The 72,089-nt window shown below is 37.9% G+C and overlaps 1 protein-coding gene across 2 annotated transcripts; it reads right to left on the bottom strand.

The window, feature by feature from the left end:
- Nucleotides 1-21,068: 21,068 nt before the first annotated feature.
- On the bottom strand, nt 21,069-65,931 carry LOC129657534 (B-cell scaffold protein with ankyrin repeats-like). Of its 2 annotated transcripts, XM_055587813.1 has the most exons (4): nt 65,800-65,931; nt 56,430-56,569; nt 40,721-40,826; nt 21,069-21,681 (listed from the first exon to the last, which is right to left on the bottom strand). In XM_055587813.1, the coding sequence occupies exons 1-4, from the start codon at nt 65,810-65,812 to the stop codon at nt 21,359-21,361; spliced, it is 582 nt and encodes a 193-aa protein (XP_055443788.1). In that variant the 5' UTR covers nt 65,813-65,931; the 3' UTR covers nt 21,069-21,358. The 2 variants fall into 2 exon arrangements, 1 of the variants encoding a protein (XP_055443788.1); XR_008716786.1 differs by lacking the exons at nt 56,430-56,569; nt 65,800-65,931 and adding an exon at nt 40,932-41,017.
- Between the last annotated feature and the right edge of the window lie 6,158 nt (nt 65,932-72,089).

The following is a 72,089-nucleotide window of genomic DNA, read 5'->3' as shown; positions in this document are numbered from 1 at the left end:
CACACAAATGACAGGTACACCTCTAAATCCAAGGGCTGATTCTCTGTCCTTATCTTAGTTGACTTGTAAGTAGCACTTGACACAGCTAATCACTGTCAAATTATTCTTTCATTTGACTTTCAGGACAATAGATTTCTGATGTCTTTTCCCACCTCAAAGGCTGCTCATTCTTGGCCTTTTCTGCTTGTATCAGCTATCACCTTAACTTTTAAACTTTGGAATAACTAATAGGCATTTTAAATTTATTGTGCTCTAAAACAAGCTCCCAATCTTCTCCAGCAAACCAGTTCGTCACAAAGTCTTCTTCATCTCAATACAACAACAATTCATTCCTTTCATTATTTCTATCACAATCCTTGGAGATATCAGTAGTTACTCAATTTATTTTACATCCCACAACCAAAGAAACAGCAGATCTGTTGCCTCTTCTATAAACTACTATGCTATGGTAAGATATAAGCTTATAAGTGGCATACTTATTTCATCTCTTAGAAGAAATGGAGTAGCCCTCATAGTCAACAAGGGAGTCCAAAATGCAGTACTTGGATGCAATCTCCAAAATGACAGAATGATCTCTGTTCATCTCCAAAACAAACCATTCAATATCACAGTAATCCAAGTCTATGCCCTGACCAGTAACGCTGAAGAAGCTGAAGTTGAACGGTTCTATGAAGACCTACAAGACCTTCTAGAATTAACATCAAAAAAAGATGTCCTTTTCATCATAGGGGACTGGAATGCAAAAGTAAAAAATTAAGAGATACCTGGAGTAACAGGCAAATCTGGCCTTGGAGTACAAAATGAAGTAGGGCAAGGGCTAACAGAGTTTTGCAAGAGAACGCACTTGTCATAGCAAACAACGTCTTCCAATAACACAAGAAAGGACTCTATACATGGACATCACCAGATGGTCAATACCAAAATCAGATTGATTATATTCTTTGTAGCGAAGATGGAGAAGCTATATACAGTAAGCAAAAGCAAGACCAGGAGCTGACTGTGGCTCAGATCATGAACTTCTTATTGGCAAATTCAGACTTAAATTGAAGAAAGTAGGGAAAACCACTGGACCCTTCAGATATGACCTAAATCAAATCTCTTATGATTATACTGTGGAAATGACAAATAGATTCAAGGGACTAGATCTGATAGACAGAGTGACTGAAGAACTATGGACAGAGGTTTGTGACACTGTACAGGAGGTGGTGATCAAGACCATTACCAAGAAAAAGAAATGCAAAAAGGCAACATGGTATTCTGAGGGGGCCTTAAAAATAGCTGAGAAAAGAAGAGAAGCTAAAGGCAAGGAGAAAAGGAAAGATATACCAATCTGAATGTAGAGTTCCAAAGAATAGCAAGAAGAGATAAAAAAGCCTTCCTCAGTGGGATCAATGCAAAGAAATAGAGGACAAAAATAGAATGGGAAAGACTAGAGATCTCTTCAAGAAAATTAGAGATACCAAAGGAACATTTCATGCAAAGATGGGCACAATAAAGGACGGAAATGGTATGGACCTAATAGAAGCAGAAGATATTAAGAAGAGGTGGCAAGAATACACAGAAGAATTATACAAAAAAGATCTTCATGACCCAGATAACCACGATGGTGTGATCACTCACCTAGAGCCAGACATATTGGAGATGGAAGTCAAGTGGGCCTTAGGAAGCATCACTATGAACAAAGTTACTGGATGGAATTCCAGTTGCGCTATTTCAAATCCTAAAAGATGATGCTGTGAAAGTGCTGCATTCAATATGCCAGCAAATTTGGAAAACTCAGCAGTGGCCACAGGACTGGAAATGGTCAGTATTCATTCCAATCCCAAAGAAAGGCAATGCCAAAGAATGCTTAAACTACCACAAAATTGCACTTATCTCACACGCTAGCAAAGTAATGCTCAAAATTCTCCCAGCCAGGCTTCAACAGTACCTGAACCATGAACTTCCAGTTGTTCAAGCTAGATTTAGAAAAGGCAGAGGAACCAGAGATCAAATTGCCAACATCTGTTGGAACATCGAAAAAGCAATAGAGTTCCAGAAAAACATCTATTATATTGACCACGCCAAAAGCCTTTGTTGTGGATCACAACAAACTGAAAAATTCTTAAACAGATGGGAATACCTGACCACCTGACCTGCCTCCTGGGAAATCTGTATGCATGTCAAGAAGCAACACTTAGAATTGGACATGGAACAATGGACTGGTTCCAAATTGGGAAGAAAGTACGTCAAGGCTGTATATTGTCACTCTGCTTATTAACTTACATGCAGAGTATATCGTGTGAAATGCCAGGCTGGATGAAGCACAAGCTGGAACCAAGATTTTTGGGAGAATTATCAATAACCTCAGATATGCAGATGACATCTCTCTTATGGCAGGAAGCAAAGAGGAACTAAAGAGCCTCTTGATGAAAATGAAAGAGGACAATGAAAAAGCTGGCTTAAAGATCAACATTCAAAAAAGGAAGATCATGACATCCAGTCCCATCATTTCATGGCAAATAGATGGGAAACAATGGAAACAGTGACAGACTTTATTTTTGGGGGGCTCCAAAATCACTGCAGATGGTGACTGCAGCCATGAAATTAACAGACACTTGCTTCTTGGAAGACAAGCTATGACAAATCTAGACAGCATATTCAAAAGCAGAGACATTACTTTGTCAACAAAGGTCAGTCTAGTCAAAACTATGGTTTTTCCAGTAGTCATGAATGGATGTGAGGGTTGGACCATAAAGAAAGCTGAGTGCCGAAGAACTAATGTTTTTGAAATGTGGTGTTAGAGAAAACTCTTGAAAGTCCCTTGGACTGCAAGGAGATCCAGCCAGTCAATCCTAAAGGAAATCAGTTCTGAATATTCATTGGAAGGACTGATGCTGAAGCTGAAACTCCAATATTTTGGTCACCTGATGTGAAGAGTGACTCTTTGCAAAGGACCTTGATGCTGGGAAAGCTGAAGGCAGGAGGAGAAGGGGATAACAGATGAGATGGTTGAATGGGCATACCAACTCAATGGACATGAATTTGAACAAACTCTGGGAGTTTGTGAAGGACCGGGAAACCTGTTGTGTTGCAGTCCATGGGGTCACAAAGAGTCGGACATGACTTAGAGCTGAATAACAATACCTGCTTTTCTGGCTCAAGTAAGAGGTGATTCACTTACTTAAAAAAACAAGTCCAAAAATTTAGCTTTCAACTGGTACTGTGTATTATATTTTTGGAAACAAAATAAGTCAGACATAATCTTTAATTTCTCACATCCATATATATCTCAAGGAAGAGGCTGCTATATAAGGAGAGAAGAAGAAGAAATCATATTGCTTGGCTCAGAGCTTTGATACTTGATCAATGTTCCTTAAAAATATTTATATATTTAGTTCTGCATTTTTCTGATATGTAATCTGACCTTGGAGAGACCTTTATATAAATTTAAAGTAGAAACCATGCCACAATGGTTATACCCTGTAAATACTCAGTTTATGCTGAGTTATATTAAACACCCTTTTCTATCCTCAAGCATCAAGAATGACTGAAATTCAAGCCAATTAATAGAAAAGAATTTCCAAGAGTGTATTTTTCCAATGAAATTTTAATCAATTTGCCTTTGTAAGCTTTTATTCTGAAAGCATAATGCCATTGTGTTTATTTCATGAGATCCACTCTCTAAAGCTACGATGTCAATACTGATTGCTCTAATTAACATTTGTGATTAATTTTGTACTCACTGAAATTGCATTTCCTTTTGACCAGCAGGCATGCAAGTGACGGCTCTAGACTATTCTGTTCTACACAAGCTAATTGGTTTGAAAGAAGCTAGAGGAAAACAAAAGAACTTAAGTTCAGAAGGTTTCTGAGAAATCAGAAGTCTGAGGATTATAAAAAGCTAGGGCTCTACGGGACTCTAAAGACCACTGAGCCACCACATGCAGCAGTATGAACTTTGTCAGGATCTTGAAGACCACCAGTGTCTAAAGCAAATATGTTAAATATAATGAATTATCTGTTTAGAATGAGGTACTGTTTCAACCTTGAAAAAATTTTAATGACATTAATTGTCTCTATTCAAGAAGAACTGTAACACATATATACCATTCCCCTCTATTACATGAATTGCCTTGGGTATTGAATTGAAAATACCTGTGGGTACTCAATTAATTTTAACTTAATAAGCATTAAAATCACTCTGTATGGAACCAACAGGTAATCAAAATAATATGTTTGCTCTCACAGACCATGACTGCATTCTAAGCAGCTGTGGTATTTGTAACAATGAAGATGAGAGCAGAGATATTATTCTAAAGAAGCATTCCAAAATATTCATTTGTTGTGGCTGAATTTGCCATCCTAGCTGTTTTCCATAAAGTATGAAATTAGGAGAGTGGGAAAAGGGCTTATATTGTAGACTGAGGGGCTTCTAGTGGATATAAAGAATACTTTCCAAAAATTGAGGCTACATAAATATTCAAACAAATATTGTAAAATCAATGTCATTCAGGAATGATATTATGGCATCTCAAAAGGGTAAGACTTTCCTCTACCTGGGGTGATGCGGCATGACTTCTCAGGGTTCAGCTATTGCTAGGACAAAGTGCCCCTCAAGGTTTATCCAAAGAATCATTAATTCTTAAAGTAATGTTTAAACAACAAAGCATTTAAAAAAATACTGATTAAACAACCAGGGTAAAAGATTACTTCATAATTATGAAATGGAGAAGACAAAACAGACCTTGGAATAAGGAGGATGAATATTTTTATATTATGAGAAACTTATGTATCACTTTCTTATGAAAATATAGCATATTTGATGTGGAAAACCTGACTCATGGAAATACTATGTTGTATCTTTTCAAAAAGTTGGAAACATAAAACATGCACTGTATTTGTATTATAAAATCTTTGCTTTCTTGGAGTTTTAATAAGAGCTCATTTCATTTGGGGTAATACTACTGATAATGTAATTACCTGTTATTGAGTTGGAAAAAAAACAACAACACTCAAAGTCTATTCACATACTTTACTCACCTTGCTTTTCCCAGGGTGTTTGCTCCAATCTCTGCCTCTCCCCTCTCCCTCCCCACTCCCCCCTCCCCAAAGCATATGGCCATGGAGAACATCTGGGTACAGCCCTGACCCTTGTGACCTCTGTCTCCTTCTGTATGGAACCAGAATAAAGGATAAAAACTCGGGGAATCTTTTTTTTTAGGGTTATAGCCTATGTGTATATGAAGAAAAAGTATACAGATCCTGTTAGCTCTTCTAGGAACTTTATGAAAATATGAATCATTCATCATTCATTATGTAGCAACACAGTGAAAAAAAAACCCAGCAGCTGTGACATCTGTGAATAGTTCTTACTGAGAATTACAAATGGGGTTTTTGCTTGACTCTGTTAAGCCAAACTAACACCATTTCAGGGAAAGACTATTTTAAGTAGTGACATACATTGGGCTTACTAACCAGGAGAAACATCTTTCCTGAAAAACGTGTAAAGAAACACTTAATTAAAAATCAAGTATTTTCTCAGAGTAACAGAGTAGGCAAAAACACAGACAGTTGCCTTACCCATTTCTTCTATTCTACAAACGTCTGTTTCTTTCTCTCACCTGCCTCTCTATTCTTCCTCTTTTTTTTTTTCTTCTGATTTTGGAGCTTAATGGGAATGTTTGCGGTAACTGCTAAAATCAAAACAGTGAAAATTTTTGTTCTTGTGTGTTTTCAATCTCTGAAACCCAAGGCATTTACACAAAATTTTAATGAAAAACTAGTAAAATTTGGTATTGTGTGTATCAAGCAACTCATTGATTGACAATTTTTCACTTTTGAATCAATTTTCATATTGAATCAGCATCAAGTAAGTATTGATATAAAGTGAAATCTCTCCTTGTGGTGAGTGCATGCTAAGTCACTTCAGTCATGTCTGACTCTGTGATCCTATGGACTGCAGCCCACTAGGCTCCCCTGTCCATGGGATGCTTGTCTAGGCTCAAAGCAGTACATTGTGTGATTAAATAAATAGGACTGCTAAGTGCTCTTAAATTGCACAACTCTTTCCTTTTTGCCCATCAGTCAGGGAGAACTCCTTTGAAGTAAAGCATCAGCCTTTTAAGAAGGATATTAAATCCAAAGTAGGGCAGAAATTTGCATGAAGGAAAACTCCTACTCTCCTAAAGTCAGAATTCTAGAAGGTCCAAAGCAGAGCTGCTGGACTCGGATGTGGTGATTATTCTGTTCTCAAGGAGAGACATTCAGCTTCCTGCTCCATAAGCCATTTCCAGCACTCATAGCTAATCTTGGGGCTGCTCTTGGCACCGTAGGCCTGACATACTAAAATCTGTTCTTTTGCACCTGATGAGCAAATATTTGGGGTTTCTAACTTGTTCAAAACCTCTTACAGTTTTCGGGTAAGGCCATGTCTACTTTCTGGCACAGTTGTTGCAGTTTACATTGATTCCTCTCTGACAAACATTTTAAGCAAGTGAAGGCAAACAATTCAAGTAGTAACCTCTTGAGTTTATCTCCAAAGGATTAATCTCATATTATATTTCTACTAAAAAAACAGGCTATCGGGTTTTCAAGGAGTATGCAATAATAAGTAAAAGCGTTGAATATAATCTGAAATTAAAACAGCAGAACATAAAATGTTTCTGCAATACAACAAATATGAAAGAATAAAATATAGAAAAATATATATCCCAATCAGATCAGATCAGATCAGATCAGTTGCTCAGTCGTGTCCAACTCTTTGCGACCCCATGAATCGCAGCACGCCAGGCCTCCCTGTCCATCACCAACTCCCGGAGTTCACCCAGACTCACGTCCATCGAGTCAGTGATGCCATCCAGCCATCTCATCCTCTGTCGTCCCCTTTTCCTCCTGCCCCCAATCCCTCCCACCATCAGAGTCTTTTCCAATGTGTCAACTCTTTGCATGAGGTGGCGAAAGTACTGGAGTTTCAGCTTCAGCATCATTCCTTCCAAAGAAATCCCAGGGCTGATCTCCTTCAGAATGGACTGGTTGATCTCCTTGCAGTCCAAGGGACTCTCAAGAGTCTTCTCCAGCACCATAGTTCAAAAGCATCAATTCTTCGGCACTCAGCCTTCTTCACAGTCCAACTCTCACATCCATACATGACCACAGGAAAACTATAGCCTTTACTAGACAAACCTTTGTTGGCAAAGTAATGTCTCTGCTTTTGAATATGCTATCTAGGTTGGTCATAACTTTCCTTCCAAGGAGGAAGCGTCTTTTAATTTCATGGCTGCAGTCACCATCTGTAGTGATTCTGGAGCCCAGAAAAATAAAGTCTGACACTGTTTCCACATCTATTTCCCATGAAGTGGTGGGACCAGATGCCATGATCTTCGTTTTCTGAATGTTGAGCTTTAAGCCAACTTTTTCACTCTCCACTTTCACTTTCATCAAGAGGCTTTTGAGTCCCTCTTCACTTTCTGCCATAAGGGTGGTGTCATCTGCATATCTGAGGTGATTGATATTTCTCCTGGCAATCTTGATTCCAGCTTGTGTTTCTTCTAGTCCAGCGTTTCTCATGATGTATTCTGCATAGAAGTTAAATAAACAGGGTGACAATATACAGCCTTGACGTATTCCTTTTCCTATCTGGAACCAGTCTGTTGTTCCATGTCTAGTTCTAACTGTTGCTTCCTGACCTGCATACAAATTTCTCAAGAGGCAGGTCAGGTGGTCTGGTATTCCCATTTCTTGAAGAATTTTCCACAGTTTATTGTGATCCACACAGTCAAAGGCTTTGGCATAGTCAACAAAGCAGAAATAGATGTTTTTCTGGAACTCTCTTGCTTTTTCCATGATCCAGCAGATGTTGGCAATTTGATCTCTGGTTCCTCTGCTTGAACATTAGGAAGTTCATGGTTCACATATTGCTGAAGCCTGGCTCGGAGAATTTTGAGCATTACTTTACTAGCGTGTGAGATGAGTGCAATTGTGCGGTAGTTGGAGCGTTCTTTGGCATTGCCTTTCTTTGGGATTGGAATGAAAACTGACCTTTTCCAGTCCTGTGGCCACTGCTGAGTTTTCCAAATTTGCTGGCATACTGAGTGCAGCACTTTCACAGCATCATCTTTCAGGATTTGGAATAGCTCAACTGGAATGTCATCACCTCCACTAGCTTTGTTCGTAGTGATGCTTTCTAAGGCCCACTTGACTTCACATTCCAGGATGTCTGGCTCTAGGTCAGTGATCACACCATCGTAATTATCTGGGTTGTGAAGATCTTTTTTGTACAGTTCTTCTGTGTATTCTTGCCATCTCTTCTTAATATCTTCTGCTTCTGTTAGGTCTATACCATTTCTGTCCTTTATCGAGCTCAATAGCCGACATCAAATTTCTTCTTGAGGATAAAGAAGGCTTTCTGATAAATTGTTTAAAGAAGAAAATTGATAGTTTAAAGACGTAAATAGAAAAGAATGAAAGAAGATGACCAAACTCCTGAGAGTATGCAAGAGCAGAGAAGTAAGGTCTGTGTGGGGCAGTATTTGGAGGAAAAAATGCTGATTATTATGGATGAAGATTAGCACCAGGGTCATTGCTACAGTGAAACTCCTTCTCTGCCCCTAAACCTGTCGTGAGAATTGGTATTGACACAGAGGTCTCTGTGAATGATGTTTGCGTGAGAATCTAGGGGAAAAGTCAACACTACCTGGGAACTAGGAAAGCTGGAGGAGGATGCTACATCCTGAAAGCATTAACAAAGAAGCCAGAGCATGGAGTTATGTATGCACCATTAGCAAATGTAACAAATCTCTTACTTTAAAAGTTCTAGGAATAATTAGAATATGAGCACTGTTTAGCTAAATAATGGGTTTTGAATTACTTAAGGAAACACATGTGTAAAGTGGTTATTTCTAGAAGGTAGAGTTATAAATCGGAGAAGGCAATGGCACCCCACTCCAGTACTCTTGCCTGGAAAATCCCATGGACGGAGGAGTCTGGTAGGCTGTAGTCCATGAGGTTGCTAAGAATTGGACACGACTGAGCGACTTCACTTTCACTTTTCACTTTCATGCATTGGAGAAGGAAATGGCAACCCACTCCAGTGTCTTGCCTGGAGAATCCCAGCGATGGGGGAGCCTGGTGAGCTGCCGTCTATGGGGTTGCACAGAGTCTGACACGACTGAAGTGACTTAGCAACAGCAGCAGCAGCAGAGTTATAAATAACCTCCATATTTCTCTGTGTTTTCCAAATATTCTAAAATAACTATGTATTATTTTTAAATAAAAATGAAAATAAACAGATGCATTTTCTCCTTGGAAGCTACCAAACATAAAATTTATTTACTTCTGTATTAGTGTTGGTTTATGAATATTACATAAAAGAAAGGTATTCAGTTTTAAATTCGTATGGAATTTTGCCTTATGTATTCTTTATTCAAACTGCATGCCTAGATACAGATTTATAAAAAGGTGAACAGGATCTAAGTATAATGAAACTGAAGTTTATAAAGGGAAAAATCTCAGCTTGGCATAGATAAGCAATCCACTAATAAGAAATTCCTGATCTAGTGAGAGCTTAAAAATGTGGATGTTGATTTTAAGTGATATTCATATCCTAATCATTTTACAAAAGAAAAACAAAGTCTGCCATTTCTCAGAAATTAAAATGGACATATAGTCACATATTTTTTTCCTAGAATATCAACTTGTTTGTATAATATATTGAAGCTGAATATAAAAATAAAGAATAAAGACTAAGGACTGAGTAAATTCCTAGAAACATACCTATATCATATGGAAGGAGAAACAAAATAGATCTTTAGCATACGTTCAGTTACCATGATTACTACTAGATACTAGTTATAAAATTCAACAAATATTATTTTCAAAAAATTTACTTTTATTATTACCAATAAAAATTTAGACTATAATAATAATTCCCTGTTTGTTTGTTTTTTCCTGGCTGCATCACATGGCTTGCAGGCTCATAGTTCCCCTGACGAGGGATTGAACCTAGGCCCTGAGAAATGAAAGCTCCAAGTCCTACCCATTGGACCACCAGGGAATTCCTTTAATAATTCTTCTAAATGGCAACTTATGTTTCTCTCTCTCAGTTGGGGTGTGTGTCTGTATGTCTCACAAGGTGCTTTATGATAATCTGCATAAAATCAAAGATACTACTAAATTGCAATCATTTTTCCTTCCTACTCTGTTATTCTTTTTCTCCCTTGAAGTGATAAATAATGACAAACATTCAGAAAAGAAAGTCATTCCACAAAAAGAGCAGATAAAAGAATGAAAAATATCTTGATTTATTTCATCACATTTTTCACTCTTATTTTTAGTAAAAATATCCTATTGCTTGGATTTTTTAATATCTACTGTGAATGTGTGTATAAGCTCTAAAGACAGCATTTCTTACTATATATTTTATTAAAGTTTCATACTAAATATTAAATTAAAAAAAAATGTCTATGGTCTTACCTCGGTCATTCCTGCACACAAGTCAAAGGATAATATGTATTCCATGAAAAAAACGCATAAAATGACTCTGTTTTCTGGTCCAAGAACTCAGAGGTTACATGTGCTCTGCCTTCTCCCCACAAATGTACATTCCATTCCTTTCACCCAGGTGCATCCTTCATGTTTCTCCACTAAATATTTAGTATTTAAAATTCTGTTCATGATTTATCTTCTTTGGAAAAATATCCTGTGATTTCAACTTTTCCAATTATGATCTTGCCTTCCATTTCAGGGTCTTTCAATATTTATGAAGATGTTTTGGACATTTTTATGTTCATCTATTTCATCATGTTCTGGGACACTAGCTATCACTTTATTTGTCATGAGCAGTTTCAGCACCAGTGAGACTTTGTTTTGCCCGAGGTACTTTGCTCATTGAGTACACTGCCGTGATAGGGCTTCAGTGTTAAGCATTCATGATTTAGGGAGTGAGATCCTTGCACGACTTTTCCCTTTACAAAGCAAATACCCCTTCTCTGTTATATAAAAATGTAATTTTAACCAGGAGTTGAATTCGTGTATTTCCTTACAAATCCCATAACTGTTTTCTTCTAGACAAGTCTTCTAACTCCAACCAGAAATGACTACATGCTGCTCCATGAGACCATTGTTTCACTTAAATACAATATGCTATAATTCAGGATAAATATAAGGAAGAGAAGGGGACGACAGAGGCTGAGATGGCTGGATGGCATCACTGACTCGATGGACGTGAGTCTCAGTGAACTTCAGGTGTTGGTGATGGACAGGGAGGCCTGGCGTGCTGCGATTCATGGGGTCGCAAAGAGTCGGACACGACTGAGTGACTGAACTGAACTGACTGACTGATGTATTTACTTCTTACATAATTGCTTTGAGAAAAAAAGTCTTCATATATGTTACCAAAGACTACTTTCAAAAGTTAAAATAGTTAAACAAAAACATTTAAAATCACTTGAGTTTAACTCTGTTCAGATAGGGACAGCTCTTGGTTCCTAGGCTCCAATGCTCACTATCATTTTTTAAAATATGAAGCTCAGCAGAGTTATCAATATATTTGTGTACTATCAGAATATAAATACAAAGGATGAAAATTAAAAGATAATGCATTGGTAGTATTTGATTTTAAGGAAGAAGGAGATATGCAGTACTTAAAATCATTAAATGGAGCTTACTTGGGCTTAGGTGAGAAATACAGCTCTATCAGATTAGTGCACAATCTCCAACAAATGACAATCTAATTTCCTGATCTGTAAAATGAGAGTAAAAATGTCAAACTCATACAGATTAGTATACTGATCTAATATGTTATCACCAAGCATAATGCTTGATACAGAAGCATTCAATAAAGGTGAGCTTGTTTTATCTTCTTTCCTTTCCTTTCTTGAGTCAGATCTATATGGAACAAAAAGAATGAGCTTGAGCTGAGTCACGTTTCAGGATCATTATAGGAACAAGGCCACTAATCTCAAGCAACTTACTTAAATCAGTACACTTCATATGAACAGCCAATTTACAATTTCATGGCAAATATTCCCAATCAAGAAAAGTAAAAATTACCTCCATTCTGATCTCGCATATCAACAATTATGCTACTGGTCAAAAATTGCAATTTTTTCTGAAAATAATATTATTCTGTTATCTGTTGTTAATGGTATCCTCATGCTTAGTAATTGTTCATTAACTACATACTTATTGAATAGACAATAATAAACATAAAATGGAACTGTTTAGTTCTCTGATACTCACAAGAGAAGTACATTATCTCTCTCCTTGTCATTTGCAATAAAATAAGAGGCATATAATTTATCATGATAAATTTACTGCATAATTTATCATAGTCCTTGCCATGTAAATGCCTACTGTTGCTAGGACAGATATTTTACAAATTAGAAAACTGGCATATCTATTTCTAAGAAAATACATTTTAGTAAGAACAGTATAAAAATAAAATCACAAAATATCTCTAGATGTTTAGATAAATAATGATAAATATGGTGGATAAAGTTTTAATGTATTGTGCTGGCCTGAATCTAGTTCTTAAAGGATAAAAGTTGTTTGTGGAGGATTTGAAGAGAGACTCAAGAAGATTAAGTGTGGGTATTGACACTAAAACACTGGAATATTTGCCAAGATTAAAACCACTTGGCACTGTAATAATGCTGCTGCTGCTGCTGCTGCGTCGCTTCAGTTGTGTCTGACTCTGTGCGTCCCCATAGATGGCAGCCCACCAGGCTCCCCGATCCCTGGGATTCTCCAGGCAAGACTACTGGAGTGGGATGCCATTTCCTTCTCCACTGAAATAATGAAGAGCTTCAAATGTATCTTTTACTAATGGTAAGTTTCTGGAGGCTACAAGAAATTTTTCTGGTTTAATGTTTTTTGTATCCAAATTTTACTTCCCCATAGTCTCTTCTCTTAAAGAACTGTAAGAAAATATTTATTTCTCATCTTGGACAAACATCCAAATAACACTTACAATTTTTTTCTTTAGGATGAGAGTCATTACTATTGTTATTAATCAATAAACATTTATTATCTACAACATGGAAGACATTAGGTTAGATGCTATGGGGAATATGGAATAAACAGAGCATGACACTTGGCTCCAGGAACTGAAAAGTTAATGTAATCAACACTAATTGATTAATTCATTCAATGCTTATGCAGTGAACACATAGTGTTTGCCAAAAACTGTGTTAGTTAGATATTAAAGAACTGTGGTGAAGAGGTAAAACTATCTTGCCCTCATGGAATTCATAATGTATTGGAGAGACAGACAAAAAAAACCAACAAGAAAATACAAATAAATAGCTATTCACCAGTACTTACTTCAAACTATAAAAAGTCCCATGGAGGAATGGGTTCTCAGAAATGGAATAGTGGACAAATAATACATAATTACAGATAACTTTTATTGAGTGCTTATTACTTATCAGGTATTCTAGTGCATGTTTCATATGTACTTGTGTTTATCATAACAATGGTACCAAAACAGGTGTTTATCTCCATTTTAGAAATGAGGAAACCTAAGCAAGGAGAGATGAAGTGATTTACTCAGAGCATGTGCCGTGTGTGTATGACTCATGTGACTTGTGTCTGACCCACTGCAAACCCATGGACTGTAGCCCACCAGGCTCCTTGGTCCATGAGATTTCCCAGGCAACAATACTGGACTGGGCTGCATTTCCTACTCCAAGGGATCTTCCAGACCCAGGGATCCAACCCATGTCTCCTCCCTTGGCAGGTGGATTCTTTATCCTTGAACACCTGGGAAACCCTTAGTCAGGGCACATGGCTGGAAAGCAGCAGAGCCAGTATTTAGGTAGCTCTTGAGCATAGGTGCTCAGCCTCTAGCACATAATGTTCCTAAATTAGGCTAAAGTTTGTGATGGAAATTGAATGTATAATAGTGGAGGTGTATACCTACAGCCGTTTTCTATGAAAGTTTCCTGGAATTGGTGGTTTGAATTGAGATTTTGGCATGGTTAGGAGATCAGGATATTTTATTTAGGAGGAAGGAATGTTTAGGTAAAGGGAATAACTTTTAATAATTACATGAAGGAAGGACAAATGGACTTTGGTGGCTGAGATGTGTGCACAAAAGACATGTCTACAATAGTTAGCTGGGCTAAGCCATGGTGGGTCCTCAGTGTGCAGCCTGACATGGGACGATTGGAGGCCACCAAAACTGAGAAGGAAGACCTCCCTGGGGGCCTTTTCAGCACAGTTGATCAAAAGGGAGATAAGGTATAAACCAAGAGAGCCACAGAGAGAATGAAAAGGAGGGAACAGATGTGATAGACGACACGTAAGTGCAACTGTTAAGATAACCGAATTGATAGTTGAATCAGGGTAGTGTGAGGAAGAGGGAGGCTATGAATGGGTTCAGGGTTACATCAGACATATTTTTAGCAGGGTGACTTTGGGACAAGGTACTTCATCTCTACAAATCGATTTCCTCATCTGAAAAATGGAAAATAGTATATGCATTTGTGACTATCTAATTAGGAGTTGAAAATGACTTTCAAATTTTCACCAAGTCAATATTGCAGATAATTATGCCATTAGAAAGGATGAAAGAAAAGGAACATTTGGGTGTGTTGAGATCTAGAGGCCTGTAACATATCTATGTGGACACATTCAGTTTGCAAACTAGAATTGGAACCTTAATTCAGGAGGAAGGTCCAGGCTAAAGACAATGACTAGCTATCAATCATCAGAGAAGACTGTGTAGAAAGAACCACAGCTGATGGGGTAAGAGAAGGAAGTTAGAAAGGATCAGTGGAGATTTAGAAAAAAGACAGGGTCGGGGAATCCAGTGCCAAAGTTTGAGAGCAATCCAATGGATCTGATCTAGATTACTCATGGCCTTTGACAGAACAGCTTTAGTACTGGGCTGAATGCAAAGCTTGGGTTGTTAGGAGGAAAGAAATAAGTGAAATGAAAAGTCATTCTTTCAGTTAGTTCTGGACCTAAAAAAAGGGATCAAAGAGAAATCAGGGCTGATGGGAATGTATGTGTATTCAAACATGTTTGTTTAAGAAAGAGTCAACATAATGGGAGAGATTAATGATGAAGAAGAGAGAGGCTATGATTGATGGTGAGGTCTCAAGTTGATATGAATAACAATAAATCAAAAGAAAATAAAGTGAATGCAACATCATTTATTGTGGATCTATTATACCTTTAATGTGTTCACATTAATGTCATCAAGTCCTAAAACACCCTGTAAGGAATTATTTTTCCTATTTGCAGATAAAGAAACTGAAGCTGAGAGAAAACAAAGAGGTTGTTCAAGGATGGAAATGTGGTATTAATGAAGTTAGGATTCAAATTGAACTTGGCTGAATCCCAAGACCAAATGACTAGAAGAAAGATAAGAATTTGACAAAGAAGACAGAGTTGAGGGAGTTTAATAGGACGTTTAGAACTGCACAGTTAGGGCATCAAAACTGAGTTTGAGGACTTAGGGAAGAATAAAAATCTGTAATGCACCACTGTGGTGCATTTAATGTGATTTTAGAAGGAGATTGCTAAGTAGCTCCAAAAGCATAACTGAGACATGAATTTGTAATGCATGCAGTCAAATGCAGTTATGTGACTTGTTCCACTTTCTTCAGTTCTAACAAAACATCAATATTGAACAAAGGCCAGAATTCTAAAATTCACTGTAGGCTGGCCTATTAAAAATAAATGCTGAAGATAGCAGCTATGTTATTTGTCTATGGATACTCTAAACCTAAACTTGAAAAAATCCTGAATGTAGAAAGAATATGAGCAACATATTTTTAAAAGCATGGGATCCAGTTAAGGATATTACTGGTTCAGTGAGATCAAACAAGTCCTTAAATTTGATACTTGCCTTTTTTTTCCCATCAATGAATAAATATGTGCTGGGCATTTCCCCTGCAGCTGATGTTGGGAGGAGAGAGGAGTCCATTCCCCTCATCAACTTCTAGACTTATAAGGAAGAAAAATTATATAAGTAGAGCAGGGTATGCTGCCATTTAGAGGGAATTAGTATATACTGCTGCTGCTAAGTCGCTTCCGTCGTGTCCAACTCTGTGCGACCCCGGAGATGGCAGCCCACCAGGCTCCCCCGTCCCTGGGATTCTCCAGGCAAGAACACTGGAGTGGGTTGCCATTTCCTTCTCCAATGCATGAAAGTGAAAAGTGAAAGTGAAGTTGCTCAGTCGTGTCCGACTCTTAGCGACCCCGTGGACTGCAGCCCACCAGGCTCCTCCATCCATGGGATTCTCCAGGCAAGAGTAGTGGAGTGGGTTGCCATTTCCTTCTCCAATGCATGAAAGTGAAAAGTGAAAGTGAAGTAGCCCAGCTGTGTCCGACTCTTAGCGACCCCGTGGACTGCAGCCCACCAGGCTCCTCCATCCATGGGATTCTCCAGGCAAGAGTACTGGAGTGGGGTGCCATTGCCTTCTTCTAGTATATACTAGTGTGTTCTAAATTATATGTAATAATCCACTAGGGAACAAAACAGTATATAAGATATCAAATAAGCAAAGCCAATATTGAGAGAAATAACGGGCCAAAAGGAATGAATGTTCACTGGGCTAAGCATAAAGCCTACCTTCCTACAGCAGTCAGTCAATCATGATGCTATATGAGGGACGGATACTTCAGGTACTCCAAAATCTACCTCTCTGTACTTGCATTCCAAACCCTTGACCATTTGAAAAGGATCAGAGTCACTGTCTACCAGGCAGACACTAGAGGGCAACAGAATCAATCTTCATCTCTCTCTTTCTGGCGCACATGCACACACACAGACACACTAGCCCACACTAGTCCACTGTCCACAGGTGTAAAGAGCAGTGTCAGGCTATGTCAGTGAGAGCAGGATGTCACAAGAATCCCATCATGGATGTAAGCAAGAGAAACATTCAGTTAGTCTTCTTGAAAAGTCTACTGGAGAAACTACAAGAAAAACTGATTTTCTATTTCTGAAATTTTCATGAACATGATGTATCACTAAGATCTTCTTTATATATGCACCAAACTACGTGATTGAACACTGTGGTGGAGAAAAAAAGATGCTATCTGAATACTGTACGGATGTGAGAGTTGAACCATAAAGAAGGCTGAGCGCTGAAGAATTGATGCTTTCAGATTGTGGTGCTGGAAAAGACTCTTGAGAGTTCCTTGGACAGCAAGGAGATCAAACCAGTCAATCCTAAAAGAAATCAATCTTGAATATACATTGGAAGGATTGATGCTGAAGTTGAAGTTCCAAAACTTTGGCTACCTGATGCGAAGAGCCATTAGAAAAGAACCTGGTGCTGGGAAAGATTGAGGGCAGGGGGAGAAGAGGGTGACAGAGATGAGATGGTTGGATGGCATCATCGACTCAATGGACATGAGTTTGAGCAAACTCTGGGAGATAGTGAAGGACAGGGAAGCCTGGGGTGCTGCAGTCCATGGGGTCGCAAAGAGTTAGACATGACTTAGCAACTGAACAATAAATATCTGTTCGTTCTCCAATTCCACAGCAAACCCACAGAGGAGGATGTATTTCTCTATTTATACACGATGTAATCATTTTGTGAAATGTTTAAACTGATGGGGATAAATAGGGTAACATACTGAGGATAACACAAAGAAATATCACTTATTTTGCTTAAAACACATTCTAATTTTTGCTGTGCACTTTCTCTGAAATCACAAAGTATCTCACAATCTGTAGCCAAATTTCAGTTTAGTTTCAAATTTTCAGTTATTTTTGACTTAAAAGATAAGTTTTTAGAGGATGGAATTAGTTGTCAGGATTGCTACTTGATATCCGAAATAGTTAGATTTTCTCAAGAGTCCTTTGAAACAAACTGTGGTTCACACTCAATTGTGGATTTAAATACCAATCCTTTACCTCTGTCCATCCACTTTTCACATTAATTTTCTCAGAAGGCATTGTTAGAAACTGAAAATTGAGTAGTTTATTTAAAAGACTTTATGGGTTATAGAAATATATGGTATTTTTATCTATAAGAGTACTGAAAGCATAAAACAAGTGTAGGTGTTAATTAGATAACCAGCAAAGCATGAAGTGCCAAGTCTCACATAGCTGTTCTTTAGTTGCTAAGTCGTGTCCGACTCTTTTTGTGATCCCCATGCACCGTTGCCTGCCAGGCTCCTCTGTCCGTGGGGTTTCCTAGGCAAAAATACTGGAGAGGGTTACTCTTGCTGTCTCCAGGGGATCTTCCCAACCCAGGGATCAAACCTGCATCTCCTGCATTGGCAGGGGGATTCTTTAAACTACCTATTAATAATGAAAGGCTCTGCTCATAGATTGTGTATAAATTATTAACCTTTCAAAGTAAAAAGTGACATGAAGAAATGTCAGGAAAGTGATTTGAGGCCCCTTCTTCTCTGCTTCCTCCTTCCTTCTTCTTCATCTAGCTAGCACTAAGATAGGATGGCACTTCTTTGTTTATGAATGTTTGCTAACGAGTCTCTTTTTTTTTTTTTCTTGATTTTAAAAAATCATGATTGGCTTTTTCTTCTACCAATTTTATTCAGTCATGACCAAAATCACTGTGTTGTATTACCCTCTGAGATTCTAAAATGAACAGTGTTTCACTGATGGAGGATTAGGAACAATTGAATAAATCAGTAAATCAGTTGGGGGTATGTTTGAATTTAAAAATACACATTTCTGCAGTGCAGAAGTATGGTCAATTGGTGGATTATAAACCTCAAACTGAAAGAATAGCTATTTCTTTAAACAATTCCGAAAAATAGCTCATGGAACATTTGAATGCATATGTGACAACTCTGAGATCTATCAGAATGTGATTATAATATTAAAGCTGTATAAATATTATGAAAGAAACAATAAAGCATTTTAGCAATGCAAATAGATTGCACATTTTCTCTATTAAGTTTAGATATACTCTTAAAAAGACATAACTATTATAACTTATAGTATAAAATTTCATTATGTGTTTATCTGACATACTTTCAACAAGCAGATAAGATTATTGGATTTATTTTAAATAAAACTGGTCATCAGAAGAATATTAGAAGAATAAATCAATAGGAAACACCCTTTACCATGCATGTCGCAAGCTAATTCATACATTCCTATTTCCTTAACCACACATTTACAAAAGAACCTTTGGTAGCTTGCAAAATTACTCTACCTAAAACTATTCATAGCCATAAAATGTGCTTATAAAAATGCTGTCTCTTACAATAACTACAGGCACTTCCTTCAGCTATAGTGACAGCAAGACATACATTTGCAAAATAATTGCTCCATCCTAGCTACAATGGCAATGTCTACTATGGACATACTGGCAAAATGCAAACTACTAACAAAAAGACAGAATACAAAAAAGAGTTTGTCAAATTTAATAGAGTAATTATCAAGTATAACCTTGCAAAATTAGAATGCGGCCACAGTGAAAGAGTAAATACTAAGTCACCTAAAGACAATGATATCAATCAAATATCAAAGCTATTATTGCAGAAGCAAAGGTATAAATACCCAGAGGATGTGAGAGAGAAAAATTTATTTTCCACATCCACTGAATCCTACCCTCATACTAGCTTGCAAACCTACTGTTATTATTCTTTAGTACCATATTATTTATGAAGTATGTGTAGTGGGCATGGGGCTGCATCTGTTAAAGTTGAGTCCTCACTGGAGAACCAGAAGTGAATGCATAACCCTTTGGAAGTCAATTTATATTAGAAAGTAACCCTGGATGTTGAAAACGTTCAAGAGGAATTTTAAGTCCAACAGTGGTTAAAATTTTGAGAATAAAGTTGTGTAGAATTGAGTCCCCAGGATGTAATGAACAATAGTTCTGTGTGTCAATGTACGAGGTTGAATTGAATTGACTCATTGACTTACCTGGCATGTTGCATTCATCAATGACTATACATGATGGATAATGACTAAAATGACTATACTCACCACATAGATGACAATCACTATATAAAACCTTTCCAGGAGTGAAAATTATGCTTATTCCTCATTTGAAAGACATATAAGATTAAAAAGTAGTTTATTAGTTTCTGTATATATTTTTGTATTACTTTCTGTATTCTTTTACAAGCAAAAGATATCCTATTAGAATTCCAGATAGTGGATGATACCAATACTCTCCAATGACCATTTGCTATTCTTAAAAGTGGGGAAAAAAGTTGGATTGGTTATCATTTTGTCCTCTGGAAATAAGAAATACTGATGATTTTCATTAGTCCACCATTATAGTGACTTAATCTAATAATCAGAATATATGCTAAAATGACCAGAAGCATTTCAATGTTCTCTATTAACTGTTCATTGGCAATAAAATTATTTATCTTTTGAGAAACCAAAGACAAATTTTGACATATTCACCAACACGGTAATTGACTACTATATTTTCCTAAGAGCCATCAGAAGTATTATAATTCACTTTCTTTTTTTTTTTAATTTTATTTTATTTTTAAACTTTACAATATTGTATTAGTTTTGCCAAATATCGAAATGAATCCGCCACAGGTAGCAAAATGTGCACACCTTTGTTACAAACAAAAGAATTGCTTTTCTAAATTTGACTATGGAAACACAAAGTGTGTTTTATGTACTAAGGTATTATCCTCTCCTTCAAAATTGTCCCTTGTAAACGAAGAAAGTAGCATAAACATGTATACACCATCAAGTGTAAACGAAATAGCTGGTGGGAAGCTGCTGTATAACACAGGGAGCCCAGCCTGGAGCTCTGTGATGATCCAGAGGGGTAGGCTGGGGTTGGGGAGGGAGGCTCAAGAGGGAGGTGATATATGTAAAACTGTGGTGATTCGCATTGCTGCATGGCATAAACCAACACAACTCCTTGTAAAGCAATTTTCCTCCCATTAAAAAATAAAAATAAAAACTGCAAAAAAGAATTGTCCCTTGGCATCATTCTTACAAAGCTAATATCCTTCAAAGGGTGTTCTAAAATTAGGGGCTTCAAGCTCAAGTTATACAAAAAGCAACTGGGACTTAACAGAGAGAGAAAAGGAGTCACATACCAGAAAGAAACTTAAGCAACATGAGTTAGTTTTTTATTGGATAGACTTTTTGGTTATCAAAATGTATTCCTTTAACATAATGAAAATTTATCTCATTTCATGGGCCTAATAATGTCTTACTTAAGACTTTTGAACAAAAGACTAAAGGTAACGGGTCTTCATTTCCTTTGTATCAACTCCTTTCCAATACTGAACAGGTATTGTTAACAGGTTAACAACAGCTAACAGGTTATTTGGAAGCCAGAAAGGCCAGATAAGTTTCAAAAAGGGTTATTTAGGGGTGGGAGTATGTAATCAGAGCTGGTTCATGGCAATATTAAAACAAGTGGACTAATCTTGCAAAATGCTTAAGACAACCAATGACTCAGAACCAACAGACCCTACAAACTAGCCGTATAGTAGCATCACTGTCAAAAGAGCAATGTCCATGTACAAACACACTAATTTTATAAAAACAGTTTTCGAGATAAAATGGAAAAAAACAACTTACTGAAAAGTCTTCAAAGATTTTCTTGAGTTCTTTGTGACCATGCCTTTCAGCAATATGTGCTGGATCTGAACCTTCCAGATTTTTTATCTTAGATGCCCTGGTTGCTCCTGAACATTGAAGCAAATGAACAGCCAAGTTCTTTAACCCAAATTTTGCCGCACAGTGGAGAAGAGTTGGAAGTTCTTTGAAATAAGAATCTGAAATAAGCAAAACAGAATAATTTTTTTCATCACATTTGGAACCATATAAGAAAAAGTCAAACACAATCTATTGGGAACATGTATACACCTGTGGCAGATTATGTTGATGTATGGCAAAACCAATACAATATTGTAAAGTAAAAAAAAAAAAAAAAGATCACACTCCCCCCCACCAAAAAAATAATTCCCACAAAGCTTTCCTGACTTGTAGAGTCAGCAAATAAGAAACCATCAAAGGTTTAGCAGTGTAGACTCTCCCCTTTCTATTCCTTATCTTAAATCAAGCATGCATCAATATTCTCACTAGCATTAGTGCCTCTCCCTTACCTGTACGGTGAGTTTAATATAGAAAGCCATATCAGTTTCAAATGTAAAACAAAACAAAAACATTACATTGTAAAAACTCCTTTTCAATGTATTTCAGTATTAACCAAATACTTAAATAACAAATGAATTCCTCTATAAGATCTTTTTTGTGTTTTCTACTTCCATGTCTACTTTGTTTCCTTTTGAAGTTGAAATGAACATGAAATTCCAGGAGGGGTTATGTTAGATTTCTGTATGAGTTTTTTTCTTTCAAAAAGTAACTGCAATAGCAAATACAGGTAGGCACTTTTATAAAAATCTTCAGTATGGAATTTTCCATTAGGATTTTGTAGGTTTCATGTCAATGTTTTGGAGTTTGAATTTCCTAATTACATATTAGTCAGAAGACGTGTATTAATTATGCATAACTATAAAATGATGAACGCAAACTGCTACCCCAATGATAACACACACACATACACAAACTGCTGAGTGATGGTTTATTATTATTCTATACTTTCACACCTTGCTAGAAAAACTGTGTTACAGAAATTACACATCACCTCACTTTAATAGCTGTGGCATTATTAGAAGCAAGCCATGTGAAGATTTATAGTAACAGAAACAAAACCATCAAAGCAGAAGTCAATTATCTTTCAGCAAAATTCTGAAGCAGTGAAAATAGCCACCTCATAATGTTTTGGAAAATTGTGAATCCGGCCTCATTTATCTGTTTGCCATTTTGTAGACCAAAAAAAAAAAAAAAAAAAAAGGAAGAGAGAGGGGATCTAAACTTGGTGATTTCAGTTCACTTAGGTGTGTGGGTGTTTGAGGGCTAAATAAATCATTTAGTTTTTTGGTTTGTATGTTTAACCAGGAAACACAACAAAACAAAAACCTTTAGGACATGTTAAAGACTTCTGGTAAGGAAATATTTTATCCTTCAAAATGTGTTAGAACTAAATGGCTATAGGTAGATCTATGATTGAATTTCAGTGACAAAAGCACTGGTCCCTTCTTGTATGGTGTGCAGTGAGCAAAAAATTATCAAGTATTTTATAAAGATGAGCTTATAATAGCTGAAACTCTTCAAGGTAGGTAGCAATTTTCAAACTAAAAATAATGTATTTTCTTAAAAAGGAGTTAAGATGCAAATTTCTATTTATTTTCATGCAAATAAACTATAAAATAATTTTCTGCTATAATTAAACCAAACCAAAGTTAGTAAAGAAAAATATTTGCATTATGTCAGATTTTTACATGCCCTTGGTCATGTTGCTCTGTTATACCATCATCACTTGCCAGTCAATGCCTTATGCATTGTTCCTGCACATTGCTATTCTGGTATACTTTTGAATCACAGTTATTGCAGCACAAAATATTATTTTCATTAAATAAGTGTTTAATCAGTATACAAATACATTCACCTTTTAACCTGTTTGTAAATTTCTCAAGTTTAAGGTGATATAGTATTAGAAACAACTATGATAAACTTTATTAAGAATCTCTCTTTTTATATACCAGGAAGAATAAAAAAGACAGTGACCAAGTGTACATGGTTTTTCAGGGCTCATTTCTTGACAGTTTTGATATTCTGAGCTATGTTTTCTGGCACATAAAAGGAAGAAGTTCTGCTGATTTAAGATTATGTTGCGTATACTAAATGGGACTACAGGCTTGTAGGCTGGTTCCTTTATTTTCCATTTCTTTATTTCATTTTTAGTTGTAGCTGAAAACCCACTAACCTACTAGAAGGCTTTGCGAGCTTATAAACATGAAAAAGCTTTGGAAGTCATCTTTCCAGTTTCCTCCTCAGTAAGAGAATTGCCTTCCTGCAGTCTATAAGAGATGATCTTCCACGTACTGCCTGCATAGCCCTAATGATCGAGTGTTTTCTACTTTCTAAGGCACCTGTTTCTTGATTAGACAACACTGATCATTAGACATTTTTACTTCTGTTGAGGTGAAATGTATTTCCTCTAAATTACTTGCTCTTCATATCCCTTGGGCTATACAGAATATGATCCTTATGAAAGTGCGGGCTTAGAATCAGCTGGCTTTGCCATATGTTCACTGTGTGAAGTTTCAGCAAGCCACTCAGTATTCGAGCCTAGCTGTATTTCAGCATCTCAGTATTTCAGCATCCAAGTTTGTAGGGCTATTGACATAATTAAATGACAACATATTCTAAAAAGTGTCCACAAGAGTCTTAGTTTCCTTTTCTTTCTCTCTTTTGCATCAAATGGTTTAAAGCTGCCTTGTCCTAACTCACCTTTGCCCCAATCGTATGATCACAAATTCTTTTCACTATTCCAACTAGTTATCATCCTAAGAGACTGACTCCACTTTTTAAATGGTGGATCTGTTTGAAACCTGCCCCAATGTGATCATTACAGCTATCCCTTTCATGGTCTTGGATGAGGTTATTTCTGCTGCTTAGTTTCATTATGTAAGAAATGCTCAGCTTGCTAAGGTACATGACCAATAATTAGAAATTTTCTAATTTAAGTTTTTTTAAAAAAATTAATATATGGCAGAGTTAACATTTCAAAGAATTAAAATGTTTTTTAGGAGTAATATTAGTTGTTTTTAATACTAATTAGATCATGACCTCTAGCATTATTTTTCAGGACATTAAGTTAAATATACTTAATGTATGTGTATATATTATTATATTAGTATACATATTATATTTATATATGAATAAAGGTATTCATGTCAATAAAGGTATAATTATGCTAAGAAATAGTTTGGGTTTTCTGGTATCATGCTTTTTATAAAATCATACTTTTTATATTTTACCTTGATTTGATTACTATAAGAATTTGAGACAAGAATGAATTGCTCTGTGTACCATACAAGCACATTTGTAACAGTGTAAGATAAGAAAGTTCTTTATCTTAAAAGAACAAACAAACCTTGTTGGGCGAGCCTATCCTCTCTCCTGGGCATTCACTCAGCGTAGAGAATGCACACATGCATGGTCAGTCACTAAGTTATGTCCGACTCTTTGTGGCCCCATAGACTGTAGCCCACCAGGCTCCTCTGCCCATGGGGTTCTCCAGGCAAGACTACTGGAGTGGGTTGCCATTTCCTACTCCAGGGGATTTTCCCAACCCAGGGATCTAACCTGTGTCTCTTAAGACACCTGCATTGGTAGGTGGATTCTTTATTACTGAGCCACCTGAGAAGCTGTCAGAGAATGAGTGCTGATCAAAGAATGTGTCAGTGACTCAGGAGATTACTGCAATCTATCCCTTGCTCTTCTTCAGTGCTTAATTTTATTCTAGACCACATGATTACTAATGTTTTTGCTTACAGATATTTATGTTTTGATTGCTTTTGAAAAATTATAGAAGTGTAATTTCACTGATCACGAGTTTCAGGAGTTTTGACAGTTATACATATCTACATAGTGAAGTGAAGTGAAGTCGCTCAGTAGTGTCTGACTCTGTGACCCCATGGACTGCAGCCTCCCAGGCTCCTCCATCCATGGGATTTTCCAGGCAAGAGTACTGGAGTGGGGTGCCATCACCTTCTCCAGGAGATCTTCCCGACTCAGGGACTGAACCCGAGTCTCCCACATTGCAGGCAGATGCTTTACCCTCTGAGCCACTAGGGATAACCACCACCCAAAACAAGCTGAAGAAACTAATCACCATCGCAAGTTCTCTTCTGTTTCATTCGAGTCAATTCTCCAGAGAATTCTCCAATTCTTCAGAGGCAACTACTATCTAATTTTTATCAAAACAGATGAGTTTTATTTCATCTGATATTTTTCACAACTGGAATCATACAGTATATACTCTTGCATTCCATTCTCTTCTTCTCTATTTCTGATGAGAAGTCAGGTGTAATTCTTATTGTTTTCCTATATGGCATGTGCTTTCCTCAATACACACATCCCCACCTCAACTCCTACCCCAGCTACTTTTAAGATTTTCTCTTTATCTTTAATTTTTATCAGTTTAACTCTGGGGTGGGTAGGCATAAAATTTTTGTATATATTCTGCTAGGGGGTTACAGGGATTATTGAATCTGTGGGTTAATGCTATTCATCAATTTTGGATCATTCCTCAGCCTTTAGTTCTTCAAATATTTTTCTGCTCATTCTCTCTCTTTACTCTGAGAATTCAATTACACATATGCTTGATATTTAGTATTATCCCATACACCTTGAGTCAAAACTGAGTAGATGAACTGAGTTTGTTCTTTTAAGGCTTTACTTGGACTCTGGATTTTTCATCTTTTTCAGTTTGAATAATTTATTTTGACTGTCTTCAAGTAAACTGATTCTTTTCTTTTTTTTCCTACAATTATGCCCATCTAATATCCAAAAATTTTCTGATATTATATGTTTCTAGAATTTCCTTTTTTAAAATTATAATTTCCATTGCTCTAATTAAATTTCCATCTCTTCATGCATTTGTACCATTTTACAATAGATTCTGTAACATACATATTGTAATCATGTTAATGTTCCTATTTGATCATTTCAACATCTGGAGCATTTCTATGTTTGCCTCTAATGACTATCTTCTCTTGACAACAGGTCATCTTTAATTCCTTCTTTGTATTTCTTGTAATTTTATATCTGGTGCTGAACAATATACCTAAAGGATCAAAGTAAATAATATCTACCCCAAGAAAGGCACACCCTTTCTTCAGTCAGACAACTAGACTTGAAAGCGGACTCAAACTAATCTGTAGATGAGCTGAACTTGGTCATTTTTTTTGTGACTTCACTTAGATTTAGTTAATCACTGGCTTCAAATACTATGAGGGCAGAACCATAACTTTCTTGCACAGCTTGGGATCTAAGCTTCGGTGAGACTCAAGAAATCTCTGTTGCTTTGCAGACTGGCTGTCAGCCTTTGGGTAACTGGATGGTTCTTTTTCCTCTCAAGTTCTGCCTCCAGAAGTTTTCACATCAGAATATCTCACTCAGATTTTGTGCAGCCTCTGTATACACCCAGTTAAGGTAGATTTCTTACTATCCCAAATAGGGGATATTATTTCACTTTTACAACTCTCCATATTCAGAACCTGTTTGCTGCTGCTTTCCATACAATAAAAGCTTTGATGGAATTTGTTTCAGTAACTCTGTCCCACTCCTGCTCTTTAGCAGCCACTAGTGGTCCAATGGCACCCCACTCCAGTACTCTTGCCTGGAAAACCCCATGGAAGGAGGAGCCTGGTGGGCTGAGGTCCATGGGGTCACGAAGAGTCGGATATGACTGAGCGACTTCCCTTTCACTTTTCACTTTCATGCATTGGAGAAGGAAATGGCAACCCACTCCAGTGTTCTTGCCTGGAGAATCCCAGGGACGGGGGAGCCTGGTGGGCTGCCGTCTATGGGGTCGCACAGAGTCGGACACGACTGAAGCGACTTAGCAGCAGCAGCAGCAGCAGCAGCAGCAGCAGCAGCAGCAGTGGTCCAAGAACTGAGAACTTCCAGATGTACAAGAAGGACTTAGAAAAGGCAGACAAACCAGAGATCAAACTGCCAACATTCGTTGGATCACAGAGAAAACAAGGGAATTCCAGAAAAACACTGACTTCTGCTCCATTGACTATGCTAAAGCCTTTGATTGTGTGACTCACAACGAACTGAAGAAAATTCTTAGAGATGGGAATACCAGACCACCACCTTACCTGTCTCCTGAGAAACCCGTATGCAAGTAAAAAAGCAACAGTTAGAATCAGATATGGAAAAGTTGACTGGTTCCAAATTGGAAAAGAAGTATGTCAATGCTGTATATTGTCACCCCATTTATTTAGCATATATGTAGAGTACATCATGTGAAATGCCAGACTGGATGAATCACAAGTTAAAATCAAGATTGCCAGGAGAAATATCAATAACCTCAGATATCCAGATGATAACACTGTAATGACAGAAAGTAAAGAAGAACTGAAGAGTCTCTTGATGAGGGTGAAAGAGGAGAGTGAAGAAGCTGGCTTAACATGCAACATTCAGAAAACTAAGGTGATAGCATCCAGTCCCATCACTTCATGGCAAATAGAAGGGGAAAAAGTGGAAGCGGTGACAGATTTTATATTATTGGATTTCAAAATCAGCACGGATGGCAACTGCAGCCATGAAGTTAAAAGGCACTTGCACCTTGCAAGGAAAGTTATGACAAACCTAGACAGCATATTAAAAAACAGGGACATCACTTTACTGACAAAGGCCCATCTAGTCAAAGTTATGGTTTTTCTAGTAGTCATGTAGAGATGTGAGAGTTGGACCATAAAGAAGGCTGAGCACCAAAGAATTGATGCTTTTGAACTGCAGTGCTAGAGAATACTCTTGAGAGTCCTTTAGACTTCAAGGAGATTAAACCAATCAATCAATCCTAAAGGAAATAAACCCTGAATACTCATTGGAAGGACTGATGCTGAAGCTCAAGCTCCAATACTCTGGCCACCAGATGCAAAGAGCCAATTCATTGGGAAAGATTCAATTGGAAAGATCCATTGGAAAAGATGCTTGGAAAAAGTGAAAGCAAAAGGAGAAGGGGGTGGCAGAGGATGAGATGGTTAGACAGCTTCTCTGACTTAATGGACATGAATTTGAGTGAACTCTGGGAAATAGGGAAGGATAGGGAAGCCTGGTGTGTTGTAGTCCATGGTCTCTCAAAGAGTCAAACACAACTGAGAGACTGAACAAGTGGTCCTCAGGTATTTTAAGGGTCTTTCTTGACCTACTGCCTGCCTCCAGTATTGATATACTAGCTTTGTGCACTTAAGACAACCTACAAAAGAGTTAGTGGGTGATGCAGACCCACTCTGTAACGGGGGCTCCTTGGAGTTTTCATTCATCACACTAGCTTAAGTACAGCCATTAAATATTTGCTAAATATTCAGCTGGTTTTTCTTTACTCCTCATCTATAGTGAGTTATTGTCTTTTTGCTCTGTATGGGATGAAGGAAGTTACGAGTTGCTTCTCTATTGTGAAGGACTTCTTCTTTCCTGGAAATTAGTTAGTTCAGATTTCTTTTGTCATTCATTTTCTGCTGTATTTAAAAAGGCTATGGGGTCACACAGAGTCGGACATGACTAAAGTGACTTAGCAGTAGCATGATTTTGAAGATCATCTTGCTTGTTCTTCCTATCACAGTAAGAACAGTAGACTCTTATATTGTACATCTTAATCAGAAGCCAAAGTCCTATGAGACCTGAAGACCTTAAGCTTATCATTTCTTAAATTCACAGTGTTTGTTTTGTAAATAGTTTGTTAATCTCACCTATTAGATTAAAATAATAGATTCTTTAAGAAGATATTAAAACTTTTAGAGTGTACTTAATCTGTAATATACATCTATTTCATTTCATGGCAATTTTCATTTAATCAAGATTCTTTGTTCTATCATTGTTGTTCATTTGCTAAGTCATGTCCAACTCTGTGACCCCACAGACAGCAGCAGGTCAGGCTTCTCTGTCCTTCATTATTTTCCAGAGTTCACTCAAATTCATGTCCATTTAGGTGATGCTGTGTAACCATTTCATCCTCTGCCACTCCTTTCTCATTTTTGCCTTCAATCTTTCCCAGCATTAGCGTCTTTTCCAGTGAGTCAGCTCTTCACATCAGGAGGCCACAGTATTGGAGCTTGAGCTTCAGCATCAGTCTTTCCAGTGAATAATCAGGGTTGATTTCCTTTAGGCTTGACTGGTTTAATCTCCTTGCAGTCTAAGGGACTCTCAAGAGTCTTCCCCAGCATCACAGCTCAAAAGCATCAATTCTTCAGTGCTCGGTCTTCTTTATAGTCCATCTCACATACATATGGGCTTCCCTGGGAGCTCAGTTGGTAAAGAATCCACCTACAATGTAAGAGACCCCAGTTCAATTCCTGGGTTGGGAAGATCCGCTGGAGAATGATGGGCTACCCACTCCAGTGTTCTTGGGCTTCTCTGGTGGCTCAGCTGGTAAAGAATCCACTGGCAATGGGAGAGATCTGGGTTTGATACCTGGGTTGGAAAGATCCCCTGGAGAAGGGAATGGCTACCCACTCCAGTATTCTGGCCTGGAGAAGTCCATGGACTGTATAGTCCATGGGATTGCAAAGAATTGGACACAAATGAATGACTTTCACTTCACATCCATACATGACTACCAAAAAACCCATAACTTTGACTAGATGGTCCTTTTTTGGCAAATGATGATTTTGCTTTTTAATAAGCAACCTAGGTTTGTCATAGCTTTCCTTCCGCGGACCAAGAGTCTTTTAATTTCATGGCCGCAGGCACTGTCAGTAGTGATTTTGGAGCCCAAGAAAATAAAATCTGTCACTGCCTCCACTTTTTTTCCTTCAAGGTATAAGTTAAAAAGCCATAACTCACACTAGGATGTGGCCAAATTGCTTTTAACTTTTGTTCCTGACAAATTTTCAGTTTTCAGTTGTTTCAACCAATGTCTTTCAAATGGTAATTTTAGAGGAACAGAATTAAATGTCTGGTAGAGGAATTTTCCAACAAAAATTCAATTTCATTAGCTTTGGAAATAAAAATAAAGAGATGACCTGGAACCTAGTAAAGAAATCAAGTCACATATTTATTTAGGCTGAGCCGTTTATAACAGTTCAAGATAATCCCTATAAAAGATGGCCAATAATTAGATTGAAGTTCTCAAACCAAAGCTTTCAAAAGATTAACCTAGCTTCCCAGAATAATAAAATGGGAATATGCCCAGGGTTCGCTTTAAAATTTTTAAAGTAAGATGCATATGCAAACTGGAAGTGCATGCATGTAATCCTCTGCTCTCTTAAATCATTATCTGGAATAGTAAATCTTTATTCCCCCAGTGTGTGATGGACAAAACAATGAAGCACATACCAGAGAAGATAAAAAGTCAGGGGATCTGCCTTCTAATTTCAGCTCAGCCACTAAATCTGTGGTACTTATGAAAGGTCTGTCATTTCCCTGGACCTCTATTTCTTCATTTATGAAATTATAAGTTTGGGGTCAGAATTGTAGGACTTAGGATACTCTTCTGGGCTAGAGGCCATGCCACAGATGGCTTTAGGGTAATTTTCCCTGGATGCTAATCAGATACCAACTAAGGTGGTAAGGATGATATTTGCAAAGTTGAATAAAGGTAATGATTTTCATTCTTATTCCTTTCATCATAGGGTTTGGAGTCGGATGAAATGTTACTATTTCTATGGCTCTATAAGACAGTGCATGACTGGGTTTATGAATCTGATCGCTTTGGAGGAGCACATATGCAACATATGAGGTGTCACTCTTCCTATCCTGTTGAAAGAGTAGACATAACCTATTTAGAATTGCAGGCAAAAAATAATACTGCTGAGATTACTGTATTTCTAGAATCTTGATAGCGTAAATTAAGCAAACAAGGGAAATAATGGAATATTAAAGTTCTTTGGTGCAGTTTGTTATCTCTCTAGAAACTTTATTTATATGCATGTGTGATTGTATTTTGTTCCTATGTTCATTTAAAAAATACCTTTTGAAAATTACCAGTATGTTTGCTTCTGATTCTGAACAGCAAAGGGACCAAGAACCTAGAAAGAAGCCAAGAAAGAGTCTAAAAAGATCCAGGAAACTTGGAACACTAAGAGTATGGAAACAAGATGGGCTAGGTTGGGATCAAATGTCTAGTTACTCTACCTCCAGGTCGTGCCTTCCAGGTAGAAAGTCACCCACTGTCCTTTGTATGGGTTTCACACAGAAAGCCAAAGAATGTGTGCTACCAAGTAGTAAATCAACATATCTGACAAATGTGTGAGATTTTGTTAGGAGCATTTGGTATTTTTTGAGGACTTCTTATAGTCTTGAGAACCTGATTTATTTAAAAAAATATTAAATAATTTTTATAATAGTGAATTAAGGCAGGAAAGTAATCTTGGAAATTTGGGCAATAAAGGGGCTGCTTAGAGCTTTGGGAATATCATCATATGTAGTGCATGGGCAGAATATAAATTAAATATGAGAATGATTAGGGAAGCATCTACATGTAGGATGGCTGGAAAGAAAGGTAAAATATTTTAGAGAAACCTGCTAGGAAGCTTTTTCAGAATGAAGGAGGAATAACTGATGGCCTGAATGAATTAGAGAGGTGGCAGTAAAAATGCGCAAGGACTGAGATATCAGACATTCAAAAGAAAAGGCTTTTCAGGCTTCGAAGGAAAGACTTGGATTTAAGATAACATTTCAGGTTTATGGCTACAAACTTATGAGGTAGAAAAGAAGGGGTATTCATTAAAGAAGGTAACATTTCATTGTCATGGAGAAGTGCAAGCAGGAGTGTTGATGGGGTGGCTGCTGGCAGTAGAATTATATGACATGGTTTTTCCAGTGGTCATGTACGGATGTGAGAGTTCACTGTGAAGAAGGCTGAGTGCCGAAGAATTGATGCTTTTGAACTGTGGTGTTGGAGAAGACTCTTGAGAGTCCCTTGAACTGCAAGGAGATCCAACCAGTCCATTCTGAAGGAGATTAGCCCTGGGATTTCTTTGGAAGGAATGATGCTAAAGCTGAAACTCCAGTACTTTGGCCACCTCATGAGAAGAGTTGACTCATTGGAAAAGACTCTGATGCTGGGAGGGACTGGGGGCAGGAGGAGAAGGGGACGACAGAGGATGAGATGGCTGGATGGCATCACTGACTCGATGGACGTGAGTCTGAGTGAACTCCAGGAATTGGTGATGGACAGAGAGGCCTGGTGTGCTGTGATTCATGGGGTCGCAAAGAGTCGGACACAACTGAGCGACTGAACTGAACTGAACTGAAAGTATATTAGATAAATGTGTCTTTGAATGGAGCATGTTGATTACAAACTTAGCTCCTGTCACTAAACATTAATAATCACCACAGAACAGTTTTTTTTTTTTTTTTTTTTCGTGGAAGAGGAAGTATTCTGAAATAGGGTCCCAGAGTTTCTTTTGCCATTTAAGGTAACACATTCACAGATCTAGGGACTAGGATGTGAATATCTTTGTTATTGCTGTTGTTGTTTAGTTGCTAAGTCATGAGCAACTCTTTGGTGACCCCATGAACTGTAGCCCACCAGGCTCCTCTGTCCATGGGATTTCCCAGGGAAGAATAACGGAGTGGGTTGCCATTTCCTGTTCCAGTGAATACCATTAGGAGGCAATTATTTCACTTACTATACTAAACAAATGGTGTTAAACCAAAAGGCACTCTCATGAAACAAGAAAGTGGTAATAACTCCACAATTCAGCATGTCTTTAGACTCTTAGCAATATCTATTTTTCCTTGACCAAGAGTTAATATTACAAATATGACCCAAATGATAGCTGTTACCACGCTACCAACACATCCTTATTGTCTAAACCAGGATAGGATATTCTGAGAAATTTTTCTATCAACTGGATACTGCTGCTTTGCAAATCTATTGACCAAGATTTTTCAAACAGATTGTTGGGGGATCCCTAAATGTGTATGGGTAAATACAGTCTTTTAGAGCTGCTGACCTCTGAACAGTAGAAGGATGGTGAGTGTGATGGTTAATTTTATGAGTCAACTGTCTTAGTTATTGTGAGCAGTTGTCTGGTCAAACACCAGTCTTGAGGTTACTGTGAAAGTATTTTTTAGGTGTGATTAATATTTACATAAGGGACTTTAAAGCAGATTACCCTCCATATTGTGGGCAAATCTCATCCAATCAGTTGAAGGCCCTAGGAGAAAAGACTGAGGTTTACCAGAGAGGAAGGAATTCAGTTTACAGACTGCCTTCAGACTCAAGGCTGTAACATCAACTTCTGCTGGAAGTTTCAGCTTGTTGGCCTGTCCTGCCGATTTCAGAATAGCTAGCCTCACAATCAGATGAGTCAGTTCCCTAAAGTAAACCTTTTACTGTCTCTCTCTCTTAGTACATACCCTTGATCCCGTTTCTCTGGAGAATCCTAACTCAATGAGGGAAATGACTCCAGTGGTTCTGGGAAACTATCTGCTAAGTCACGTCAGGCGTGTCCGACTCTGTGCGACCCCATAGACGGCAGCCCACCAGGCTCCCTCGTCCCTGGGATTCTCCAGGCAAGAACACTGGAGTGGGGTGCCATTGCCTTCTCTGTCTGGTAAACTATAACAAGACATAAAAAACCAAGTTCTAAATGCAGTGAATATTCACACCTGCAGTAACACTAAAAAGATATTCTGTAATCATTTGGTAAAGGCAAAACCCAGAGAGCAAAGGAGTCCCTTCATGAATATTGTTTCCAGATAGGTTAGTAGTTGAGCGGTCTGGGGGATTTCTGGACCTGTCAAGCGTTTCAGAGGATAGAAACTCTAGGTTTGAAAATTATCATGGTACAACAGCTGCAAAAGTAACAGGGGGTTCCTTAAGGATTAACTTAGTCAATCTATAATTAAAAAAAGAAAAAAAAACCCTTTATGCTGTGTGTGTGTGTGTGTGTGTGTGTATGTGTAATCAAGGCTAACCCACGTGTGCATTTTTCTTAATAAAATGAGTGAATGTTACAGAGACTATTTCTTGTTACCAGTTCCTAATGGAGAGTATCACAGGTTTTCCCTAATCCTGTGATAAACTTACAGATTTAAACGTATTATGTTTGACCCTGAAAAACCTACATTTTTTTGTGTGTCAGCTCAGAGAAGATGAACATATGTGTCTCAATCATTTGAGCACAGATAGTTCAGGGGACAGGAATGGCAATCCACTCCAGTATTCTTGCCTTGTAAATCCCAACAGAGGAGCCTGGAGGGCTACAGTCCACGGGGTCGCAAAGAGTCGGACACGACTGAGCATGAGCCACCGTACAGTTCAGGGCAGCACATTCAGAAGGCTCATGTGCCAATTTTTCTTTCTGGTAATGGCAGATGCCACAGATAAGAGGTAGAAGATGAAAGAAAACAAAGGAAAAGAAAAGAAAGTGATATTCTAAATAGCTGCCTTGTTTGCAGGCTAAGTTGCTTTAGTCGTGTCCAACTCTGTGTGACCCTATGGACTGCAGCTTGCCAAGCTCCTCTGTCCATGGGATTCTCCAGGCAAGAATACTGGAGTGGGTTGCCATGCCCTCCTCCAGGGGATCTCCCAAACCCAGGGATTGAACCCACATTTCTTATGTCTCCCTGCACTGGCAGGTGGTTTCTTTACCACTAGCACCACCTGGGAAGCCACATAAGCTGCCCTATATTCCTATAAACAAGAATAATACTAGTCTGATACCTAATGCTTGCTGCTGCTGCTAAGTCGCTTCAGTCATGTCTGACCCCGTGCGACCTCATAGACGGAAGCCCATCAGGCTCCCCCGTCCCTGGGATTCTCCAGGCAAGAACACTGGAGTGGGTTGCCATTTCCTTCTCCAATGCATGACAGTGAGAAGTGAAAGTGAAGTCGCTCAGTGGTGTCTGACTCTTCACGACCCCATGGACTGTAGCCTACCAGGGTCCTCCGTCCATGGGATTTTCCAGGCAAGAGTACCTAATGCTTACCAGGGTTTTATTGATTTTAATCTATGGTTAGCTTCATTGCCATCAACAAATTAATACAGTAAATATTTACTGAATACTAGAGACTCTCTTAGGCATTAGGAATAAATTCATGAACAAAATGGACAGGGCTCCTTCTTAAAGGACAGCATTTGCCCTCAGAGGCAAAAGTGGTGATTTGAAGAAAAAATGTGCTATGAAACAAAAATCACTATGTTTTGGGGATTGCAAAAAATACCATAAAGAGTATCTGAGATAATTTCAAACTTGCCTTTATAAATTATTAATTAAAGCCATAAATTTAAATAATTCAGCACAAATAATTCATAACCTTTCCTCTTCAGTAAGGTCACCTACCCGAGAAGCTAACTCCAACTGTCCCTCTTTCTCTGGGGCTCTTGAGCCTCAGAGAGCCACAGCTCATCACAGTGGATAGGGAGGCAGTGGCCGAGGAGTGGTTAATAACCTCTGCTGGCTGAGTGGATTCACTCCAGCCTTGCCACCATTTGAGCAAATGATAGAAACTCTCAATGCCTCATCTGTAAATCAGGTTTGAAAATAGTACCTACCATGGGTTTGTTGAGAGGAATTAAATAATATAAAGTAAGAGAGGTTCTTAGAATTATTCTTAATGCAGAGTACATAATATGCAAGTATTAGCTCTTATTAGTAGAGGAAAAACACACTATATTAGTGATACTAATTTTTGTGATTTTATTTTCTCTTCTTGGGTGCATTCTGAGTGTATGGGTTTTATTTATTTATCTCACATTCCTCTACCTCCCTCAGCATCTAGAAGAGTACCTAGTATAATGCAGAGTGTGTTAAACTGCTAAGAATTCATGAGGGTTTATTTTAGTTTTTAGTAATGATACACAAAAAATAGTCACGTATGGATGTGAGAGCTGGACCATAAAGAAGGCTGAGGACCTAACAATTGATGCTTTTGAACTGTGGTGCTGGAGAAGACTCTTGAGAGTCCCTTGGACAGCAAGGAGATCAAACCAGTCAATCCTAAAGGAAATAAATCAACCCTGAACACTCATTGGAAGGACTGATGCTGAAGCTGAAGTGCCAATACTTGGACCACCTTCTGCAAACTGTCCACTCATTGGAAAATACCCTGATGCTGGGAAAGACTGAGGGAAGGAGGAGAAGTGGGCGACAGAGGATGAGATAGTTGGATGGTGTCATCAACTCAATAGACATGAGTCTGAGCAAACTCTGGGAGATAGTGAACAACACGCCTGGTGTCCTGCAGTCCACGGCGTTGCAAAGAGTTGGACATGACTGAGTGAACAACAACAGAAAAACCATCAGCTCATGAAATTTACCTGAGAATATGCAAAAGATATCCTTGGGAGGATATAAGAAAAAACCTATACTTGGAAGCTGTGTTATCAAAAAAATGAACTGGAAGAATCTATAATATTACAGGCAGTTTATATGCCAAAACTCCAGTTTACTCAATCATTACAAGTTTTGATAATGTGTTATGTGTAAATCTGTTCCTAATTTCCTGTTTTTATTTTAGCATTGATGCATTTGTAACTACTTTGAAGTGTTTACATGACTACAATTATTTTCTTATCACTTTTACTTCTCATGTCAGAATGAGGAATAATCTCCCCAATTTCTTTCCTTTTGCATTGATTTCTTCATTGCCCCTATATTCTATTCAGGTTATTTAAAATGAAAACTAAAGAGGTAGAAATTAAAAGACGCTTATTTCTTGGAAGGAAAGTTATGACCAACCTAGATAGCATATTAAAAAGCAGAGACATTACTTTGTCAACAAAGGTCCATCTAGTCAAGGCTATGGTTTTTCCAGTGGTCATGTATGGATGTGAGAGTTGGATTGTGAAGAAAGCTGAGCACCAAAGAATTGATGCTTTTGAACGGTGGTATTGGATAAGACTCTTGAGAGTCCCTTGGACTGCAAGGAGATCCAACTAGTCCATTCTGAAGGAGATCAGCTGGGATTTCTTTGGAAGGAATGATGCTAAAGCTGAAACTCCAGTACTTTGGCCACCTCATGCGAACAGTTGACTCATTGGAAAAGTCTCTGATGCTGGGAGGGATTGGGGGCAGGAGGAGAAGGGGACGACAGAGGATGAGATGGCTGGATGGCATCACCGACTCAATGGACATGGGTTTGGGTAGACTCCTGCAGTTGGTGATGGACAGGGAGGCCTGGCATGCTGCAGTTGGTGGGGTCACAAAGAGTTGGACACGACTGAGCAACTGAACTGAACTGAAAGAGGTACATGGAACTTCAGGCATTGTGAAATTCATATTTGGGGAAAACATTTAAAAATGTTTTTTGCAAAATACCTTTGATATTGCTTCTTTTTGTTCCTAATTTTCTTCTCAGGGAGTAAGATTAGTAATTTCTAATTTGTGAAAACATTTCTTTCTATGTAGAACTATACTACATATATCTCTAGTAGTGTTTCTATAGAAGTTCTTCAACAACATATCATTAATTCCATTCCATGTATAAAAGGCTTTGCAAATCTTATCATCCTTTCATCCTGAACATTATGAAAATGTAAGGTCTTAATGATCAGATATTTTGAAGCTGATACTGAGTCAAGATTATAGGGCCAATGAGGCAAGCAAAACATGAGTTCAGCCATATTCATGTCTATGTTGCATATTTTATTATGCAATTTGTATTATGTTATTTTGTACTTCCTCTAGGGTTTAGAGCCTAATGTTATGTTTGCTTCTGTTGTAGGTTTAATAGCTCTGCCACCTAGCAATAACCAATGATATGGTTTTTGAATGAATTACCTAGATTATATTGAACTATCCTAGACTATATTAAACTTCTTTTCAAAACTGCAATTGTTTCATAAAAATATTTTTCCAAATACAAAATAATCATTACAGTCTAATAATGGCTTAAAGTTTTCATATGTTATTAACTTTCTAATTAATAAATTAGAAAGTTTAATAAAGAGAGTAATATTTTCTTGGTGTCAAAGATCAATATGAAGATGAATTATTTGGCAGGTCTGCAATATTGATACAGTGAAACAATTGAGACTGATGAACTTGGCTGCCCACTGGAATTACCTGGAAAACTTGAAAAAGTACTGATAGCTGGAATCCACTCAAAGATTCTTTATTAATTTGGAGGTGTGGCTTGGGCATAGGATATCTGAAGGCTTTGTAGCTAATTACAATATGCACCAAGTTTCAGAACCACTGCTCTAAACCCTTGATACTCAAGGTCTGAAAACCAGCAACATCAGTTTTACCTGGAAGTTTGTTTAAAAAGCATAAGCTTAACTATTCCCCATACCTAGAATCAGATCCACGTTATCAGGGCTTCAATTTAAACTATAAAGAATCCTTTTCCTAAAAAAAATAAAGGACCAAGTCTATTCCATCCTTTCAACTCTAAAATTCAGATCCTTCAAGATGAATGAGAGAATAAGAAGCACTTTTAAACTTACCTAGAATTCTTTATCTCTAAATGAGAGACCAAAGACATCCTATCCTCTCCAACTCCACAATTCTCATTTCACAAACAAATATAATGCTGAGGGAATTTGTAAAAATTGTGTCATCATTTCATCTTCATACGTTTACATACACTTTCTATTCCTTAGAATTCCTGTTTCCTTTCTCTTTTCTCATTGAGACACATCATTTAAGATCTAGGTAAAATCCTATTTCCTTTAGGAAACACATCTTGAAAACTAATACAGCTTTTCCCTAAAATTCTATTGTCAGTGTAATCAATTTCATGAAGTGTGGCACATTTTTTAGGCGATGGCACCCCACTCTAGTACTCTTGCCTGGAAAATCCCATGGATGGAGGAGCCTGGTGGGCTGCAGTCCATGGGGTCGCTAGGAGTTGGACACGACTGAGCGACTTCACTTTCACTTTTCACTTTCATGCATTGGAGAAGGAAATGGCAACCCACTCCAGTGTTCTTGCCTGGAGAATCCCAGGGACGGGGGAGCCTGGTGGGCTGCCGTCTATGGGGTCGCACAGAGTCAGACACAACTGAAGTGACTTAGCAGCAGCAGTATGATTACATACATAGTATCTTGTTTTCCCAGTTAAACGATGAGTATCTTAAGTAAGGGATCATGTCATGTTCCTTTTCTATTCCAACCTAATGTCTAACTTTTGTAAGTGAACTGTGTATTGTTAAAATGTATGTGGGAAATAAAATAAATGTGGATTATTCTCACAAGATTACTTATTCAAAAGCAGCCTACCATTGCCCTGTCCCCACAATGTGGCCTTACCACACGTAATGCACGTTCTAGCACATCTGGGTGAATCATAATCAGTTGTGCCTTAAGGCTCCTATTCTTTTCTTCCTGCTTCCCTCAGGCCTGACAGCCTGATGATAAAACTATTTCAAATAGCACAGAAACTCTACCGAAGAAAACCTCTGCTCATCAGCCATACAGTATACCTATAGGAGACCTCTCATGTCCTGTAGCCATGCCTGTCTTACTCACCATTACATCTCCATCATTGTGTTTGCATACTGAGCATAAAACTGTATTAGAAACAGTGTGTCAACAAAAAACACAGGAATAAGCAATAAACAATGCATGCTGCTGAGCTTGTAATGACATTTAGAAGTATGGTTTTTTATTATAGTAGCTCCTATATATATTTTCCTTTATATATATGTACATGTATATTTCTTTGATAAAAATAATATGCAGTCACTGTAGAAAACAAAGATTTAGAAAAATGAAAAAATGTAATCCCTGAAAGAGCAGAACCCATGCATAACTGTTAGCAGATGCATATCTGTTCAGACAATTGATTTATATATGTATATATACACATATATATGCATGTGTGCATTTATATATATACACACAAACATATGCTATTAAACATATGTACCTCTTTAAACACGCTCACACTCTATCTCTTGCTATATATCCTACTTTTATTCGATTATGTATAAATCAAAGCATCACTCCGGTCAGCAAATCAGTTTATAATAAAATTTGTTTATGATGGTTGCATTAACATATGTACCAAAATTTATTTGATCAATTACTTATCTTTAAAGGACTGAGTTACTTCCATTTTTGGTAATTATAAATAATGCTATGATGAACAATTTTCCTCATTCATTATCCAAATATTTCCTTAGACTAAAAACCAGCTCTCTCACCAGAGGATGGGAGTTTTTGAAAACATTTCATCAGCAATTCTATATTCTTTGCTATAATATTTATTAAGCAGTTATATAGAGTGAAATGTGACAAAAAGAATAATTGATGCAGTTGGAAAATACTCACATTCTTTTTGAGGGCAGACTTCAGTTTGGAGTGATTGGAATTCATAGTATGGTATCTCATGTTTGAATGTGGATGTGAGAATATCATCAAGTTCGTCAATGTCACTCTGTTTTCAAATGAAAAGGAAATGTTTTGTTAGTTTAATTATTTACAAAGAAACATCTTAGTGTAATATAATAAAAATTATTGACTGGGATAAATACTGGGTAACCTTTAATAATCCTTACAACTTTTTAAAAATAATAATACAAAATATTAGGGACTTGGAAAAAAGCCAGTTATTAGAATGATAGAAAAATGAATGCAAGAAATAAGTCTTTGCTTTTGGTTGGGCTTCCTTTGTGACTCAGCTGGTAAAGAATCTGCCTGCAATATGGGAGACCTGGGTTTGACCCCTGGGTTGGGAAGATCCCCTGGAGAAGGGAAAAGCTACCCATTCCAGTATTCTGGCCTGGATAATTCCATGGGCTGAGCAATTTTCACTCACTGTCTTTGGATGAGCTAATCGACTTGAAAATTGACTAATTTTAGAAGAGTTTTATATGAAGTCAATGATAACACTGTAATTTGTTTCAATAATAAATTCTGTTAAAATATATGCTTCATTTTAATAAATGAGATAAAATGATGAATCTGATTCTTCAATTTAAGGGTCAGAAATGAGATTATTTTACTTCTGTGTCAAAGTGAGGGTGAATATTCATCTTGACCTATTTTTTCCCCTGTAGATATAAAATAATTATATATCAACTTTATTTCCCTAATCTGAACATTTTGGGAGGAGCTACTGGTCAAGCTTGTACTACCAATGACATAACGGACTGCAAAAGCTACCATTTCTTTTAAATTGTGTTTTGTGAAGCAATGGCTGGGATTAAACTGACTTGTGACCTAGATGACTAAAGCTGAGAAAGTAGGCCAATGAACAAAAGCCATGGGGAGGAGAGAGGATTATGGAACAAAAATATCTACCAAAGACTTTTGAAATGATTTCCAAGTAAATTAGATAGACTGCCAATATGAAGTCACAGAAATTAAATGATTGGGTTGAAAAAAATGATGTTACTCTATTTCTTCGTTTTTCAATAATCTGCATACCTCAAATAATAAAGTGGTTCAAGCCTTTCTGGATTTTCTAAAAGTCCTGTTTAGAAGTGAAGAGAAAGGATGAAAGTTATAGCCATGTAACGCAAAGCAGAATGAAAGTGTTAGTGGCTCAGTATTGTCCGATTCTTTGCGACCCCATGGATTGTAGCCTGCCAGGCTCCTCTGTCTATGAGATTTCCCAGGCAAGAATACTGGAGTGGATTGCCATTTCTTCCTCCAGGGGATCTTCCTGTTCCAGGGATCAAACTTGCATCTCCTGCATTGGTAGGCAGTTTTTTTTGTTTGTTTGTTTTAGCCACTTGCGAAGCCCATATCTAACTAGAAGGGTGGTTAAAAATACAAAAACCCAGTCTTCCCACCTTTAATAGCTGACAAGAGGCAAGGAAAAAGGTTTTAAAATAATGATGTTGAATGAATAAACCTCTAAGGTTGACTACAGAATACTAAGTTATTTTTTAAAATCTGGTAGAGAAATACAGTAGTAGTAAAGAATCTTGACAAGAGAAATGATTTCAGTGAAATAATCATAGGAAGACTGTGAAATGTTCAAAATAGGAGACAAAATATATCATTTGCAGCATTTTACTTTCAGGCATCTAAAAAGGAAAGCAATGGTTGAACTAAAAACATCTTGTTTTTCTTATAACAAATTTCTATGTTTCCTTAAGTTTCACTAGTAAAAGAAAATAAAATTCACTTCGTTTATTCCATTGTTCATAATGTGTGCTATGAAAGCCAGCCACAGTAGACATTTAAAGGAAAATCTGATACATAGTTTACATATCTTAAACAAAATTTCCTCCTACAGCTTATAAAGAGAATGACAGAGAACAGAACAAATATTTTCTGGTTATAAAAAGCCTTTTGCTTTTTACTTTATAAGTATTCAACTTCAAGCACTTAATGTAAAAGAATAAACAAGTAAATTGGGCTAAGATGAAAGAGATATTTTCCTTTGTCACATTAATTTTTCTAAGTTTTAAGTGAGTCAGTTCTAAGAATTTCAAACATGTCATGACCACATATGCAAAAATAAATATTAAGAGTATAAAACAATGCAATTTAACACCTCCTTCAAATGTTTTGAATTTATATTGATTAGGTATTCATGTAGCTGTAGAATATCTTTAAATAACTTGAAAACAATTATACCAGGAAGAAAATATATTTTGAGACCTGAGAAACCTCTGTTGAAATGCCTGCTTCAGGACTCATTAGTTGTGGACCTTAATAATACTTACCCAACAGAACTACTTAGGAGTTTAAATAAATTGATGTGCACCCTCAGATATAACACACGAAATACAATCACTGTGATTTAGAAAAGTGCACATCTATTCATGAGGAGAGTTCACTCCCCAAACTAGCCTTTGCACTGACTGAACAAATTAAGTGAAAAGGCTAGTTTGGGGAAAGAAGTCTGGACAAATAGTTTAGTTTCTCTTTTTAAATTGAGTAACACTTATCTTTAAAATTGACATACTCTTTTTCCTATTTGGAACCAGTCTGTTGTTCCATGTCCAGTTCTAACTGTTGCTTCCTGACCTGCATATTGGTTTCTCAAGAGTCAGGTCAGGCGGTCTGGTATTCCCATTGCTTTTAGAATTTTCCACAGTTTATTGTGATCCACACAGTCAAAGGCTTTGGCATAGTCAATAAAGCAGAAATAGATGTTTTTCTGGAACTCTCTTGCTTTTTCGATTATCCAGTGGATGTTGGCAATTTGATCTCTGGTTCCTCTGCTTTTTCTAAAACCACCTTGAACATCTGGAAGTTCACGGTTCATGTATGCTGAAGCCTGGCTTGGAGAATTTTGAGCATTACTTTACTAGTGTGTGAGATGAGTGCAATTGTGTGGTAGTTTGAGCATTCTTTGGCATTGCCTTTCTTTGGGATTGGAATGAAAACTGACCTTTTCCAGTCCTGTGGCCCCTGCTCAGTTTTCCAAATTTGCTGGCATATTGAGTGCAGCACTTTCACAGCATCATCTTTCAGGATTTGGAATAGCTCAACTGGAATGTCATCACCTCCACTAGCTTTGCTCGTAGTGATGCTTTCTAAGGCCCACTTGACTTCACATTCCAGGATGTCTGGCTCTAGGTCAGTGATCACACCATCATGATTATCTGGGTCGTGAAGATCTTTTTTGTACAGTTCTTCTGTGTATTCTTGCCATCTCTTCTTAATATCTTCTGCTTCTGTTAGGTCCATACCATTTCTGTCCTTTATCGAGCCCATCTTTGCATGAAATGTTCCCTTGGCATCTCTAATTTTCTTGAAGAGATCTCTAGTCTTTCTCACTCTGTTGTTTTCCTCTATTTCTTTGCATTGATCACTGAAGAAGGCTGTCTTATCTCTTCTTGCTATTCTTTGGAACTCTGCATTCAGATGCTTATATCTTTCCTTTTCTCCTTTGCTTTTCACTTCTCTTATTTTCACAGCTATTTGTAAGACTTCTTCAGACAGCCATTTTGCTTTTTTGCATTTATTTTCCATGGGGATGGTCTTGATCCCTGTCTCCTGTACAATGTCATGAACCTCTGTCCATAGTTCATCAGGCACTCTATCTATGAGATCTAGGCCCTTAAATCTATTTCTCACTTCCACTGTATAATCATAAGGGATTTGATTTAGGTCATACCTGAATGGTCTAGTGGTTTTCCCCACTTTCTTCAATTTAAGTCTGAATTCGGCAATAAGGAGTTCATGGTCTGAGCCACAGTCAGCTCCTGGTCTTGTTTTTGTTGACTGCATAGAGCTTCTCCATCTTTGGCTGCTAATATAATCAATCTGATTTTGGTGTTGACCATCTGGTGATGTCCATGTGTAGAGTCTTCTCTTGTGTTGTTGGAAGAGGGTGTTTGCTATGACCAGTGCATTTTCTTGGCAAAACTCATTATTCTTTGCCCTGCTTCATTCCATATTCCGAGGCCAAATTTGCCTGTTACTCCAGGTATTTCTTGACTTCCTACTTTTGCATTCCAGTCCCCTATAATGAAAAGGACATCTTTTTTGGGTGTTAGTTCTAAAAGGTCCTGTAGGTCTTCATAGAACCGTTCAACTTCAGCTTCTTCAGCATCACTGGTTGGGGCATAGACTTGGATTACTGTGATATTGAATGGTTTGCCTTGGAAACGAACAGAGATCATTTTGTCATTTTTGAGATTGCATCCAACTACTGCATTTCAGACTCTTTTGTTGACCATGCTTATTTTGTCACCATGCTTATTTAACTTCTATGCAGAGTACATTATGAGAAACGTTGGGCTGGAAGAAGCACAAGCTGGAATCAAGATTGCCGGGAGAAATATCAATAACCTCAGATATGCAGATGACACCACCCTTATGGCAGAAAGTGAAGAGGAACTAAAAAGCCTCTTGATGAAAGTGAAAGTGGAGAGTGGAAAAGTTGGCTTAAAGCTCAACATTCAGAAAACTAAGATCATGGCATCTGGTCCCATCACTTCATGGGAAATAGATGGGGAAACAGTGTCAGACTTTATTTTGGGGGGCTCCAAAATTACTGCAGATGGTGACTGCAGCCATGAAATTAAAAGATGTTTACTCCTTGGAAGACAAATTATGACCAACCCAGATAGCATATTCAAAATCAGAGACATACTTTGCCAACAAAGGTCCATCTAGTCAAGGCTATGGTTTTTCCAGTGGTCATGTATGGATGTGAGAGTTGGACTGTGAAGAAAGCTGAGCACCAAAGAATTGATGCTTTTGAATGGTGGTGTTGGAGAAGACTCTTGAGAGTCCCTTGGACTGCAAGGAGATCAACCAGTCCATTCTGAAGGAGATCAGCCCTGGAATTTCTTTGGAAGGAATGATGCTAAAGCTGAAACTCCAATACTTTGGCCACCTCATGCAAAGAGTTGACTCATTGGAAAAGACTCTGATGCTGGGAGGGATTGGGGGCAGGAGGAGAAGGGGACGACAGAGGATGAGCTGGTTGGATGGCATCACTGACTCGATGGACGTGAGTCTGAATGAACTCTGGGAGTTGGTGATGGACAGGGAGGCCTGGCGTGCTGTGATTCATGGGGTCACAAAGTCAGACACCACTGAGCAACTGAACTGAACTGAACAAACATGAAAAGATGCTCAACATCACTATTAGAGAAATGTAAATCAAAACTACAATGAGGTATCACCTCACACCGGTCAGAATGGCCATCGTCAAAAATTCTACAACAATACATGCTGGAGAGGGTGTGGAGAAAGTGAAATCCTCCTGCACTGTTGGTGGGGAATGTATTTATACAGCCACTGTGGAAGACAATATGGAGATTACTTTAAAAACTAGGATAAAACTATATATGACCCAGCAACCTCACTACTAGGCATATACCCAAGGAAACCATAATTGAAAAAGACACATATACTCCGATGTTCATTGCAGCACTATTTACAATAGCCAGGACATGAAGCAACCTAGATTTCATCGACAGATGAATGGATAAAAAAGTTGTGGTACATATATACACAATGGAATATTAATCAGCCATAAAAAGAAACACGTTTGTTTCAGTTCTAATGAGGTGGATGAACCTAGAGCCTATTATACAGAATGAAGTAAGTCAGAAAGAGAAAGACAAATATCTCATATTAACACATATATAGGGAATTTAGAAAGATGGGACTGATAAACCTATCTGCAGGGCATCAGTGGAGACGCAGACATAGACAACAGACTTGTGGACACAGAGAGGGAAGGAGAGGGTGGGAGAAATTGAGACAGTGGCACTGCAGCATATATATTACCATATGTAAAACTAGACAGCTAGTAGAAATTTACTATATGACGCAGGGAGCTCAAATCTCGTGCTCTGTGACAACTTAGAGGAGTAGGGGGTTCAAGGGGGAGGGGACATACATATGCCTATGGCTGATTAATGTTGATATATGGCAGAAACCAGCACAATATTGTAAAGCAATTATCCTCCAACTAAAAATAAATTATTTTATTAAAAAGATTATGTTGGAAGGTGAGAGGGGACAGTGACATCAAGGCCATATTTTTCATGCTAATGATTTTTTTAATCCATTTAACAACTGGAATCTATTGAAGTATTTGAGCAAGAGAATTGTATGCTGACATCATTCTTTTTAAAATAACCTCACAGTCCAGGGACTTGAGATAAGTAGGGTGTGTGCGGAACCTACAGTTGGGAACCAGTTAGGAGATTAGTCTAGCAGTGTAGGCAAGGAGAAAAGGTTCACTAAAGTGTCAGAACTAGAGAGATGTGTAGAGAAGTGAGCAATATTTAGTAAGTAAAACTGATATGGTTTAATAATGGATTGAATTTGTAGGCTGAGGGAGTGCAAGGTATGAGGAGAGTCCTGTGTTTCTGGCTTTTAAACTAGATTGACCATGATGTAATTTCATGAGTTAGAGAACAGTGAGAGATAGGCTTCAAGGAAATCCACAGTTGGTGTATAACTCATAAGCCAATGAGATAAACCGCAGAGGAAATATCCATCAAAAATATAGGTGTCTAAGAATCAAAACTGGATAGGTTTAAAATTTTATTTTATAGATCTACAATGAAGAGATTGCACAGGATATTGAGAATGAAAGGCAAAGGATGTAGGAAGAAAACCAGGAACACATGTCTTCCTGGAAGTTAAGGGAAAAAATTAAATCAAGACAGTAAGTTTGTTCCATGGTGTTAATTGCTGCTGAAAATTCAAGTTACATTAAATTTAAAAATGTTCATCAGATTTATTGCGAGGGACTTGTGCATAACTGATGTATATTTGTTTGTGTGTTGATACTTAATAAGGTTGATGAAACTAAATGGCTGATCTCTGAAAAATAATAAGTTCTTACAAGTTTAATTTTCCTTATTAAAGATTTATATTACTTAATTTCCTATGTCTTGATATGGTTTAATGTAGAAGCATATTTCATGAATGCTAAACACAATTTAAACTTCCCAAATTATATTCTACTTTATTTCTTTATCTTATTATTAATACTACTTAATAAAGAGAACCATAAGAATGTATAACGACTTTTAGTAAACGTAAACAAACACATTTTTTCCACAAGGTTTTTTAGTCTTCTAATTTCTGAAGAGGTATGGAATATTTGGGGTTTGTTCCTACTTTGGTGTTTATATGAATAAACCTACGAAGGAACCTTGTTAACGGTGTTTGACTTGTGCTTTGTTTCTTAGGGTTGTTTACAAATGCTCGTTATGATTGAAGATCTGAACGCTCTAAAGAACTAGACAGTAAAAGCAGGAGGCTGTACTTGGATGGGGTTGTTATAGACACCATTCACATCAGCACACAGACATCCTCTGCAGAGGGCAGTCAGAGCCAGCCCCAGCTTGACAAGAAGAAAGGGGATGTAAGCTGCAAGACAGACACTTTAGTCTGGGAGGAATAAAACACTGAGGAAGCATTTATTTTCATCAAGTGAGCAGAGACTATAAATTAAGAAGTCATTAACAAAATACATTCTGAAGTAAGCCAGAAAGAGAAACACCAATACAGTATACTAACGCATATATATGGAATTTAGAAAGATGGTAACAATAACCCTGTGTACGAGACAGCAAAAGAGACACTGATGTATAGAACAGTCTTATGGACTCTGTGGGAGAGGGAGAGGGTGGGAAGATTTGGGAGAATGGCATTGAAACATGTAAAATATCATGTATGAAACGAGTTGCCAGTCCAGGTTCGATGCACGATACTGCATGCTTGGGGCTAGTGCACTGGGATGACCCAGAGGGATGGTATGGGGAGGGAGGAAGGAGGAGGGTTCAGGATGGGGAACACATGTATACCTGTGGCGGATTCATTTTGATATTTGGCAAAACTAATACAATTATGTAAAGTTTAAAAATAAAATAAAAAAATAATAAAAAAAATAAATAGTAGCTAAACATAAACTAAAACATATGGGACCAATAACTATGAAAATGGACTAAGATGGCATATAAGATCAAGAATTGTAGAGAAACATCAGTATAGTTATGTCACTGGCTATTTCTGTGCTCAGAAATGCTTTTTTTCTTATAACAGCTGCTGTATCTACCATTAAAGCTAACTGATTTACTTGTTTTTCTCTAAATAAATGGATGAGTGTACTAGCTGTGTGCTCTTGTTTGAGTCAATGACTTGTAATTGAGGTGAGTATAATCATTAAGTCTGAACTATCCTAATCAGGCATCATTACCATTGCTTGACCATTTCCGCAAGTAGAGACATAGCACACAGGAAATGTCACATCTAAACTTCAAAAGATTTGTTTTACTCTTATTGGTCCATTCCAATTAGGAGAACAAACAATAGGAAAAATGAATCCAGAAATACATCTTCAAATTGCATTTTGACTATTCTTTGCATTTTGACTATTCTTTGTCTAATTAAAAATCTCTAATGGTTTTCTTCCTGATAGCTCAGTGGGTAAAGAATCTTTCAAAAGCCTGCAAAGCAGGAGACACAGGAGGCACAGATTCTATCCCTGGGTTGGGAAGAACCCCTGGAGAAGGAGATGGCAACCCACTCCAGGATTTTTGCCTGGAGAATCCCATGGACAGTGGAGCCTGGTGGGCTACAGTCCAAATCTCTGCTCAGAAATACAAGACAAGTAATAAAACCGATCAAAGGTACATGAAACTTGAATCACTTCCTTCTCTGGGGGTAGAATTAAGAATCAGTACAAATAAAATGGAAATAAAGGCTATATGGAAAGCCCATATATTTGCAAGTCAATCCTCTTTAACGGAGAATGGTCATAGCTCTCAATCTAAATAAGCATTTTTTTTCCTTGACTTACAATTATGGAATATTTGAGCTGGAAATGACCTTGGAGATCATATACTTAAATTTCTTCACTGTTCACAGGAGGGAATTCCTTTAGCACTAGGGAAAATGAGCTCTCATGAAGTGATTACTTAATAAAAGAATCCAACTCCTGCTCCTGCCCTATCTAGAACTATTTCTCTTATACCACACTGCCACAGTCCAGTAGGAAAAAGGAAAGAGAATAAGCAGCCTTTCGAGAGAGGTAAGACCTTAGGCATTTTTGAGTAATAAACCTCTCCCTAACGTTCATAAGAAATGCAAGATTGGAATCAAAAATTTACAGCCATTAAAAGTCAGTAATGAAGTATATTTGGGAAGCTTGATGTACTGCAGCTCACGGGGTTGCAAAGTGTCGGACACGGCTTAGTGACTGAACAACAATGAAGTATATGTACATGGAGTTCATGACTGAGGTAGGATGTGAAGGAAGGTTTGTAGTACAAATGTGCCTAGCATTGTGAACCTCTGAGAGTTTCTTACTTTCATAAACATCAGATTCATTTATTCAGTTTTATAAATAAATAGCAGTATAATTTTTAAAAGGGAAGATTTCATTTCTGTCTTATTTGTATACTTATACTATAGGTTTTCACTAATTTTTTTAAATAGCACTAGGAAAAAAGGTATCACTCTTTTTTCATTTTTTTAAACCCTAAGTATCAGTTGTGTCACATGCATCAGGAACTAAAACTACGTGAAGAAACTGAGTATGCAAAGATGAAAAACACAATGCCATGCCCTAACGATGAGACAGTGGAGGGTAGATGGCTTGCTGCTGCTGCTGCTGCTAAGTCGCTTCGGTCGTGTCCAACTCTGTGTGACCCCATAGACAGCAGCCCATCAGGCTCTCCCGTCCCTGGGATTCTCCAGGCAAGAACACTGGAGTGGGTTGCCATTTCCTTCTCCAATGGAGGAAAGTGAAAAGTGAAAGTGAAGTCGTTCAGTCGCGTCCGACTCCTAGCGACCCCATGGACTGCAGGCTACCAGGCTCCTCTGTCCATGGGATTTTCCAGGCAAGAGTACTGGAGTGGGGTGCCATCGCCTTCTCCGGGTAGATGGCTTACTGTGTGTTTAAAGAAGGTTCCATCCTGGGTGGCTGGAACACAGGAATAATGGAGGAAATTAAGGAGACAAGGAGGCATGCTGTGGAGGAGTCAGTGTTGGAAAATATGTAGGACCCTGAAGCCCTGTGTGTTTATCAACCTTTTGAGAGAAGCAAGGACTTTCAAAAAAAAAAGGAAAAGTTAAGAGGCCTGGAAGTTCCCAGTTTCTTTCAGTAGCAAGAATCTTCTGAAGACCTCTTTAAGGGAGATAACCACTAATGCTTAAGCTTTAACTTAATGAAGAAACCAATCTGTAAAGGAACTAAAAAAAAAAAAATTGGGAAATTCCTCATGATGTGAGAGTTCTCTTAGTCCATATCCTCCACTTCAACCCTATCTGGCTGCACAGTGTATTAAATATTTGTAGGCAGTAAACCAAAGATTGGATAATACATACAATTTAATAAAAAGTGGCAATGAAGCACACCTAACACGAAGATGAAAATAAGATTTCAATAGGTATAAAGTAAAACATGCACGATGATAAACATATTCATCACAATATACCTTTTAATCAATAAGAACTACAACTAATAAAAACTCCAAAACCTCTCTTGATAAACATGAGCCTAACGCTTTGATCAATAATTGCTATTATAGTTTAGCATTCTGACCTAGTTTGGTTTTTATATTATATCTAGTTGTTCCTATATAAAGTTAAATTTATTGTTGCCCCTAGATAATTTTGTAAATAAGATGGAAGTCTCAAAGGTTTAATTATCTCAGTTAAATAGGAGTTACTAGTTTTTCTAGCACTAATACTTGAATTCTAATTATCTTCCCAAATAGGGCTTTGGATTTTTTCATCCGAATTCACTGTTCTAGGTGATGGTCTGGAAATTTCCCTTTATGAGGCTATGTGCTGGGGTTTAGTATTTACGCAAAACAATACAAAATGATTTAGGAAGCAATTAGGTAAGCTGGTTTAGCTAAAGTCTTCTGAAACCTAATAGACATCTTCACAATAAACTAAGAAAATAAAATTTCTCATTATCATTTCTTTCCTCAAATTCACAGAATGATCATTTTGCTATGTGCCCTACAGTTTTTAAATGATAATAGAAAGTCTCTTACCACAAATTTGAGGATTACTGAAAACTAAAATCCATAGATTTCTCATTACTGTTCCTTTCCTCAAATTTCCAGAATGTTAAGCTTTGAAATGATTATAGGAAGTATCTAATTACTAATTTTAAGGATTACTTAAATCACATCTGCCATTAACATTTACAAGAAAACTCAAGATAGCTCTTTTAGTATATCATTTCAGCTAAGGAAAGATATAAACATTTGAATGCAGAGTTCCAAAGAATAGCAAGAAGAGATAAGAAAGCCTTCTTCAGTGATCAATGCAAAGAAATAGAGGAAAACAACAGAATGGGAAAGACTAGAGATCTCTTCAAGAAAATCAGAGATACCAGAGGAACATTTCATGCAAAGATGGGCTCAATAAAGGACAGAAATGGTATGGACCTAACAGTAGCAGAAGATATTAAGAAGAGATGGCAAGAATACACAGAAGAACTGTACAAAAAAGATATTCACGACCCAGATAATCACGATGGTGTGATCACTCACCTAGAGCCAGACATCCTGGAATGTGAAGTCAAGTGGGCCTTAGAAAGCATCACTACGAACAAAGCTAGTGGAGGTGATGGAATTCCAGTTGAGCTATTCCAAATCCTGAAAGATGATGCTGTGAAAGTGCTGCACTCAGTATGCCAGCAAATTTGGAAAACTGAGCAGGGGCCACAGGATTGGAAAAAGGTCAGTTTTCATTCCAATCCCAAAGAAAGGCAATGCCAAAGAATGCTCCAACTACTGCACAATTGCACTCATCTCACACGCTAGTAAAGTAATGCTCAAAATTCTCCGAGCCAGGCTTCAGCAATATGTGAACCATGAACTTCCTGATGTTCAAGCTGGTTTTAGAAAAGGAAGAGGAACCAGAGATCAAATTGCCAACATCCGCTGGATCATCAAAAAAGCAAGAGAGTTCCAGAAAAACATCTATTTCTGCTTTATTGACTATGCCAGCCAAAGCCTTTGACTGTGTGGATCACAATAAACTGTGGAAAATTCTGAAAGAGATGGGAATACCAGACCACCTGACCTGCCTCTTGAGAAATTTGTATGCAGGTCAGGAAGCAACAGTTAGAACTAGACATGGAACAACAGACTGGTTCCAAATAGGAAAAGGAGTACGTCAAGGCTGTATATTGTCACCCTGCTTATTGAACTTCTATGCAGAGTACATCATGAGAAACGCTGGACTGGAAGAAACACAAGCTGGAATCAAGATTGCCGGGAGAAATATCAATCACCTCAGATATGCAGATGACACCACCCTTATGGCAGAAAGTGAAGAGGAACTCAAAAGCCTCTTGATGAAAGTGGACGAGGAGAGTGAAAAAGTTGGCTTAAAGCTCAACATTCAGAAAACGAAGATCATGGCATCCAGTCCCATCACTTCATGGCAAATAGATGGGGAAACAGTGGAAACAGTGTCAGACTTTATTTTTGGGGGCTCCAAAATCACTTCAGATGGTGATTGCAGCCATGAAATTAAAAGACACTTACTCCTTGGAAGGAAAGTTATGACCACCTAGATAGCATATTCAAAAGCAGAGACATTACTTTGCCAACAAAGTTTCGTCTAGTCAAGGCTATGGTTTTTCCTGTGGTCATGTATGCATGTGAGAGTTGGACTGTGAAGAAGGCTGAGCACTGAAGAATTGATGCTTTTGAACTGTGGTGTTGGAGAAGACTCTTGAGAGTCCCTTGGACTGCAAGGAGATCCAACCAGTCCATTGTGAAGGAGATCAGCCCTGGGATTTCTTTGGAAGGAATAATGCTAAAGCTGAAACTCCAGTACTTTGGCCACCTCATGAGAAGAGTTGACTCATTGGAAAAGACTGATGCTGGGAGGGATTGGGGGCAAGAGGAGAAGGGGACGACAGAGGATGAGATGGCTGGATGGCATCACTGACTCGATGGACGTGAGTCTGAATGAACTCCGGGAGCTGGTGATGGACAGGGAGACCTGGCATGCTGCGATTCACGGGGTCGCAAAGAGTGGGACACGACTGAGCGACTGAACTGAACTGAACTGAAGTGACTGATCTGATCTGATCAGCTAAGTCGGTAGAATATTAAAAAACACACACAACCCTTAAATCTACTGGTATATGTCCTCACAGATATACAATAAGTTTGGTGAATAAAATTCCAATGTATGTTGTTCTTTGAGTAGAGATGGTCAGTGGACTATCCGCGACATACACAAATTTCCCAGTTTAAGTAGTTGAGAAGCACATGAAAGAAACAGTAGTGTTGTATGCTGGAGAGGAAAAGCACAACTTTTTGCAACTTTCAGAATATAACCTACATGAGAGCAAAGCAAAATGTCAAAAGGAGCAAACAAAAGCCCATAAGGAGAAGCACAATGTGGGTTGGGACACGTCCTCTGAGGCCAAGTAACCCTAAAACACACCAAGGTTCCTTTGTGACCCTGCAGTTCCTTCCTTTTAATCAAGGGTGGAGTCTGATTTTTACCATCTCAGCAAATTCATGGTAGGGACACCTCACATGGTCTGGATGCCAATGGATGAGATGAAACCCATTGGTCCAAGATGTAAAGGAAACTGAGTGACACGCAGCTTTCCCTTCCATCAGGATTGTGATGGTGTCACTTGGTCTGGTCTGAAATCTGAGTCTCAGAATTTGTTTACTTTAAATCCACAACATGTATAGGTCTTCTTATGTCAGCAGCAGAAACTCTAAAATATCTTAAGTTGTATATATTAATCCAAATCTCTTAATGTTTCTTGCCAAGCTGTAGTCTACTGTCATCAACTTAGAATAATTCTACCTCAGGACTCAGACCTCAGGTTTAAAGTGTCTCCCAGGAGTGAAAACCTGAATCAAGCTGTGACTGCCTGCAGTCCCCCTTTCACTAGGCACCAGGGCTCAGTGGACAGAACCCTTCCTCACCTCTCATTTCTGACACTAAGGGTAGCAATGAAACAGATTATTTTTCTAGTTATCGAAAAACTACTCAAAAAAAGTTTGTGTTCATTCAAAGCTACAGAAGAAATCATGACTTGGATATTTGAAACATTCTGAAAAACTGTTTGGGTCATAAATTACATTTCATTTTCACTATACACAAAATATATTTTTTTTGCTCCCCAAAGGCAAAATCAACAGAAAAATGTGTTTGGGGGACTACTTTACTTCTATGCTGACTGAATACCTTATAATGCAATATAATGCTTCATTAGTCCTTTTGTAACGAATAAAGTTTTTAAAGTAGAATAAGGTAGACATCACAGGAAAATGAACAAAATCTGTATTTCAAGCTGTTACTTTTATTTTTGCTTTGCAATTACAATATAGACATTTCATCAAATGTCCTCAGGCTCCTCAGTTTGACAAATGGTATTTTACTCTCTATTCTCTAGGATATTTTAACCTTTTCCATTGTTCTAAAATATATCATTCATAAAGGAGAATTCTAATAGAAAAAATATGTGTCACACAAAACAAATAACAAAGCCACCAATTCCAAACTAGTTTAAACAGTAAGGCTTCCTGACAACCTGTCATCATTATCGTTGATGGTTTTGTTACAAACCTAAGGCAGTGTTTTGTGGTAAATCTAAAGATGACATGCACAGTTCAACTACCTCTTTCTTCACCTTTCCTCTGGTCTACCTACTCCTTCCCCCAGAAAAACCAAGGTAATTAAGCAAGGTTGTAATTCTAATTATCAAATAGCTGTTAAATGAAATGACAGTTTTTTCAGTGAAGATTTGATGTAATAAGCATATAAAGAAGTTCCACATTAAACAAGCTTTCTACTAAAAGTGGATCATGTAACAACAACAAAAAAAAATGCAGAAATTAAACGAATGGCTTACAATGAATCAAAATGCACATTTTACCTTCTCTGTCCATCAGGGCAGGGCACTCACAGTATCTACCATACACTGGAAAATGTCCAGACTGAGGGCCCTGGACAGGACTGTAAACTCCACAGCAAGTCATCACTGCCAAATACCACTGTGTCACACCAGTGAAAAAACCCTGAAAACTCCTCTTTGTAGAGTTTCCAGAAAAGTTTAGCTTTTCTGGAATTTCAAACAAATGTTATTAATTTAAAGAAATAACTTTCACTGTCAGAAGAGAGTGATAAATGAAACTAAGGAAAAAAATACACCAAGCTCGGAAATGTCCTCATGAAAACAATAATTTCCAGGTTAACACCACACACTTCTGTTTTGGTGGTATTCTTGACTTGTCTGAATCCTTAACTTCAAAACTTTATTTTGTATCACCTACATTTGGCTAAAGAGAAGATTCATTGTTTAAGAGTTCTCTTTAATCCTTTTGTCTTTATTTGGTCTGTAACAGCTTTAAAATGAGCCCATCAGAGTAGCCTTAATACTTTGTAATGGATAACCTGTTGTGACATCATCTGAAATGACTTGACGGATACTAACTAATTTATCTACATTTCTGCATCACAGAGGTCAATTTCTTCCTTTCCTATTGATCACTAATTCATTTTATTCAACCAGCATTCAGACTTTATACTAAAGTATGCATTCATTTATTCTACATTAGCTCTTAGGCTTATTACAGACTTCATGGAAAGATCAACTTACCTGGTACACATCATCTCGGGGACCTGCAGCTCCCAACAGGCATTTCATAGCCTCCGGGGTTGTATAGTATTTAATCTCTGCTGTGGCCTTAATGATTCCGTCACAGTAGACATCAACATTGACAGAGCCAGCGGGAAAATCTGAAAAAACACAGATACGAGGAGCTGAGTATATAAATGCATGTACCATATTATTACATCTCATAGAGAATATGAAGTGAGGTTTTAAGAATTCATAACAATTTTACTAACTTTTAACATGTAATTGTTTTCTTTTTTATCTTTAGCTGTTAGAAATCACAAAACAAAATGTATACTTTTGCACGTAATTGCTTAAAAAAACTTAACAGATAAAGACATACATTAAAATTATAATAAAAGCAAAGCAATAAATCTTTTCTCCTTACCCTCTAACCTCCATTTTTTTTTTGGTAATCTATAATCATTTCTATGTAATATTTCAGAATTTAGAACAGTAACGTTATTCATTAAAAGTTAGGGATTTGTTATTAATCTGAGAAAGAAAGTTCCCAATAATTTTTGGAAAGTTTTAAAAAATTGTTTGGTAAAAGAAAGAGTAGAGTTGATTGAAATTACAAAAACTTTTATTCAACTGATTACAATGAAAAACCCTCAGGAAAGGAAGGTTTAGTACCCTGTTACTTGAGTGCCATTTATACCAACCATTCAGCCTTTTTGTGAACAAGCTGTTCAAAGTGACTGATGGATATACCGCATTGTAAATTCTGCTGTAACACATCAACAAATATACAGTTACCTAAGACTGCTGTGCCCTCCATGGAAGGATAACGCCAAATAATCCCTTCAAAGGAAAGTTGTGTTTTATTGTAACAAAAGTAAACAAATTTCAGCTTTTTAAACTCATTCACAGAGCACGCTTCAAACACTCTCACTCTTTGTCACAGAGAGATTTCCTAGATTCTCCTGAAAAATTGTCACCCAAACTTCTGGGGTTTGGAATAAGCCATTAAGTACAAGCCATCTGATGAAACCACCTGATGAAACGTTATATTTTAAAGTTCTATATAGAACAGTCTTATGGACTCTGTGGGAGAGGGAGAGGGTGGGAAGATTTGGGAGAATGGCATTGAAACATGTAAAATATCATGTATGAAATGAGTTGCCAGTCCAGGTTCGATGCACGATACTGGATGCTTGGGGCTGGTGCACTGGGACGACCCAGAGGGATGGAATGGGGAGGGAGGAGGGAGGAGGGTTCAGGATGGGGAACACATGTATACCTGTGGCGGATTCATTTTGATATTTGGCAAAACTAATACAGTTATGTAAAGTTTAAAAATAAAATTAAAAAAAAAAAAAATAAAGTTCTAAAGGTTTAAGCATTCAGTTCAGTTCAGTTCAGTTCAGTCACTCAGTCGTGTCCGACTCTTTGCGACCCCATGAATCGCAGTACGCCACGCCTCCCTGTCCATCACCAACTTCTGGAGTTTACCCAAACTCATGTCCATTGAGTCGGTGATGCCATCCATCCATCTCATCCTCTTCTCCTCCTACCCCCCAATCCCTCCCAGCATCAGGGTCTTTTCCAGTGAATCAACTCTTTGCATGTGGTGGTCAAAGTACTGGAGTTTCAGCTTCAGCATCAGTCCTTCCAATGAAAACCCAGGACCGATCTCCTTTAGAATGGACTGGCTGGATCTCCTTGCAGTCCAAGGGACTCTCAAGAGTCTTCTCCAACACAACCATTCAAAAGCATCAATTCTTTGGCACTCAGCTTTCTTCACAGTCCAACTCTCACATCCATACATGACCACTGGAAAAACCACAGCCTTGACTAGATGGACCTTTGTTGGCAAAGTAATGTCTCTGCTTTTGAATACACTATCTAGGTTGGTCTTAACTTTCCTTCCAAGGAGTAAGCATCTTTTAATTTCATGGCTGCAGTCACCATCTGAAGTGATTTTGGAGCCCAAAAAAGATAAAGTCTGACACTGTTTCCACTGTTTCCCTATCTATTTGCCATGAAGTGATGGGACCAGCGGCCATGATCTTTGTTTTCTGAATGTTGAGCTTTAAGTCAACTTTTTCACTCTCCTCTTTCACTTTCATCAAGAGCCTTTTTAGTTCCTCCTCACTTTCTGCCATAAGGGTGGTGTCATCTGCATATCTGAGGTGATTGATATTTCTCCTGGCAATCTTGATTCCAGCTTGTGTTTCTTCCAGCCCAGCGTTTCTCATGATGTACTCTGCATAGAAGTTCAATAAGCAGGGTGACAATATACAGCCTTGACGTACTCCTTTTCCTATTTGGAACCAGTCTGTTGTTCCATGTCCAGTTCTAACTGTTGCTTCCTGACCTGCATATAGGTTTCTCAAGAGGCAGGTCAGGTGGTCTGGTATTCCCATCTCTTTCAGAATTTTCCACAGTTTATTGTGATCCACACAGTCAAAGGCTTTGGCTGGCATAGTCAATAAAGCAGAAATAGATGTTTTTCTGGAACTCTCTTCCTTTTTCCATGATCCAGCAGATGTTTAAGCATGAGTTTTACTTTATCTCCTGAAGAGGTTACAGGACCTCTCACAATATTGCTTAGGGAAATTTGAAGCCAAAATAGCAATCTTAGATTTAACTAGATCAAGAAGCTGAAGTTCTTCTTCTCATATTGCTTGACCAGACATTTAAACTACATTATTAAAAAAAAATGTAGAAAAGTTCTCCCTTACAAAAATAAGTATTCATCCAATAGAAATGTAACAGAAATCTCAAAAAACTGGAAGCAGTAAAGTATACCTCATCAGTTACAGTTGTGTGTGTATATAGTTAAGGGGTTCTGGAGTTATTGGAGTGAAATGAAATCAATTTAAGTAGATTTCACAAAGACGATTTTGAAAGCAAATATTGGTTTTGTTTATCAGTAAACAAATCAGGAGTTTTACGATGGGATGTTAACCTTCTGAAAAGTCAGATGATAAATCATGAAGGATACATGGTAAGAATATTGCTTAGTATAGGATATTTAAAATACTCTAATTTCTTTAGAATTTAACATGAGAATAAACTGATATATTCCTGATGTCTTGAGTCATTAGTTGACTCAAAATTTTACCATTAGATCAATTGATAATGATGTTGATTTTAGAGAAATCCTCCAAAGAGATGCCATTTGAAGTACTGCTTTTGCTGTATATATTTTCATATCTATTGAATGTCAATCAATATTGAATTTTCAATAAATTTTATTGAATTTATTCAATCAAGGCTTAATTACTGTTTCCACTGATAAATCAGAAAGAACTTTTATGGCTTCCTCTGGTACAAAGACCCTCCTTAGTAACATATTAATTGAATTGGCTTTTTCCTGACCAGTACTCTGTGGTCATTATGATGTCTACATTGTATAACTATTCAGTAAAAATAAAAACCAATTAATTTAAAGACTCAACAGAAGAGAGGGAAAGTGAGTTCTGTTGTTTACTATCTAGACAAAGTAGGCAAGTGACATTTAACACCAGAATTACACACAAATGCAGGTCAAGATCACCAAACTAAGGAAGCATATGAGGGTCAGTTATGAAGATGAACAAGGATGTATCATGGAAGGAAAAGATGGAACTCCCTACCTGCATCAGACATAGATACATAATAAAATATACTTACAGAGGAGAAATGGTTAAAAACGAACTGTATTTAAATTTTAAATATCAAGTTCTAGGCCATTCAAGAATCTCTGACAACCCTCTCTGTCTCCACTATTTAAGTGGTCTACCCTTCCAGGTGGGGCTTCCCTAGTGGCCCAGATGGTAAAGATTCTGCCTGCAATGCGGGAGACCCAAGTTTGATCCCTGGGTCAGGAAGATCCCCTGGAGAAGGGAAAGGCTACCCACTCCAGTATTCTGGCCTGGAGCATTCCATGGATGGAGGAGCCTGGTGGGCTACTGTCCAAGGAGTCACAAGAAGTCAGATGCTACTAAGTGACACACACACACACACACACACACATCTTTCCAGGGGAGGAACAAACTAATTTATGGGAAATATAATCCAAAGGCATTTCTGAATATCAAAACTATATTCACTATTTCCATAAAATATATATATTTCACAAATCCATTAACTTAATTGCTTTTTGCTTTCTGTTTTCCTTTGTCTAAGAAGTTGTGTTCCTTTATTAACCAAATTTAGCACTTTACAACATAGTAAACTTTGAATCAACCCACATAAAGCTTCTATAGGAACAGAAATAAACATAACACTGTTGATTGGAAATTATTATTAAATAAATATTGGTGGCTTCAAAATCTTAGTCACACCTAAAAATTACTACCAATTTAATACATGTTTAAAACCTGAATTATGATATTTAGAATAATTTCTTAACAGTTGTTATTTTTCTAAGTATGTCCAGCATACTTAGCACATCCTAAAGTATTTCCTTGTTTTTTAAATGAAATATGAAATTATAATTTACATTATCCAGAACACAGCTTCTTAATTAATCAAGAAATTCTGTCTCTTTGTGGATACATTTTACATTCCTTTCAACTTTTAATCAATTGTCCCCCTGCTGTGTAAAATAATTTTCTGCCTGAGATGCAGGTACCAGAGGAATACTTTCTTCTTTCTGAGTTAAAATTATTTTATTTTTCATTTAAAGCCTTCACATGTATTTTTATAAGTTTTGGCAAAAGGGGACTATAGAAGCTTCGAATTCCTATAACACAAAACAGTACCTGTCAGAGATGAATCTGTGGACATCATTAGGAAGGTGTGAGTTTTAGAAAGTGAAGTCACATGAGCACTTTTTCTAGAGTGGAAAGAGACCAACAGAGAGAGGCCATCTCCTGAATTTGAAACATCAGTATTCTTCAAAAGAACCCTGAGAGTAGAGAAGCGTCCCTGGTATGTTTCCACTTCAAGGTTAGATCCTGCATTTTAATTTGGTATTCAAAGAAGCAGAACAAAAAAAATTTTAAACTTTAAATATGTTTAGACTAGTATTAGATGGAATGAGGTATTAATTGAGATCATTTCCTGCCCTGGAAGTCATCAGTAGGTACAGGAATTATACGTGAGATATTCAGAACCGGGAGTGCTCCTGAGCATGGTTGCCCAAGAATGAACGGGGACAAATTTTATATCAAGGGATGTGAACACAGGAGGAGGGAGTGGGCAATATGAGGAGTACAGTATTTATAGAGAAAGATGCTTCAATTCTCTCCCAAAAGGAAGAGAAGTAAGTTTTAAAGCCACTCAATGAGATTTGCTAGAGGGAGAGACTGATACTTTGTTCCTCAGCTGGATGTCTCAGTGGTGTCTCATATATTATCTCCCTTATCTCCAAACATTCTGTACATGAGTACTTAAAATACAAGTACAGAAGTTGTTTTATCAGTAAGAAAACTGAGCACAGAAAGATCAAGAGACTTGTCTAAAGTTTCCCAGTAAATGGTTCAATACAGAATAAAAACAGCTCTTTTGGCCACCAGTTAAGTATTTCCTTAACTTCACTGCAGATTCTGCACAGATAGCTAGACTGCAAGAGCACACTGGGTACCCCCTCTTACTCTGCAGCTGGTGTAGAGAAAAGAGAACTCCAGTGCACAGTCAGTGCTGTCCAGTCAAACTTCCCGAGATGATGGATATGTTCCAATGAAGCACCTGAAATATGCTTAGTGCAACTGAGTTCTAAACTTTATTTAATTATAATAAAGTTTAAATAACCAGATGTGGCCGGTGGCTACCATATTGGCTGGTGCAGCTGCAAAACAGTTTCTCCAACTATGGTTTGTGACCCACTAGTTCATCATGGACGGAGTGGTCTGGTGGGCTGCAGTCCATTGGGTCGCTAGGAGTCGGACACGACTGAGCGACTTCACTTTATTTTTTCACTTTCATGCATTGGAGAAGGAAATGGCAACCCACTCCAGTGTTCTTGCCTGGAGAATCCCAGGGACGGAGGAGCCTGGTGGGCTGCTGTCTATGGGGTGGCACAGAATCGGACACGACTGAAGTGACTTAGCGGCAGCAGCAGCAGTTCATCATGACATGAATTTAGGAGGTTCTGAATAACAGTGAAAAAAATGAAAAGAAAAAATATGTTTCTCTCTACTTACAGTACCCATATGTTCTTGCATGTTGTGTACTTTTCCATTACAACCCATAACATATTAATCATAGTTGTATAAAATTTCCTGTCTGATAATTCCAACATCTGTGTCACACTTGTCTGGTCTGATGTGCATTTTGTCGCTCTGGACTATTTTTTCCTTGCTTTCTGGCATGTCTTGTAATTTCTTGTCTAAAAGCAGTATGTTGTTTGGGGTGAAAAGTGAAAGTGAAGTCTCTCAGTCGTGTCCAACTCCTTGTGACCCTATGGACTGTAGCCTACCAGGCTTCTCTGACCATGGGATTCCTCAGGCAAGAATACTGCAGTGGGTTGACATTTCCTTCTCTAGGGGATCTTCCCAACCCAGGGATTGAATCTGGGTCTACCATACTGCAGGCAGATTTTTTACTGACTGAGCCACCAGGGTTATTTGTTTGGGGTATAAGAAGTAAAACAGGTAAGGGTGTAGTGAGAGTAATCTATCTAGGAGTTGGACTGTATCTACTGTTCACTGTAGCTGTCAGTGCCAAAATCTTCGACTTCCTCTCTTGTCCTTGTCTTCTCTCTTGATCTGGTGCTTCCCTAAGTACGGTTCCTCAGAAAGACACTGCATCTTGCATTCTTTCAAGATGTAACTCAGTCATTACACCGCTGTGGTAATCGTCAGGTTGGGCGGAGGGGGGCACTTTAATCTTATGAGTCTCAGTCTTTAGTGGGCCTGTGTCTTTTGCTGTGACCTCCACTAGCATTTCTGCCATGCCATAGCTTTCTTTCTCCCCCATTTAAATGACACAGAAAGGCTAGAGGGGGCTCCCTTCCTCAGGTAGGATGAGACTCTGGTAAAGTGTTTCCCCCTGAAAAGTAGACCTTCGTTATGGAGAACACATGGAGAGTATTTCCCCTTGATTATGCTTCCTCTGACCCAGCAGAATCTTCCAGAACTTTCTCAGATCTTCACTGTGTGAATCTGATGGGATTCCTGGAGATAAATTCCACACAATTATAGGTGCCTCCTAAGACAACTCAGTGGTAAAGAATCCATTCACCTGTCAATGCAGGAGACTCAGGAGACTCAGGTTTGATCCCTGGGTTGAGAAGATCCCCTGGAGATGGGAATGGCAACCCACTCCAGTATTTTTGCCTTGAAAATCCCATGGACAGAGGAGCCTGGTGGGCTACGGTCCCCGGGGTCACAAAGAGTCGGACACGACTGAGCACACAGCACACATAAGATGGCAGCCTCCAGGGGTTTCTTACTTTCAAGCTAGTTCACACTTAGCCTTCAGCAATTCACGAGAATTACCGTTTAGGTGTTCTTACCAGTTTATGGCTCCAGAGACTTCTGCTCCAGGCAAGCAGATCTTAGATGTCACTGTCGATTTACCTTTCTCTCCACATGTTGTAATGGTTGTTTGCCCTCCAACTTCAGTTCTCCGAGTTCAAGAAAAGTCACCGATTTTCAGTTGTTCAGTTTTTTCTTGTTGTAAGAATGGGAGTGGCAACTTTCAAGGTCTTTACGTGTAATGGCTGAAACCATTAGTCTAAGTATTGCTTTTAAAACCTTTGTTTTCATTATGTATTCATGCATACATATTGCATCATAACGTAAAATGTAGTTCTTGCTAGGGTTCAAAAATTTTTAAGAAACAGTACTACGAGGCAGAGAAAGTAAGACTCTGGGGCCATTTCTGCTGAACCATGTCCCATCCATAGTCCCATACTTATTCATGGAACTATCCTATATATTGTTACGTAACAGGCAACGTTTTATAAGAAAATCTATCATTAACGTACAGAATACACTGGTTGAAAAAAAAGAGTTGGAGAGGTTTAATTAGCATACCTGGTAAATAACAGTTTATTTATTTTTACTATAAATTAGTTGTTCAATCACATAGATAATATTATAGTCTCATATATCTTGGAAATTATGGAATAACAGTTTTCTATTTTTCTGAAAAACATCTGAAATTTGACATTTTATTCTTTCCACTGCTCTTAGCTACTAGGTAAACTGAACATAAAATCTTAATGTGAATAATTTTATTTGACATTTTGATTTGGTATTTGGGAAGTATTACCTCAGTACTTCTTAATTTGCAATACTGATATTTCTGTAGTGATTTTAGTCTAACTAGATTTAGTTTAACTTCTAAACTAATTATAAATTACTGTTCATTAAATCATTTAAAAAATGTGACATAAGGAAGTAAGAGGCTTTGGAAGAAAAGCAAAAGGAACAGAATTCTTTCTCATTTCACTTCTGCATGTCCTTGTCCATGACAGGAAGCAGTGTCTAAGATGTTTATAAATGCTTCGCATAGAGTCTTCCCTTTCTATAATCCAACTCTGATCTAAGCTGTGTGAGGATATCCACAGAAGGGACACATACTTTACACAACACAACAGAAAAGATTTGTAAATGCTCTGTAAATGGATTTCACTAGAATTATATTCTAAAAAGAAAACAAAAAAGCTCTGGATGTGTTTGACATACTCTTTAATTTTTTACTACATTTCTGAATTCATAATAAGATTGAATATCTTTGTACTTTAAAATACTTAAATTAACATTTATAAAGTTTTATTCTCTGATTGTAAAAGGACACCATAAATTAAAAACCAGCAAGTCCTACATTTATATCAAAACATTCAGAAATTAATATATTAGATTTTGATTTTAGTACAATTATCAAGACAAGTCTGTATATTTCACCTGCAATTTTAAATCTGATACGATTTATCATGTTGAAGCAAACTTGGATAATAAATGGTTAGGTTCATAATTTTTAAAAGGAAAAGAGGGAATATTGTATATAGATATGGTACCAAGATGATAAAATAGGGAAAAAGAACTATGCTATCCAAACAAGCAAAAACATACTCAGGGGCATGGCAGAAACAAAAAACAAAAAAAGAAGAAAATTACAAATGAAAATCCAAATGTTTGCTCATTCTGTTACAATAAAGCGAATGATTTTAGTTCCCTAATTTAATAGCTAACATTTAAAGTGCTCTTTGCTGACACAGTTGAAAGTACATGATATTACTGCCTGTCATTTCACCACATGGTACATAGGCTAATTTCTCATAATTTACACATTCATGCTTTTGCAAACTCAGATTAATAATAACAGCCTTGGATGTGTGAAAGCTAAACACAGGAAACACCTGCAGAACAATATTAGTTTCTGTAGAGAAGTGAAACCATTTACCAGAAATTTATTGAAAGAAACTCAGAATGATGTTTTATATTTATTAAAGTATAAAAAAATTCCTTACCTAAAGCTTTCATACTCCAGACACTTTTATTCCAGAGGGCTGGCTGTGTTCTAATGCATTTACTATTTGATGTAAATTCAACCTCCACAGCATCACTGGTTACTTCATCTCTCAAAATAATAAATATTTCACCAGGATTCTATACAATGAAAAATATAACTCAATTAGACATTTGAAACGTTTTCATTAACCAACCAAATACACTTATTAGTGATAAAGGTCCAACATGGTAATTAGTGTAAAGAACTCGTCTGCCAAGCAGGAGACCCGGGTTCGATCTCTTGGTGGGACAGATCCCTTGAAGGAGGAAATGGCAATCCACCTCAGTATTCTTGCATGGGAAATCCCATAGACAGAGGAGCATGATGGGCTACTGTCCATGGGGTTGCAAATGTAGGAGACAACTTAAAGCCACCACCACCATCGTGTCCACAGTTTCAGCCATATTCATAAATGAAATATGTAAAGGTGAGTCTCACAAGATTTTAAGTTTATCAACTCATGTCTATTGAATATTTATTTTCCCCCAGCACCATATTTTGCAAATGAATCGACTGAGTTCATAGCTGCTCACTTTTCCTTTCACCTCATCCCTGTGTGAGAGGTTCTTTGTGAAGGTAATGAGCATCATTTCACAGACCTGCAGGGAATGTAATTCAATTGCTAAAAAAATTCTTTTTTTTCCCCCAAATCCCTTTCCTTTACCTTTCTAGGACTTGGTGTATTTATCTATAAATAAGAGGATCAAACATGTTTAGCTTTAAGATCTCTTATACTTGAAATATGATTAATTGGTTTAGATGTCTAATACAGTTGACCCTTGAACAACATAACTTTTAGGAGCATCTACTGGCCCTCTGCACCATGGAAAATCCATATAAGATTGATAGTACACCCTCTGCAACAGCAGTATCCTGATTCAACCAACTGCAGATCATGCTGTACTGGGGTATTTACTACTGAGAAAAATCCATGTATAAGTGGACCCATGCAATTCAAAACCCCTATTGTTCAAGTGTCAAGTGTATTGTTAATCTTACCAATAAGAGATTCTTTTGTTACTCTTTATGATGAATACCAGTGAAGGCTGTTCGGCTGACTAGAGGTTATAAATCTAAAAGTTTCAAGATTTTATTAAGGTGGAAAAGCTAGGGAAGCCCAAATCTATGTATATAAGATTCAAATTGCCAACATCTGTTGGATAATAGAAAAAGCAATAGAATTCTAGAAAAAAAAATATATATTTCTGCTTCATTTTCTGTATTAAAAACATTGACTGTGTGGATCACAATAAACTGTGGGGAATTCTTAAAGTGATGGGAATATCAGACTACCTTGCCCGCTTCCAGAGAAACCTGTATGCAGGTCAAGAAGAAACAGTTAGAACCAGACATGGAATGACTGGTTCAAAATTGGGAAAGGAGTATGTCAAGGCTGTATATCGTTACCCTACTGATTTAACTTCTATACAGAATACATCATGTGCAATGCTGGACTGGATGAAACAGAAGCTGGAATGAAGATTTCCATGAGAAATATCAACAATCTCAGATATGCAGATGCTACCACCCTAATGGCAGAAAGCGAAAAGGAACTAAAGAGCATCTTGATGAAAATAAAAGAGGAGAGTGAAATATCTGGCTTAAAATTCAACATTCAGAAAACTAAGATCATAGCACCCAGTCCCATCACTTCATGGCAGATAGATGGGGAAGAAATGGAAACTGACAGATTTTATTTTCTCGGGCTCCAAAATCACTGCAGAGAGTGACTGTAGCCATGAAATTAAAAGACGCTTGCTACTTGGAAGAAAAGCTATGACAAACCTAGCCAGTGTATTAAAAAGCAGAGCCAGTACTTTGCTGACAAAGGTCCATATACAGTCAAAGCTATGATTTTTCCAATAGTCATGTATGGATGTGAGAGTTGGACCATAAAGAAAGCTGAGTGCTGAAGAATTGATGTTTATGAACTGTGGTGCTGGATAAGACTCTTGAGACTCCCTTGGATAGCAAGGAGATCAAACCAGTCAATCCTAAAGGAAACCAACCCTGAATATTCATTGGAAGGACTGATGCTGAAGTTGAAGTGCCAATACTTTGGCCACCTGATGGGAAGAGCTGACTTATTGGAAAAGACCCTGATGAGGGAAAGATTTAGGACAGGAAGAGAAGGGGATGACAGAGGATGAGACTGTTGGATGGCATCACAGACTCAATGGGTATGAGTTTGAACAAACTTCATGAGACAGTGAAGGACAGAGAAGCCTGGTGTGATGCAGTCCAGGGGGTTGCAAAGAGTTGGATGTGACTTAGCAACTGAACAACAACTACAAAGATATAAGGGGTTACTGAAAAACCTATTTGAAAAAAAAATCCTGAGAGAAAACTAAGGATAAAAGATTGGATTTAATACAGAGAAAAGGAAGGGATAAACATCTTTTGAGCATCTGTTTTATACTGGGTTTTCCAGGTGGAACAGTGGTAAAGAATCCACCTGCCAATTCAGGAGATGTAAGAGACATGGGTTCAATCCCTGGATCAGGAAGATTCCCTGGAGGAGAAAACGACACCCCACTCCAGTATTCTTGCCTGGCAGATTCTAGGGACAGAGGAGCCTAGTGAGCTACAGTCCATGAAATCACAAAGAGTTAGACAGGACTTACTGAGGGCTAATCACTTTTTATATAAAGCCATTTCCTTTAATCCTAACCAAAACACACACACACACACACATACCTCAAAAACCAATATGGAAGACTATTATATTTCTATTTTAAGACTAGAGTAATGAATACAAAGATTTACATTCTAAAAATCAATCAGAATTATTTAAATTAAACTCTGTACTACTGTTTACATGATGCTGTTTTAACCTTCAAAATAACTAAAATAAAATATATTTTATGATTATCTCAGATATCACCCTTCAAAGGCTTTCTTCAAAGTCAAACTGAATTTCAGTCTTTCACAAAATAAATAGGAATCCCATTTATATGCTCTTATAAAACTGTGTTTACCCAAAAGTCATTAATTTCAAAGTTCTCTTATTTAAATATTATTTCCCTAAGCATAAATTACCCACCAATAAAACTTACATTTTTAATGCTCTGTACTACGGGGTTTTTTACAAATATGTTGATGTTAAAAAAAATCATTTCAGCTGACACACATCCACCTCTGGCATTTTTCCAGCAGAGTCTAGTGCTCCCAAGTATTTGTCTACAGGATATTCTGAACTAAATTTCTCTATATCAGTTAAATTGCACTTTGAGAAAAGATCCCATGAGTCCACCTACTGCTCTGGCTTCACACATCCGACCTCAGGGAAATGCTTCTGTTTCTCTGCCTACGCCTCCTCATGCACTACTTCATCTGAATCTGAGGTCAGTAACTGGAGCTCCTTCCGGTCCTCACGCCTGCCACTTCCTCTTCAGAGACCACACTTCCAAGGCAGTTCCTTAGTCCCTCACTTGCTCACATCTGTCTCCTTACTTTGCAGCTTTAATGACTTCCCATTTTCACTCTGGCTCAAATCCAGCTTCAAATTTCTTTGGTGTTTTCTTCTATTTGTTCATCCCTTCCTGTAAAACTCTTGACCTCTCGCCTTCCAAATTTAGTAAACCCGAGCATCCTCTCCTGGTGTATATTCAGCCAGCAACTCGTCCTCATTCATGGGTGCTCACATCCCGTGCTGCGCTAAGTCTCTGTAGTCATGTCCGACTCTTTGCGATCCTATGGACTGTAGGCTGCCAGGCTCCTCTGTCCATTGGGTTCTCCAGCAAGAATACTGCAGTGGGCTGCCATTTCCTCCTCCAGGGGATCTTCCCAACCCAGGGATCGAACCCATGTGTCTTAAGTCTCCTGCATTGGCAGGCGGGTTCTTTACCACTGGCGCCACCTGGGAAGCCGGGTGCTTCCATGGGCTGCTTCTTATGCACCAAATTCTCTCCCACCTTTCAACTATCTCCAAACAGGAGGTCTAAACAAAAGATAAGCACACTGACCAAGGAGGCACTGACATCTCATTTGTAACTGGGACAAGCTCCAAGGGCATGTAATCTCTGAAGATGCACAGAACCTGCACTTGTTTTAATGTTCTGCTATCACACCTTGAAATGCTTAATAATTAGAACTGGGGTCTCTACCTTTTCATTTTACACTGGGCCCTGCTAATTAGGAAGCCACTCCTATTTGCACATAATGTTGGCATGCTCTTGAGTTCCTACTCTCCCTCCATCTCATACTTATCCTCTTCACCAAGGTCCAACTCAGGTTTCACGTACAACTTCCAAAGGGATCATAAAATATTTCACACGTGTACTCCTCATTTGAACCTTTCTAAGTCATGCCCTCTGGTCTTAATAAGTTTTTAATGTCTGTGTTGAGGCTTCCCAGATAGCTTTTAAACACCCTGAAGGTATTTTTATTTTTTATATCATTTTGGCATCTTGTAAGAATTAGGTACATAAGAGGTACTCTGGGGAACTCCCTGGTGGTTCCAGGTTAAGACTTCTTCCAATGCAGGGGGTGTGGGTTGGGGAGTTAGGATCCCACGTGACTCACAGCCAAAAAATAAAAACACAACAATACTGTAACAAATTTATTAAAAAAAATTGAAAAGAGGCAATCTATATGTGTTTTTACATTGAGATGGAATAAGCCTATAAAAATATGACTTTTTTTTTTTTTTTTTACTTTGAGCAAGCATTATTCCTTATCCCCCTCAGGACTCACAGCTTCATCTGCTTCTTGCATCTCCATGCTCAAATCGGGCTGCTGAGGAGGGAAGGCCTGCACTCGTCCAGCCCTGTTCTTAATTATTATGAAAGTGAAAAGAGTGAAAGTGTTAGTTGCCTCAGTCGTGTCTAACTTTTTGCAGCCCCAGGGACTGTAGCTCACCAGGCTCCTCTGTCCATGGAATTCTCCAGGCAAGAATACTAGAGCAGGTTGCCATTCCCTTCTCCAGGGGATCTTGCAGACCCAGGGACTGAACCTGAGGCTCCTGCATTGCAGGCAGATTCTTAATTGTCTGAGTCATTGGGGAAGCCTTAATTATTATGGACATCTTAATTAAAGCTACAATTATATGGACATATTTAATTCAATGGAGGAAATATTAGGATACTCAAATGGTCATAAATTCAGTTTTATCAGAAAATGCTATTTTGCTCTCAGTCTAACTTGTTTACCTCTTATCTGGCTCTGAGCATTCAAATTGAGAAAGAGTTATAATAATAATCACTACCAAACTCTCTAGATTTGCTGCATTGTAAACAAACCGTGAGACCTCACCAAAAGGGCTGGAACTTTGTCTGCAGTACAACACATCGGTAGTGGAGTTTCTAGATTGTCAGGGTGGGTGCCCTTCTAGACTTTAATGAATCATTAAGCACAGGTAACAAAAGATTTTGATCCTCGTGGATCATATCAGCTTACTTTGACTTGTGCACCCAGACCAATAGCTCTTTTCATATACTCATAATTAATAGGAACCAGCCCTACAAGCACAGTTGCACGGGTATGGGCCTCATTAAGCCAGCACTGTGCAAGTCCCTGAAGCTGACCCTGACCTGACCTGTGACGACAGAGCAAGGATTAGGTCATGGCAATGGTTCCAAATTTGGCTGCTAATTCTCACCTTGGAGAATCACCTGGGAAGCTTTTAAAACTCCCAATGTCCAGGCCAAAACTCAGACTATTTACATCTCAATCTCTAACAGTAGGATTCAGACATTTTTACTTTGTAAAACCTCCCCTAGTCATCCCTATGCTATGCTAAGTCACTTCAGTCGTGTCCGACTCTGTGCGACCCCATAGACGGCAGCCCACCAGGCTCCGCCGTCCCTGGGATTCTCCAGGCAAGAACACTGGAGTGGGTTGCCATTTCCTTCTCCAATGCAGTGAAAAGTGCAAAGTGAAAGTGAAGTCACTCAAGCGTGTCTGACTCTTTGAGACCCCATGGACTGCAGCCTACCAGGCTCCTCCATCCATGGGATTTTGAGTACTGGAGTGGGTTGCCATTTCCTTCTCCAATGCAGTGAAAAGTGCAAAGTGAAAAGTGAAAGTGAAGTCGGTCAGTCGTGTCTGACTCTTCGTGATCCCATGGACTGCAGCCCACCAGGCTCCTCCATCCATGGGATTTTCCAGGCAAGAGTACTGGAGTGGGGTGCCATTGCCTTCTCCGCTAGTCATCCCTATATGCTGCCTAATTTGAGAAACACTTGGTTAAATGGAAAAAAACACATTTTTGTCATTGTAAAACCTTAGCACTGAAGGGGTAATGTTCAC

The sequence above is a fragment of the Bubalus kerabau genome, chromosome 7, assembly GCF_029407905.1.
Source record: "Bubalus kerabau isolate K-KA32 ecotype Philippines breed swamp buffalo chromosome 7, PCC_UOA_SB_1v2, whole genome shotgun sequence".
Lineage (NCBI taxonomy): Eukaryota > Metazoa > Chordata > Mammalia > Artiodactyla > Bovidae > Bubalus > Bubalus kerabau.
The sequence above is the reverse complement of the archived record's forward strand: the minus strand, read 5'-3'. Positions and strand labels throughout refer to the sequence as shown.

Bases quoted from the DNA above. Each gene is read 5' to 3' on its own strand.
- LOC129657534 (XM_055587813.1), bottom strand. The intron at 40,827-56,429 runs GTAAGTTGATCT...ATTTGAAAACAG, and splicing joins CCCGAGATGATGTGTACCAG to AGTGACATTGACGAACTTGA. The intron at 21,682-40,720 runs GTGAGTATTTTC...TGCTTATTTCAG, and splicing joins AGTCTGCCCTCAAAAAGAAT to ATTCTTATTTCAAAGAACTT.